The 72089-nt window shown below is 41.8% G+C and overlaps 1 protein-coding gene across 1 annotated transcript; it reads right to left on the bottom strand.

The window, feature by feature from the left end:
• Positions 1 to 17000: 17000 nt before the first annotated feature.
• AQP9 (aquaporin 9) lies at positions 17001 to 69931 on the bottom strand. The gene is made up of 7 exons (XM_026518575.4): positions 69701 to 69931; positions 58684 to 60157; positions 32207 to 32333; positions 27836 to 27973; positions 26387 to 26505; positions 23508 to 23725; positions 17001 to 18917 (listed from the first exon to the last, which is right to left on the bottom strand). The coding sequence occupies exons 2-7, from the start codon at positions 58792 to 58794 to the stop codon at positions 18743 to 18745; spliced, it is 888 nt and encodes a 295-aa protein (XP_026374360.1). The 5' UTR covers positions 58795 to 60157; positions 69701 to 69931; the 3' UTR covers positions 17001 to 18742.
• Positions 69932 to 72089: the final 2158 nt, after the last annotated feature.

Genomic DNA, 72089 nt, shown 5'->3' with positions numbered 1-72089 from the left:
AGAATTAGAAATATGAATACAAACTGAGGGCTTCAGAGGGGAGGGGGTGGGGAATCGGGATAGGCTGGTGATGGGTAGTAAGGAGGGCACGTATTGCATGGAGCCCTGGGTGTTATACGCAAGTAATGAATCAGGGAACTTTACATCAAAAACTAGGGAGGTACTGTATGGTGACTAACATCACATAATAAAAAATTATTATAAAAAAAGAAATATGAATACAAGTTGGATATTAGAGTATATGGAATTATTGTCAATTTTCTTAGACGTGATTATGATATCGTGGTTATATGGATGGATAGATGATTGACCGATGGTAGGAGATAGATAGAAACAGACAATTAAAGCAAACGCAGCAAAATGTTCACAACTGATGAAACTAGATGAACAGTGTATGGATGTTAGTTCAGTTTTTTTTTTTTCTATAGACTTGAAATTTTTCCCAGCGTGCTGGGGGGAAATGCCTGACTGTCTGATATAAGACTGGGAAGAGTCCTTCGATTTTTATCTTCTCGATCTTTCCTTTTGTGAATTGTAAAATTAAAACCCAAGAGGGCAAAGCAGCTTGCCGGAGGCCCCAGAGTCAGCAAGCAAAAGAGCTCGGCCCTCAGGGTCATTTCCACTCTCTTCGCTCACATTTTAATGTAAAATTCTTTTTAATCTCTTCTAGCATTGCACTGGTTTTCCCATATTAAAATGAGTGGGGGAGGGCAGGGCACGTTGTCTCTCTCCTTAGGGCCTTGGTTTCCCCTGCTCCCTAGACCTGTGCCTCCGGACCACAGGACGCCCAGGCACTCTCCTAGGTGGTCTCGCTCAGTCCCCAGTGCTTCACTGTCTCCTTGTTTCATTAACTTGGTGCCACTCCCACTGACCTGGCCGAGCACTGGTTCTTAATATACCTGGGCTGATTTTTAAACAGCTTCTTCACAGTACTGAAACAAATTAGAATAGAAGCAAGTCAACATGAACACATTCCGCATGCTTAATTGGAAACCTCCGTTTTAAACAAAAGGTTATACTCAGGGCACTATCTTCCCACAATCTCCAGAAAGGTAGCTTGGAACACACCAACCTATAAATAAAACTACCAGGCTGAGTACATTTTGCAAGTCAGTGACAACATGAAAACGAATCTTCTCCCAATTAGCCTTTCTTCTCTCGGGGGAAGGGAGACAGTGGTGGAGATTCTTTCTGGAAATCGGGCACGGGGCCGAAGCCTGCTGGGGTGGAAGAGTGGGAACAGCTCAAGTATCTTTAATCAGTTTGGATCGAACCACTCTGGTAGTTGATACCTCCCCTTTTTTTCATTTTTATTTACCATTCCATTTTCTCTTTCCCATTCTGATGTGACTGTAGTTTATTTTGTTGTTTTTGACCGGAACAAAATGATTGTTATTCTTCGTGTGTACTGGAAGTTTGGTATACAAAATTCTAGATACACAACCCCTCTCCCCCACCTAGCTGTTGCTTACAATGAGTCTCTTTTCAATGAATATCTAATGAAGGTAGCTGTTAAATAAAAATGAATGTTATGTATAAAATTGTGAAATGTTATTTTCTACCTTGTAAAGAAAAAATATATCAGTGTGGAATGTATAATTTATAGTCAGGCTGGAAGACTGGCAACGCAAATGGCATCAGCCGTGGAGTGGGCAGAAAATCTGAAGTCACCAAGAAAAGCTGGAGGATATTCTAGAGATTGCAAAAGAATCCTCGGGGGTTCAGTGTGTTTGCTGAGTAAGGTCCTTGGAAAAACATTCCTGTGGGTTCATATTATTGGCACTCCAATGAGAGACATAATATCTTCTCCTGCATTTATTGGGCTGAGTTTCTCAATTCTAGTGTGTTCTGTGGCTGCTGCATATGGCGCTCTAAAATTAACTTTAAGATAATGAGCTGCCGGCCTGGATTTTATTTGGCCTGTACAATATTTTTGAAAATCAGAAATTTGCACATAAAAATCCAGATTTCCAATTTCTCCCAACATGTCGGAAGATCTACCAACAGTGGGCCTGAATTTTCCTCCCCGTAAAGGTTGTCTCCCACGGCCATGAGCTCTGTGGTTTGCCACGGTCCCTAGAAGTCCCTGTTGTTATGGACCCAGGCAACTTTATTTAAAGGGCTACTTCCTGGAAGCATCTGGCTTGGGGACCTACATCATCCATTTTCAATTCACTTGGATAAAATTATTTTGACAAAAATAGGTACTTATATCTATTAAGGCATCTCATGCATTCAAGGCATGAAATGCCTTGTGAGGCATTTTAATTATATTATTTCATTTGCTCCTCCCCAAAACCCTTTGAAATAAGTATAATTATTATAGCCACTTAAAAAATATGATTCTGTCATCGAGCCTTACATCGGAAACCGGGGATGTACTGTATGGTGACTAACATAATATAATAAAAAATCATTAAAAAAAATATGACTCTGAATCCTGGAAAGGCTGTGTAACTTGCCCATGGTCACACAGTTAGTAAGGAGCCGAGTCAGGATTCAAACCCAAGACTATGCTATCAGTTAAGTTAGGCGAAAGAGAGCCTGAAGTTGCAATTATCTGCAGCTGATTTCCTTGGAGAGCAAGAAAGCAATATGGTAGCGTAAGAAGGACCATGCGTCAAAGACCCAGGAACCAGGACTGAGAGAATACAGGCTTGCTTTTCTGAGAATCTTACCACTTATTAGTTGGTAACCTTAGGAAGTCCCCTTTCCTCCACTGGCCTGTTTCACAGTCTATAAAATGAAGATGGAGAAGGTGAATAAAGATACTTTTATAAAAGCCCCTGATCTGTCTCGCTCTTTGGCACCTAATCTGAGAAAGGATTTGTTCCTTTTCTTTGGCTCCCTCTGCTGACACGGAGCAAGAGAGCACATTTGTTGCCCAAACCATTTCAGGTTTATTTCAATTATTAATCAAAGGTTTGCCCTTTCCAAGGTCGTGATGGGCACCTGGTTACCTGCTGGGAAAACTTAGACAAGTAATAATTATAAGTCACTTCCTGATCGGCACTCAGCAGAGCAAAAGAAGTGCAGGTCTAAGTAATTCAAATTTTTATTGTATACGTGGAAATCATCATCACCATCATGGAAATAACAAGAGCTAATATTTATTAAGCAGACAATAGGCTGCTCGTTATCTGAAGTACTTTATCTAGTTTCATTTCTACTTTATTCTTAAAGTAACCCAAAGTTACTGTTTATTATCCTCACTCTGCACTGGGAGGGAAGTTACAATCCAAACCCCTCCTTTTCCAGTTGAAGACATCGAGGCCCAGGGGCATTAAGTGAATTACGCAAAGTTATACAGCAGCTGACTGCTGGTAGAGGTAACTCTAGAAGCTAGTCCAGAAATCATTAATTAATTAATTAATTTTGTGTCCAGCTTCTTCAATTTAAAATCTGGCTGAGGAGATAGAACTAATATCTCCTAATAATTAACAGGAGGAGGTGTGTAATTAGAAGAACAGATTTTGAGGTTGAAGGGAGCCTTGGAGTCTATCTAGTATGACTTCCTGCTTTGACAGAAGCTTCTCTCCATACCCCTGACAATTGGATACTTAGCAATTGAGTTGAAACCTGCCTCCAGTCCTAATCTTTTTTCCCTGGAGCTACACAGGATGTATTTAAGCCATCTTCTATACACAGTCCTCCCAAAATTTGGAAACAACCCTTGTGAACTTATAAAATGTCATGTCTGTGCTAAAATCCCCAAATGTATTTGTCTTTCACGTTACATATAAATTCATTATAAACCTCATTGTCCTCCTCCAGTGGGCTCCAAAGATGGCCTCCTGGTATTTATGTCCTTGTGTAGTCCCATCCTGAATTTTGGCTGCCCTTCGACCGACATTGGTGGGGCAGAAGTGACTGTGCCAGTTTTGGTGCTAAGCCTTAAGAAAACCTGACACCTAGCGTCTTTGTGCTCTTGGAAGCTAGCCAATGTGTAACAAGTCTGGCTGCCCTGCTGGGGAGGGTAAGATGCCGCACAGAGGACGGAGGCCTCAGCTCTGGGAGTGATGAGTCCATCTTGAATGTTCCTGCCCAAGGGCCTCCAGAGTACTTCAGCCCCAGCTGCCAACTGACCGCAGCTGCAGGAGAGTTTCCGAGCAGAATCAAGAGGAGAACCACACAGCTGAGACCAATCAACACACAGAATCATGAGAGATAAGGATAAAATTTACTAAGCTATTAAATTTGAGTGGTTTAACACCGATAACTGAAACAAACCACTCAAAAACTATTTCCAGAACCCAAATTGGTTGTCCAATGCCGAGGATGGAAGGAATAGCGTCTGTTCATTCTGACGTTATTAACGCTGTCCTGGACTTATTTTACATTTAACGATTGTGTCATCAGATTGAATGTGTAGCTCGCTATACAACTCCAGTGTTTGTCACAGGACGGCTGTTTGGCTACTTCTCTCCAGTGTCTTCCTAAAAGGTGTTAGGGACCCATATAAAAGATTTTTTTTTTTAAAGATTTTATTTATTTATTTGACAGAGAGCCAGACAGCAAGAGAGGGAACACAGCAGGGGAGTGGGAGAGGAAGAAGCAGGCTCCCAGCGGAGGAGCCCGATGTGGAACTCGATCCCGGAATGCCGGGATCACGCCCTGAGCCGAAGGCAGACGCTTAACGACTGCGCCACCCAGGAGCCCCCATATAAAATATTTTATATCTTTTTCCTTGATAATTTTCATCTTCTCTGTCGTGACTCATCATTCCCGTTCGAAGAGATTTATTTTATTTTATTTTTTTAAGATTTTATTTATTTGACAGAGATAGAGACAGCCAGCGAGAGAGGGAACACAAGCAGGGGGAGTGGGAGAGGAAGAAGCAGGCTCCCAGCGGAAGAGCCTGATGTGGGGCTCGATCCCAAAATCCCGGGATCACGCCCTGAGCCAAAGGCAGATGCTTAACGACTGCGCCACCCAGGCGCCCCCGAAGAGATTTTTAGAAAATCGCCCTGTTATCTAAGGTAATAATGATCTCTTGTGCCCTCTGCAATCACAACCATACAATACATATCTTATTCAGATCATTGTGATAAAACTATCGAGTGGGACCAGGCAAATTCAGAGTCCTCCAGCCGGGCACAGAAGACTTCCTGATGAGTAGGGGCTCTACTGATAGAGCGACACTTCTAGGAAGTGATCATTCCAGCTACGAGTGTGTTTCCTCTGCTGTTCACTAAGCTGCTTTTCTTCTCTTGTTCTTCATAATGACATCGCGGAGCATTTGCCTTCCCTGAACTTTGTGAGTATAACTTTCCAATAAAGTGGTGCCAATTTAGTGCCTGGCACGATTGGCTCTTAATCAACTCACGTAGGCTCCTAACAAACACCACTTTATTTTCTACACCGTCAGAAACAATTTGTTTTAGAATTTGAACGGCACAGGTTGGGTGTTAAACACACCTGCGTTGAAAGCCTGGCTATTTTTAATTATGAACTAAGCCAGATTGTTCAGCTTCTCTGAGCCTCAGTTTCAGCTGTAAAATGAGGATAATAATACTTTCTTTAGGGGTTTGATGTGATGATTAAAACGAGATATTGTACGGAAAACGTTTATCACCAAGCTCACCTTGTCATACCTCAATCCGTGTTGGGTTTCATTATTGTTCCTGTTTTATTATTGTAACAATAAGTTGTTACTCAAGCTGTAGTTTCTAAAATTGACCTCTTTTCTTTGCACGTCTCTGAAAATTTGAATAATATATGCCTATCCCTAGTTTTATGGCACCATGCTGAAGAATATAGCAAAAAATAAAAATAGTGCTTCTTTCTATCTGCCATCTGTTATCATTAACCATCTGCCCGAAGCTGTGGGCCTATCCCTTTTCTTCTTCCTGCTCGAAACACTGATTAAAGTGTGTCCCCCACCCCTGCGCCCAGCTCATACCTTTTTTGAGTCCCTAGCATGTTTCACGTGGCTCAACTCATTTGGGGCTCCAACCTACGTCAGACAGAGACCTACGGGGGCCACTCTTGTTCCTGCCATATTTTGCATAGGTCTGTCATCCTGTTGTAGGTCTGTCAACCCAGGAGTAGCTTGGGTCAGACCTAGAAGTTATTTAGCTCTGCCAGGATGGGATAGAAAGCCCGTCAACACTAAGAAGTCATGAGATGTAGGGTTAGGGAGCAGGGCTTGGAGAAGTAAGGGGAACTGGGGCACTGGAAAGGGAAATGAAATAGAATTATAGTAGCAAGGATGTGGGTACCAAGTCATAGAACCGGGCACAAAGCTGACATAGTGAGATACTAGAAAGTACCACATCTAGGGTTCCATACATACCGCCCCGAAAACTGGTGGTATCAGATCTTAGGTCTGAGTTGAATCTGTAAGTAGTAATAGGTGGACCCCGGCGATGCTCGTGGTTACTGTGCTGCCCCGGCAGAGCCAAGTGATGTCCTAACCTAAGATGTCCTCCGAGAGAATTTCCAAGATTCCTGACACTTGCTTATCCCATCCCGTTCTTCCGGCTGGTTTTGAATGAAATCTTGGAGAGCCTTTCCTAACCAATTCCTGAGACTTGGAACATGGCCTTATTGTAAGACTAGATAGAAACCTATCAGATGCCTGCCTTTCAGGAGGATGACGGCATTTGACTACAGCTGAGTGGGATTCAGGTCACCGGTGACTCTCTGAGTACTCAAAGTGTCAATTTTGTGTTAGAACAGATCTCATAAGAGTGGAAAGAGGCAGTGATGGGTTACACTTCACAGGGCAGTCATTTTCAATCCACTTTAACAAGCTAAGGGAATGGTACTGGCTATATCCCTTCGGCTGTCTATAGCCTCAAGGTGCCCTTAAACGTCACTCAAAAGGCATCTATGACTTTTACCATTTCTTAACCTTTTAAAGCAAAAAAAATACCCCCTCCCATTTTTTTAAGAGTTAGAGAAATAAACCCCACCACAAGCCCACCTCCAGACATAACATCTCTTAACATTTTGGAGTGTGAGCTAGCTTCTCTCTGCCCTCCTCTCCTCCCTCCATCCTTCCTTCTTGTCCTCCTCCTTCTCTTTCTCTCCTTAGACCTCAAGGTCAGAGAGTTGAGTTATTTATACTTCTCAGTCATGGCACACTATCAACAATTGCATGTCCTTGGCTTTGCTTCTGTTTTATTTTATTAGTTTCCCCCTTCATCCTGAATCTTTATTCCCAGTCCTCCCTCCTGCCGCTGGTAGCCATTCTAAGATGCTATCTTCTTGTATTTGTATGCATCATTGAAGAACATATTGTATTTATGTATTTTTTAATTTACATAAAAGGTACTTGCTATAGGTCTTGTTCTGTTTCTTTTTATGTTTTAACTCAGCACCATTTCTATGATCTCTTTAGAGTTCGAGATGTCCATCTGGCTCCCTGCTAACCGCTGCATGGTGGTTGGTAACGTGCATCCACCACATTCCATTTATCTATTTCCCGAGTCATGGACTTTTTGATTATTTCTAACATCCTGCTGTCAAAAACAACACAGTAAACATCCCCATGCGTATGTCCCTATGGATCTGATTACCAGAGGTATATGGACAGGAGTGAGCCTGCAGAGTCATAGGCATAGAAATATCTACTACAACTAAATGCTTCTAGGTTGTTCTATTTAAATGGTCATGACAGGGGTGCCTGGCTGGCTCAATCGGTAGAGCATGTAACTCTTGATCTTGGGGTTGTGAGTTCGAGCCTCATGTTGGGTATAGAGCTTACTTAAAAAAAAAAACTAATCGAAATGATCATAACGTTCTTTTTATTTGAGAAGCGCCTTGCATACTGTAAAATTCTCTCTTTTAAGGTGTGTAATTCAGTGGTGTTAGAGAGTTCACAGAGTTGTGCATCTAATTCCAGAACATTTCAGCACCCCCAAAAGAAATCTGGTAACTATTAGCAGCCACTCTCCCCTTTCTCTTCCTGTGGACCATGTTCATCTGCTTTGTTTCTTAAATTCCACATATGAGTGAAATCATATGATATTTGTCTTTCTCTGACTTATTTGGTTAATTTTCTCTATTGTTTTTCTATTTCTCATTTCATTAATTTTTACTCTACTCCTTATTATTTCCTTCCTTTTGCTTGCTCTTAGTTTGGCTTTTTTTTTTTTTCAATTCCAGTGGAGTTAATGTTGCTCTGAGGTTAGCTTGACCTTCTTTTTCAGTGTCTTAAGGTAGAAGATTAGGTTGTTGATTGGAGATCTTTCTCTTTTACACATTTATAGCTATAAATCTTCCTCTGTTCATTGTTTTCACTGCATCCCATAAATTTCCATATGTCGTGTTTTCATTTTCATTCATCTCAAAATATCTTCTAATTCCCTTCGTGATTTCTTCTTTGACCCATTGATTATGTAATAGTGTGTTGTTTAATTTACATGTATTAGTGCATTTCCCAAATTTCCTAGTTACTGATTTTTAATTTCATTTCACTGTGGTCAGAGAACATATTTTGCGTGATTTCAATCCCTTCAAATTTATTGGCCTACCTATGGTCTGTCCTGGAGAATTTTTCATGTGCACTTTTTCATGTGCAATTTTTCATGTGCATTTCATGTGCAATAGATATTCTGCTGTTTTATGGGGTGAGTGCTCCTTAAATATCTGTTAGGTCTATTTGGTTTATGGTGTTGTTCAAGATTTTTATTTCCTTGTTGATCTTCTGTCTAGTTGTTCTTTCCATTATTGAAAGTGAGGTATTGGTATATTTAACTATAATTGTTGACTTGTCTATTTCTTTTTTTTTTTTAAGATTTTATTTATTTATTTGACAGAGATAGAGACAGCCAGCAAGAGAGGGAGCACAAGCAGGGGGAGTGGGAGAGGAAGAAGCAGGCTCCCAGTGGAGGAGCCTGATGTGGGGCTCGATCCCATAATGCCGGGATCACACCCTGAGCCGAAGGCAGACGCTTAACCGCTGTGCCACCCAGGTGCCCCATGTTTATTTCTCTCTTTAATTCTGTAAGTTTTTGCTTCATGTATTTTTGAGTTCTATTTTTAAGTACATGTAGGCTTATACTTATGTCTTCTTGATAGATGGACTCTTTTATCATCTTAAATGTTCTCCCTGTCTCTAGTAACACTTTTGCATTAAAACCCATTTTTCTGATTTTAGTTTATACACTTCTCTTTTAATTATTGTTCACATGGTGTATATCTTTTTCCATTGTTTTATTTTCAACATATCTTTGGCTTTCAATCTAAAGTGTGTCTTTTGTGGACAGTATATAATTGAATGATATTTTTGAATTCATTCTTCCACTCTCCATCTTCCCACTTCAGTGTTTAATCTATTTACATTTAATATAGTTACTGAAAAGGTAGAATTTACAACAGCTATTTTGTTATCTGTTTTCTATATGTCTGATGTCTTTTCTGTTCTTTTATTCCTCCATTCCTGCCTTCTTTTGCATTAAACATATTTTTTAGTTCACTGTTTTCTCTTGTTTCTTTAATATTTTTTAAGTTATTTTCTTAATGGTTACCTTGGAAATTACAATAAATTTATTAATTTGTAACAATCTAGTTCTGATGATTACCCATTTGATTTCAATATTGTAAAAAACTTAGCTCCAATATAGCTTCATTCTCTCCCCATTTTGTGCCATTGTTATACAAATTACATACGTATACATTATAAAGCCATCAACGGAGCCTAGTAATTATTGAATCACACAGTTCTGTTTTAAAATAGACTGTGGGAGGGGCAGCTGGGTGGCTCAGTCAGTTAAGTGGCCAACTCTGGATTTCAGCTCAGGTCATGATCTCAGGGTTGTGAGATCCAGCCCCACATCGGGCTCCCTGCTCAGCAAGGAGTCTGCTTGAGATTCTCTCCCTCTCCCTCTGTCCCTCTTCCTGCTTGTGTGCTCTTTCTCTCTCTAAGATAAATGGATAAATCTTTTTAAAAAATAAAATAAAATAGACCATGGGAAAAAAAAGTTACAAACAAAAACACATGCATACTGCCTTTTACATTTACCTCCATAAAGTTACATTTACTAGTCTGTTTCTTCACGTGGATTTGGTTACTGTCTAATGTCCTCTAATTTCGCCCTGACAGATTTCCTTTAGCACTTCAAGTAGTGCAGATCTGTTAGTGGCAAACTCTCTCAGCTTTTGTTTATCTGGGTAAGTCTTAACTTTCCTTCACTTTAAAGGATAGTTTTCCTGGACATAGAATTCTTGGTTTATAGTTTTTTTCTTTCATTACTTTGAATTTACTATCCCACTAACTTACGGCCTCTATAGTTTCTAATGAGAAATCAGCAGTTAATATTTTTAAGGAGTTCTTTTATTATTTTTATTTATACACAGTGAACTGCACAGATTTTTAAGTGTAAGGTTTGATAAGTTTTGACATATGTATACATCTATATAATCTCAACGCAATCAAAAACTGTAAAACTTCCACATTTACAAGAAATTTCCTCCAGCCCTTTTATAACCAATACTGCTATCCCCCTCTGCAGCAGCTTCTACTCTGATTTTTTTTTTTAAGATTTTATTTATTTATTCGACAGAGATAGAGACAGCCAGCGAGAGAGGGAACACAGGCAGGGGGAGTGGGAGAGGAAGAAGCAGGCTCCCAGTGGAGGAGCCTGATGTGGGGCTCGATCCCATAATGCCGGGATCACACCCTGAGCCGAAGGCAGACGCTTAACCGCTGTGCCACCCAGGCGCCCCTCTACTCTGATTTCTTTTTCCTGTCCTTGCGCGTTATAAAAATAGAATCATATATTATGTACTTTTTATGTTTGATTTTTTTTACACTGCATGTTTTAAGATTTATCCAAGGTGTGGCATGTATAATAACTTATTTTTATTGTTGACTAATGTTTCATTGTAAAAATATACCACAAAGTATATATCCATTTTCCTGTTGATGGACATTTGGATTTTTTCCAGATAGGGCTATAATGAATAAAGATGCTATGAACATTCTTTTTTTTTACTTGAGAGAGAGAGAGTGAGTGAGAGAGAGAGAAGGAGAGGGAGAGAGTGTGCGCATGAGTGGGGGGAGGGGCAGAGAGAGAAAGAAGCAGACTCCTGCTGAGCAAGGAGCTTGATGTGGGGCTCGATCCCAGCACCCTGAGATCATGACCTGAGCTGAAGGCAGACGTCTAAATGACTGAGCCCCCCCAGGCACCCCTGAACATTCTCATATAAGGTTTTTTGGTGGACATATTTCCTGTTTTACTTGGGTAAATACTTGAGAGTAAAATGCACGGTTACGGGATATATGTATGTTTAACTTTATAAAAAACACTTTTACAAAGTAGTACCACTTTACACTTCCACTGATAATAGATGGGTTCAGCTACTGTTATTTGATGCTGTCCAGTCTATTTTGGAATTAGCCATTCTAGTGCCTGTAACATAATATATTGTTGTGATTTTAATTTGAACTTCACTGGGATTCTTATTGTCCATTCATATATATTCCTTAATAAAGTGTCCACGTAAGTCCTTAGCGCATTTTAAAAATTTAGCTATCTTTTTTATTGAGTTGAAAGAGTACTTTAGATATTCTGGGTACAAGTTCTTTGTTAGCTAATAGGCATTACAAATATTTTTTCCCTAGTCTGTGGTGTTTTTTTTAAGATTTTATTTATTTATTTGACAGCAAGAGAGAGAGAGAGCATCAGAGAGAGCACAAGTAGGGGGAGTGGCAGAGGGAGAGGGAGAAGGCTCTCAGCAGGGAGCCTGACACGGAGCTCAATCTCAGGACCCTGGGACCATGACCTGAACCAAAGGCAGACTTTTAACTGATTGAGCCACCCAGGCAACCCACACATTCATTTTCTTAATGGTGTCTTGTAATGGGTAGAGGTTTTAAATTTTGCAGAAGTACAATTAGTCTATTTTTTTTATTGTTTTATATTCTTTTACAGGATCTTTTTCAATCCTAAAGTTGTAAATATATCCTTGCATGTTTTATTCTAGAAGCTTTGTAGTTTTAGCTTTTATGTTTAAGTCTATGATCCATCTTGAATTAGTTTTGTATTATGTTACTATGAAGTAGAAGTCAAGGTTTCCTTTTTTCTAGTTTTCATTACTGTTTTTTTTGTTTGTTTGTTTGTTTTTTAAACCTGTGTCCTTTCTCTTTAGGATTGCATGGGCTCCTCTATTGAAAATCAACTTGCTGCAGAAATGTGGATCAAAGTCTGTATTCTCTATTTCGTGTCATTAATCCATTTGCCCCTCCCTATGGTAATAGCACATTGTCCATATCTTTATAGAAAGTGTTGAAATTAGATAGTATAAGTCCTCCTGCTCTGTTCCTGTTTTCATTTCTTTTGGCTCTTCCAGTTTCTTTTCTTTGTGCGTACATGTTAAACTATGAGCTTCCCTTTTAGAACTGCTTTTGCTGCATCCCACACCTTTTGGTATAGTTCCATTTTCATGTGCCTCAAGATATTTTTTGATTTCTGTTTTGATTTCTGCTTTGACCCAGTGGTTGTTAGTAGTATGTTGTTTAATCTCCACGAATGGTGAATTTTCCAGTTTTCTTCATGTAATTAATTTCTAGTTTCATATCATTGTGATCAGAAAGATGCCTGACATGACTTCAATCCTCTTAAATTTGTTAAGGCTTGTTTTGTGGCCTACTATGTGATCTATCCTGGAAAATTTTCCACGTGCCTTTGAGAAGAACGTATATTCTATTGCTTTTGGTTGGAATGGTTTGTGTCTATCTGTTAAGTCTCTCTGGTAATAACATGTTGCTTAAAGCCAGTGTTTAATTATTGATTTTCTGTCTGGATGATCTATCCCTTGGTGTAAGTGGGGGTATTACAATTCCCTCTCATTGTACTGGTGTCTATTTCTCCCTTAAATTCTGTTAATATTTGCTTTATATATTTAGGTGCTCCTATATTGGGTGCATAAATATTTACAAATATTATATCATTTTGTTGGGTTGACCTTTTTATTATTATGTAACACCCATCCTTGTCTATTATTAAAGTCTTTATTTTAATGTCTATTTTGTCTGACATAAATATGGCTACTCTAGCTTTCTCTTGGTTTCCACTTGCATGCAATGTCTTTTTCCATCCCTTCACTTTCCATCTGTGTGGGTTCTTACATCTAAAGTGAGTCACTTGTAGGCAGCATACAGATAGGTCTTGTTTTTTGTTTGTTTTTTAATCCATTCAGCCACTCTATATCTTTTGATTGGAGAATTTAATCCATTTATATTTAAAGTAATTATTGATAGGTATGTACTTGTTGCCATATTGTTAATTGTTCATTAGCATTTTTTTCATTCCTCTCTGTTCCTTTCTTCTTCTCTTCTTCCTTTGTGGTTTGACGGTTTTCTTTAGTGGTATACTTACATTCTTTTCTCTTTATCTTTTGTGTTTTTACTATAGGTTTTTGCTTTGTAGTGACAATGAGGCTTACATATAACAAATTATCTGGAACACTCTATTTTAAGTTGATAACAACTGACATTTGATTCCATTCTAAAGCTCCAGAAGATCTGTATAACCAAGAATTATTACATTATGGAGGGTAAGAGAAGAGCTCCTAACTAAATTCTGATTTCCTTATTCCATGTTTTCAAACTACAACATATTGTAATGACATTAATAAAAATAGCAGCTGCTATAGCAGCACCAGTTCATATTTATTGAATACATACCATGAGCATGGAATTGTTCTACAAGCTTCACATTGGTTATCTCTCTATTATTATACCTACTTAATAGATAAGTAAACTAAGGCTAAGTAACTTGACTACCGTACTAGTAACTAAAATTCTGAGGAGCCAGGATTTGAACCCAGGGAGTCTGATTCCATAATCCATTCTTTCGGTCATTCAACTAATATTTAGTGAGTAACTACCATGTTCCACGCATTAGGACAGTAGTGGTGAATAAAACAGCGGTGGTCACACTACTCAGACATGGGATTTGCATTCCACCTCTGCCACTCTTTCACTCTGGAACTTGGTGCAAATCATTTAGGCTTCTGAGCCTCAGTTTCCTCATCTCTAAATGGGGATGATAATCTACTTGTCCAGCTGTTCTGAGAGTCTTACAAAACACTAAATGTGAACATGCTTTGCAAACTGTAAGACACTACACAAGAATTATGTGTTAATAACATATTATAGCATCTCTGGAACTTATGGTGTCTAGGCCCTAGGACCTCCCTGCTTCTTTCTCAGGTCAGAAAGTCCATTTCCTGCTTAATGTTTGAGAAGGGGGGAAAAGGGCCAAGATGTGTACAATCCTCCTGGCTGTAGGTCTGGCCTCTGGAGTTTCCCTCGCAACCTTCTAGAACTCTCAAGGCTCTCCTTATTCCCCATCCCTACTCCTGGGCTCAGTCTGCCCTTCGACCTATTACCTTCAGACCCCAGGGGCAGAGAGTTGAGAAACACAAGGGAGAGGCTGCATTGTAACTGGGTTCTGGGACACCGGGCGGGTGGGGGGTGGGGAGCAGTCTAGAGGGAGGAGGTAAGAGGCAAGGCCTACTTATTCATTAAGCACGATGCCTAGAACCCAGGATACTTTTAGTAGTCCATGAAAATGTTTTAATGTTCTCTAACATCATATGAAAAAATATATATGTAATCTATAATCTAGCTTGCTACCAGTACAATCATAAAACATGATTTATTTTTAAAAAATCTGTAAGGGAAGGGGCCCACAAAGGCAAAAATGCCTAAAGTCCACAAATGACACATCTAGAGGGAGACAGAGTTAAACTGTGCTTGGGCACCATCTCTATCCACACACAGTTCCCTGGGTTCTCTCCGCTCATTCAGTTCTTTTATTTGTGTTCAGTTCATATGGAGGCCTTTCTTTCCTTAATATAGAGATAGTTTCTCTTAGATAAGAGCTAGTCCATTTCCAGCAACAAGTAAGAGGTTGGAGCTTGGTGGATCAGTCTATCTACCTACCTACCTACCTATCACCTATTTACCTACTTATTTTTATAGAGACTTAGAGAGTCAACCCAGTAACTAACCCAGAACTAACATTGCTTCTCTCCATTTGCTGTTATCAGTAAATATGTTATCTCAGAGAACTTAAATTCCCAGTTTGAGAACTGATATACATCTCTTTGTGAGTGATGTTTGGTGGGTTAAGTAGTTCTGTTTAACCTACCTAATTAATTTATTAAGAAGTCTCTGGAAAATTACTTGAGACTGAACTACCGTGACCTTTGGTAGGTTCTGTCCTTGAATCTCATCCTTTTACAAACATGTTCATCAACAACTTGTCCCAAGTCCTCTATCAATGGCTTTCAAATTATGTTCTGAAGATCTCTTACACACATACACACATACAGTTTCTTCTCAGAGACCCCTCAGTACTGGGCTAGGGGGCAGATGGGGGGAGTATGACCATACACAGGCAGGACGAAGCTTCTATTCCTTACCCCACCCTCTTTCTATTTATAGTAGCTTTGGTTTACTAGTGGTTACCATATAAGATTTTATTTGAACATAGGTTCGAGTGGCTAAATAAAACTTGTAAACCATCTGTTTAACTGGAAATTGTAAATCTTTTTCCATGATGATATTTTTGAGTACTGATGTGTCTTTATATAAGATGTGTGTGTGTGTGTGTGTGTGTGTGTGTGTGTGTGTAAGGAATTTAAAAGAAACAATAATTTATATCTTAAGAATCAGATTTAAAATGTGGCATTTCTACTTTGCTTAGCCTGTTCAACAGCTGAGTATTAACTCTGGTTCCTACTGGTTAGAAAAGTCCTACAACATTTGACATCCTTTGAGATCTCAACAGATTGGGGAATCATGGAGAAATTTATTTTTGGCATTAAAATAAATGCTTCTACTAAGTTTTGTGATTGACAAGGAAGGGGGGATGTTAAAATTCCAGCTCCTATAGGATCAACATAAGAAATAGGTTATTTGGTTCTACTGGACTTTTTTTTTTTTTTTTAAAGATTTTATCTGACAGAGAGACAGCCAGCGAGAGAGGGAACACAAGCAGGGGGAGTGGGAGAGGAAGAAGCAGGCTCATAGCGGAGGAGCCTGATGTGGGGCTTGATCCCAGAACGCCGGGATCACACCCTGAGCCGAAGGCAGACGCTTAACCGCTGTGCCACCCAGGCGCCCCCTACTTGACTTCTGATACAGATCATTCAACCACAAAGACATTCTCTGACATAAGAACCCACCACAGGCAAACCCATTTGTGAACTGGGGGAGAGGGAGAATTTAAATGTGAGCACCTAGAACAAAAGGACTTATTTTTCCATTTGAAAAAGCCATCCTGGGGTTGATTTCCTAAGTGTGCATTTCCTCTTCACGGTCCTGGTCATTAATCACCAGTTAGTGTTTAATGAGCACCTGCATGGATCATAGATCCCACAACCAACCTGAAAACTCAAAATTTCGGTTGCCTCTTCCTCTAATAATTATAATCCATCCCCAGGGACTGGTCCTCACTTGTTTGGCATTTTTGTTTTTGCAGAACTTGAATCAGTGCACAGGGCTTCAATGTCTTTTCTTATTCCTCCCCTCGCCTTTTCTCAAATCCAGAATCTCTCAACCCCTGCACGACTGCCATTTTGGGCTGAGTAATTCTCTCTTTAGGGAGGCGGCCAGCTGTCCTGTCCCTTGTAGGAATTTTAGCAGCATCTTGACTTCTACCCACTAGATACTAGTAACTCTCCCGCCCCAGTTGTGACAACCAAAAATCTCCAGACATTGCCAAATATCCCCTCGCAGGGGTGGTGGGAGGGGGTAAAGCTGCCCCCTATTGCGAACCACGGCTCTCAAATCTATGAGGATCCCAAGCCTGAGAATCCTACCAGAAATCACCTGGCCACCACCAGACATGGTTCTCAAAGAAATCTTAGACACATGTAATTTAACCAAGTCGGTGCTCTCGACCCCCGTTGTACATTTGAATCACTGCAATATTTACAAATGATTAGCTGGGTATTAGTATTTTTTAAAAGCTCACCAGGAGATTTCAGTTTGTAGACAGAAGAAACGTGTGCTTAACAGTCATAATACTTGTAAAAACTTAAAAAACAAAGCCACCAATTTTATTTCAAATAGGCAATATCCAGGTAGTTTCAGAGCAAGAAAAAAAATTCCATGTTGGTCGATTATAGAACAGGGACCACTGGAGACATTTCACATTTACTTTTTGTTCTGTTATCATCGCAAAGCAATTGGGAACGTGGATACGTCTGGGAATGCCGGGCTTTTTAACAGTTTGAATGAAGGTGCCTCATTTGACGTACAGCAATTTCTCTGGTGCCTGTAACTCACAGAGACTTGTCACCGAAGTGCCATCAATTAGGGAACTTCACAGGGAAGAGGCTGACGAAGGGGAAATTCCCCAAATGTATTGTTTGTGATTGGCACGGAAGGAGGGGCGAGACTTGGGAAGGGAGGCCTTCTGATAATGTTTTTCGACACATGAAAAATATGACGAAATTACTACCTCTTTCCTTTGTTAGTGTTTCAGTAACAACAGGAATAAAACCACACGATGAAGGTCTTTATATTTTAGGATCCCAGGAACATTATATCCAGAAGGTGTACACATTTTGGCAGCTGCCAATCCCACGTCTTCTGGCCAGCCAGGGAGGGCTGGCCGAGATTCGTGACTAGTTACTGATCTTCTGAAAGGTGTAGGATGCGTTAGGTGACGTTCAACTTTCCACGTGACCTTAGGCAACTCACTTAACTTCCCTGCGACTTTGTTTCCTTATTTGACAAAATGGGCAACATGGCATTTATCTCAGACGGTCACTCTGAGGATTAAATTAGACAATAAATGTGAAAGTGTTTTTATGAATTGTAAAGCCCAATAAGGTACCACTATCTTTCCAGGGACCTCCTGTCCCGAAGATTCCACTAGATCAGGATCCCGTGGCCTCCAGTTTTGGCTTCTAGGGCATGTGTAGAATAATGGGCTTGTCAAATGTCTGTCCTCAAGTGGACAATTAGGAAAATACATTTGAGTTAAAAATACAAGGTGATGTAATTTCCATGACTGAGGTTACAGTTGTATTTTAGGTTATTATATACCAAAGCCAAGAAAATTAATTGGTGCCCTCTAAAATGCAGAGAGCAAGAGATTAATCTGATAAATGGTTTCCATTAAAAAATTCCATTTGGTTTCCCAAATTTATCTTGTCTCCTGAGGTTTCTGAATGCCACAGCGTCCTTCCCCTGTGCTTTCCAGCTGTATTCTGCTGTTTCCTATATCCCTAGGCTTGAAGAATATCTGTATTTATGCAAATATAGTAGCACAACATAACTACAGAGTTAACCTATTAGCTCCCTAACTCATGGACATATTAATTGAAATCAGAATTAATTGAAATGTTTTGTCTTTCAATTTAGTTTCGGTTGATACTCAAAACATGATCTTGGTGGAAAAATAAGGCTTTCGTAATGCTGTTTCATACAGGTGGTGCAGCTGAGACCATCCAAATAAGTCCATGGTCAAGGTTCTACGTTATCAGTGCTCGCCTAGTAATAAGCATTCCCATGAAAGGATGAAGCAAACAGAGCAGGAGATAAGGCTATTTCAGGGGACAATCAGTGCTATCTTGGGGGAAACCGATGAAGCAGAGGTCAGCATTTGCAAACTTTCCCTTGAATGCTTTTACAATTAGGTGCCTCACATGGCTAGCAGAGAAAATTGGGTGGATTCCATCTGAGTCTTATGAGAACGCAGACACCCGGATGCCGTCTTTTCTGAAGAGAACGCTAGTGCAGCCAATTGTAAACCCCGAACCGAGCACACTATTACATTCTCACACTAAGTTCATATTTGTCTAGTTTGTCCTCGGATTGTTCTGTCTCGAAGTCTGGCTCAGGATCTGGGTGGTGGATTTCAATGACAAGAACGTAGATGAGGCCTCCAATGGCAGCGCCAACCATAGGGCCCACTACAGGAATCCACCAGAAGTTATTTCCCGCTCTGAAATCAAACAAGAAGTTAGTGATGCGCTACTCAGATCTTCCCCCTGGTATTACTAGCTATTCAGTAACAAGCCAGCCTTTCTCATGCTCATGGTTCCCTTTTAACTGAGCAAGAGCTAAGTATAAGGACTTTCACTGTAGCTTCGTAAGCATCATCTTAGATTTTTCATATACCTGATTTCAGATGATCTAGTCCATTGTCCTATTAGTACCCGTGGAAGAATACGTCCCATTTATTTTCTTTTCAGGAAATAGAGTCCCTGAACCCACTGTCAAAATGGAAGGCATCTAGGGACAGTGCTGGTCGATTCAGGAACTGCCTTTCCCTCATCCTGAAATGATGAGTCCTGGGGATTAGGAATGGAAGGATGTGGAGAGGTCCTTGGATAGCATTGGTCTAGGAGGGCAATCACAAAATAAACAGTCAGGAAGTGTTTGTCAGTGAATGAATTAAAAAAATGAAAGGGGGATGTAAGAATTACCTACTAAATAAATTTAATTTCATGCTTATTTTTTGAGGTCAGAGCTTAAAGCTACTCTCTGATAAGGCTTTCCTGCCGTGATTCTCTGTCTTCTGCAGAAGGCCTCAATGACAGCACATTACACTAGGAGCACAGATCCGGGAGAAAGCAGGTCCCTTCGTAAACGGTCACCATCTTTTTCGGAGACAGGAAATCCATTGAAATAACTCCATGCGAAGGAACACAATGCTCAGAAGCAAGCAAAACTACGCAATAATACTATAACATTATTTAAGGATTTATCCGTTTCAGATAAAACTCTTCAAAGCGAGGGAATGATAAACACCAACACTGAGGATATGGGAGGAGGCAGGGGACACAGCAGGAGCACACGCACGTACTTGAGGACTTCACAGTTGGGGAAAGGCTCATGGCTGTTCTTTTTATCATTATGCTTAATAACCACATACATGTTCCAGGTGGCCTGCTGTTTGTATCACATTTGGATCAGAAAGGATAATAAAGGAACTAAGCCCTGCGCTTGACCTTCATTCTTCCCTCTGCATGGTGATCCCTCCTACCTGGCCATCCCCAGAAGCCTTAGCCCGGGAATGCAGGCCCGGGGCAGAGCACTGAGGGTGAGCACAGCAGCCACCAGATGTCACCCTTACTGCGCAGGAGCTAGGACGCTGCACTTCGCTGCGCTCTCAGTGCCCCCAAATCCAGGAGGGGCGAGCCCCCAAATCCAGGAGGGCTTTCCTATGAGAGGCACATGGGCTTTAAAGAGCTAGGAGCCTTCTCTTTGGTAAACACAAGAAGCAAGTATAAGCCACCTTATTTGTCTCTCGTTTCCCTTCTTTCGTCATGATTTAACCGCGAATCTCACTGTCCTTTAACAGATTCCAGTCCCAGGTCTCTGCCAGGACATATGTTCTCCTTTCACCTGTCGGACTCTTCCTTCTGTCGGGGCTGAACGTGTTGTGCCAGGGTCACAGGTAGGAAAATGGATGCCCTCGCACGTGGCTTCCTGCCTGGACTGATCTTACGTGTCCACGGTGTCATCTGCACACCATAATTTGGGGGATGCCAGGACAGTGCCTGGGTTACTTGCTTAAGGGATTCATTCCTTTGGGTAAAGCATTTAGAATATTAACAATACCCCTGAGATCCTTCATCCATGAAGTCATTAACATCTTAATGTGAATTCGTGGAGACCGCTTAGATGGAACACATCGTAATATTTAAGGGAAGAGCCAGAGTCAGCCAGGGTCCGTTGACTTGCCCTTGTCAGACCCTCTGGTGCCCCCCTCCCCTGGTCATCCTCACTGCCTGCCAGACAGGGGCAAGTGGGGGCCCGAGAATTAGGCAGTCTTGGTTTTACCTGATACCAAGCTAGGATATCTACTGAGATGCTTACCAGGGATGAGGAACCCTGAAAGTGTAGGATGATCTAGGAACACTCTGGAAATCTGTTATCCCTCCAAGGTTTTCTTGGGAATTTTTGAAGATTACCAGCCAGCCAGCTCTTTCCTAACTGGCTTCTGCTCCTCTACTCTCTCTTTTATAGTCCATTTTATGTAGTGATGTCAGACTAAGCTAGCTAAATTGGGGTTCTAAACATGTCAAACTTCTGCTCTAAATCCTTTGCTGCTTCCCATAATCTACGGAAGAGGGGGCAACCCAAGCCCAAATTTTTCGTTCTGGGAGACTAGATCCTCTATGATCTGACACGAGTTGTCCTTTCCAGGCTTCTCCCCTGCACCCTTCCAGCTAGACACGATTGCTTGTTACTCTCTGCCTGAAATCTCCTCTCTGTCTGCCATTTAAGCATGTCCAAATACTATAAAATATTTCCACCCCCATAATTCCTAAATTTGGAGTGGCAAACCTCTCAAGTGCTGGAGTTAACAAGTCAAATCTCTTTAAGGGCACTTGACAGCTTCAGCTTGGGTAAGCGCCTGTGCTGAGCCCTCTGACACAGAACACAAGGGAAGCAGAAGGGCAGCAGCTGGGTTCCATCACCTCCAGCCCAGGGCCTTGAGCAAGAGATCAGGGAGCTGCAGTGGTGAATATACGAATGCCTGAAGGGAAAAGACCCTGTCACAGAGGAACATGGAGCTTGTCTGGCAGTAGGGGAATTCTAGCATTTTGCCACAGACGTGATCTCCTACCATATACTTAACAAAGCCAAGAGAGGATAGGCAAGACCTCTATCTATCTTAGAACCACCATCACTCCTAGAGCTTTGGGTGAGTCACAACACAGGGCCCAAAGGGAGGCCTTCGAGGCCCCTTTGTTCCAGGCGTTTGTGTGAAGCTAACAGAGGTCACCTGATGGTGGGGGCAGCGGTCTCCTAGAGGGAGGCTCAGGGAGGTGGGATTAACGAAACTCAGGTTAATTCTGGGCTCTGGGAAGCTTTCTGACACAGGTTTTGCATTCTCCATTGGAAGGATACAAAAGAACCTTCCTAGTTGTTGACATTTTGTTCAACTTTTTCATGTTCTAGTGGTAATTATTCTGGAACAAGAGCTCCTCACCTGTGGTACTCTTCACATTTTTGGCCAAATAATTCTTCGCTGTGGGGATCTGTCCTGGCTACTGTAGGACGCTTGGCAGTATCCCTGGCCTCTACCCACTTGATGCCAGTAACAACTTTCACCTTCACCCTCCCAAGTTGTGACAACCAAAAATTTCTCCAGTCATTGCCAAATGTCTTCGGGTGGAAAAAGTCACCTTTAGTTGAGAAACACTGCTCCAGAAAACTCACTGCATTATTAGTTTCCTAAAGATAGGGGATGTTGCTTGATTTTCTTTGTATTCCTCATCTCCTAGGACATGTCTGGCACGAAGCATTTGCCCGTGCTTTCATTCAGACTCTGCTTAAGTTCTCCTGAGACTCTGTATATGCCAGGCCCTGGTCTCTTCACTGTGGCTGCTGCACCGGTGACGAGGCTGCCGGGTCCCTGTCCTCAGGATGCTTACGTTCTAGCAGCTCTCAGCCCTGTCTGTGGTGGTGATCTGACTGGTGTCAGTTGTTTTAAAGTTACTTTTTCACACTGGTGAAGGCAACCCAAACTTTTACTTAAATAAGTCATCACATGTGTATGATTATATGTACAGGTCAGCATTTAGGTATATTCTAGTCTTTTCTCACAGCAAATATCAGACTAGAATTTCCTCACACGTGTCTTTCCTACTTCTCTTTCTCCATGTTAGAGTCCTGTTTCTTGATGAACCAAAGTGAGTTCCTTTCCCACAGAGAGATGTGCTAAAGTGGGTGGGGCCAGACCACTGTGATTGCATGGGGCAAAAGTGGGAAGGAATAAATGGGCACAGTGTGTCCTGGAAGGTTGGTACCAACAGTTGACGTATTTCCTCAGCACATTCTGAGGTAGAAAGTATGGTGTCTTGCCATTTCCTGTGCACGGGCTCTCCTTCACGTCTGTTCTGCCAGGAATTTCCTATTCATACCTCAAGACCCAACTCAGCCCTCACTTCTTCCGTGATGCCTTTCCCAACTTCTGAGGCGTGGCTAGTCACTCTCTTATCTACGTTCGCCCAGCACTTTGTTTTGGGGATTGCCAGAGCACTTATATTGCTCAAGGCTAGTGTTTTAGCTGATTTTGAAATCTCCTTACGTAGCACAGTGACCAGCACAGACAGTGTTCAGTAAAGATCTGCTGAATGAGTGAAGCATAGCATGGTTCACTAGCAAGGGCCCTGTAATAGTATCAGAAGATGGAAATTCTAGGCCCAACTTTATCAAAAAGTGAATCTGCAGACAAGTTATACAACCAAAATACTCACATAAAACCATCTACCAACTGAGGATTTATTATTATTATATAGGGCAGGCCTATCTCTTTTGAATTTACCTGGAGCCTCTCTCTGTCTCTCTCCCTCTCTCTTTCTCTTTATGTGTCCATGTGTGTCTCCCCCCACTCTCCTCCCTGCCCCCACACCCCATATCACAAATCACCAGTGAAACAATCCACACCGATGACCAGAACACGCACTTAATCTCCACGTTCCCAACTGAACTCTCCCGGACCTCCCTGGTCCAAGCACAGCCCTTCCCAGCAAGACGTAGCATGAATCTCTCTTCCCCCGACACCGCCGTTACTTACGTGAAGACCTCAAACCCCCATCCTGCCAAAGCTGTGAAAAGTCTGGGACTCAGGTCTCGTGCTGGGTTCATGGCACAGCCACTGTTCAGTCCCAAGGAAGAAGCAATGACAATAATCAGGAGGCCGATGGCAATGGGCTCTAAGCCTCTGGGGACTCCCAAGTTTCTGGAGTCAAAAATGGCAAAGACGACCATGAGGAGGAACATGGTGGCCACTACCTGCAGAGGGAGACAATGCACAAGGGATTTAACTTGTACTCTGCTTCCTTGCCCGCCTCAGAATTCACCCCCTCTTGTTAAAAACAAACCTGGTAATAACTAACACGCACTCTTCTCATCAGAGCGACCCTAGATGCGGGGCTAGCATCACTTACACATTAGTGACACGCCAAGGGCACCTGCCCGGTCATGGCAGGCAGGTGTGAGCCCAGACAGTTCGGCTCCGGAGACTGTTACCCTTTGCTACAACTGTCCTGCGAAGCTGCTGTCCCGCTAAATAGAAAGGCAAGCTGCCAGCTGGCAAAACGGTTGAAGACGCTCAAACTGGCGAGAAAAACAACGTGAGTCATCAATGGATAAACAGGTGAAGGAAATGAGCAAAAGATTCATAAGAGAAAAATAGAATGAAGAAACAAGTAAGTGGGAAGAACTATGCAAACAGTACTAAACGTTAGGGACATGATACCAGTCCTCTCGGGCTCTTCTAGCAGAACGAGACGTGCCACTTTCAAAAGAAATGAAGACACCGCCCTTTTCCATGCAAGCCAAGGTTTGAGAGAGAGAAAGTCAGCATTCTTTCTCTCTTACCTCGAATGGGAAGGACGTAAATTCACGTAAGAAATCTCTAAAGAGATAGCCCAGCCCCAATTGCTAGAAAAGTCTTCCTTTTATTGAATGCAACTTTGTCTCACCATAATTTTATGGACTACATATTTTATAATTAGTATATAAATATTAGTGTATACATATTACATAAATAATACGTAAGAATATTAGTAAATATTTATTGAGCACCTATTACGTACTAACTTCCACCAAATCTCCGGGGAGCCTGTACAGACTGAGTCTAACTTGTTTTGCACTTGACATTCCCTCAACTCTTTGAAAGCTACTAGTCCATCCCATCCCCTCCATCCCCCAGCTCTGGCACACACACCTGCTCTTGAGCAAACATCCCCATTCTCCACTCACTGCTGTGTGACATCATTAGTTTTTTGCTCCTCTCTCTTGGTAGTGGGCCGTCTTGAACTGTGACATTTGGAAACGAGTCTAATCCTCCCGGTATGGAGTAGAGTCTAAGACCCTAACCTACTTCATTTGAATACTATCCTTCTATTTTTTCAGCTTATGAGAATATTCCTGTTTCTGGCAGCTGGATCTCTCTGCATCTTTTCCACCAAAACTCTTCTCATCATCCCAGCTCATTTAGTCTCTCTGTTCCAAATGACTAATGTGACTCCTACAGTCCAGTTTCCCATCTCATTGTCTTCACTCTTGCGTTGTTGCCTTTGTCTTTAGGGGGTCAGTTTTGTTCTACACTAGATCCAAAATTCCTGGGCAGGGACTGCTGACAATGCATTCTCCTCATATTATTCACTTCATCTTTACAAAGGAATCTGATAAGTGCTAACATTATGCCCACTCTACAAATGAAAACCTGACACCCCCAGAGGTCAGTAATTTAGCTAAAGTTGCTCAGGGAGTTGGTTGGGACAGAACTGTTATTTTAATTCAGGCACTCAGACTCCCAGTCTCGGATCTTTACAATCACGTTTACTTGGCAGTCCCTCGAGCTCCAGACACAGGGCTGAGCAGACAGAGAGTGCTCAAGAAAGACGTGTTGCCTGTTTGGTTTATTGACCAAAGTGGAAAGGAAAAAGACTGAGGACATGAGGGCATGGTTTTTTTCATCTATCCATTAAATGGAGGTGGGCAGAGTTGGCAATCTGGAAGGCCCATTTTATACACATGCCCACTCTACCCTGTCCCATCGTGATCACAAGAGAATAACTGAGAGTTGCTGGAGATGTCCTCCCTGCGTCCTTCCTTCCTTCCAGGCTGACCAGCAGCCTTTCTGGGATACAGTAAGGGAGGAGGAGGCTATCAGGTTGACAATGTTAATCCTGCCACAAATTGACCAGAAGAACTGTGCTATTGGCTGCAAGACCGATGTCTGGGTGTAGCTTGTTTAGATGTCAATGAGGCAGAGACACTTCTAGCTACCTTGAGAGGTTAGGTGAACCCATGCACATGAGGAGACACAGAGGATCAGTGATACTCTGGGTTCAATTGCCACACTTCACAGTCCTTGAATTGACATAGAAATGTCTTTTCTCGTGGCTTCCATGTTCAGAGCACAGAAGAGACAGTGATCATAAAGCAAACCCTATTTGCCCTTTTAGGGGTTAAAATGTCCTGTCGTCCACTCTTTGTTGGACTTCAACCAATGCAAAACAAGTGTATTCACATTTTTTTAAAGATTTATTTATTTTTAGAGAGAGAGAGTAGGGGGAGGGACAGAAGGGGTGAGATAGAGAGAGAATCTCAAGCAGACTCCCTGCCCAGTGGGGAACCTGCTGTGGGGCTCAATCCTATGACCCTGAGATCATGACCTGAGCTGAAATCAAGAGTCGGATGCTCACCCGACTGAGCCACCCAGGTGCCCTCAAGTGTATCTACTAAAGAGAAAGCAGAAAACTTTTTAGTGGTATCAACTTTGGTAAAGGGAAAAACTTGCCAAAAACCTCGGGTTATGCCTAGTGACCTCTGACTTTGGAAACACAGCCTTTCCTTTCTGATGAGCTAGAATGCTCCTGTGCATTCCCCTTATTAGATCATATCTTTTCACCAAAGTTCGATCTTTGTTAAATGGACACTTACTTGGTCTGCAAATGCATTCGTCAGAGACAGATATGGAGCTGGGTATGTTGCAAAAATGTGTGCTGTTGCATTTTCTCCCACAATGAGCAATTTTCCACCAGCAAAGGCCATAAGTCCATCTATGGAAGACAAAAATCTGGTACATTAGTGTTCTCTGGGCAAAGCTGAGGGAGGCCTATGCCCGGTCTTGTGCTAAACAACCGCAGTCCAACACTCAGCTTCAGCTTGGCAGATCCATACCTCACTCCATAGCATGGCAGTTTTAGAAATGCCCAGAGAGATTCTAGGATGTCAGGTCAAAGACAGAAAGCCCTCGCTGCCCTCCCTGGTTCACTCCACACTTGAGCCAAATCCTTAGCCGGTGGGTCCGGGGAACTAATATTCTTTGGGGGGAATTCTTGGAATTTTTAAGGTCAACCAAATGTCAAGATGGAGCTTCGGTCTACTGTAGGCAGAATTCATAATTCCCAGAGGGTTCTCAGTAACCCCTAATACCAGTCCAGAAATTGATGGTGTTGTGTACAGCAAAGATGCCTGTTGAGCAAGGGAGACCGCAGTCCTCGACACAGTCAGCGACGACCCCAGTTCTCTCCTGCCACAGCAGCTGGCTCTCCGAGTTTCTGATCTGGTCTCAACTTCTCCATCAGTCCTCTTAAGCTCTATTTCTCAGAAAGACACTCTGTGGGGAGACGTCTCCTTCCACAATGTGTTTCTCTAAGGCATGGTTCATAATTTCTAGCTCCTAGGGGCTTCAATTTGAGAGTCCTAATGTCCTGAGACTTACCTTGGGTTAGACAGAAGGAACTACTTCGACAGTTAATTTCATGCAATCTCAAGATTTTTTAGTTTGAAGGGTCTCATAGGCAAGTGTCTCATTTTCCAGAGGAGGAAACAGAGTCAGGTGACTTACGTAAGTCCCACAGCTGCTTACTGACACAGCACAGAGTTAGAGTCTGGGTCTTCAATCACCAGTACTGTTTCTCCCCCAGGACTGTTGCAGAACAGAGGTCCTGGTTGTTGGACCGAACGGGGAAGAGCTTCCCCACCTAGCCTATTCTCAACCACGCTCCTTCCTTCAAAGACTGTTCCAGATTCCTTCTCTGAATGCTTAATCATCATAACCTTTGTTATCAGTCAACACCCTCTCTCCCCGCCGAGTCAGAGAAAGCTTGTGGAGAAGCTCACACCGAGTAGTACTGATTGGACCTCGAGATAGACTTCTAGTTCCGCCCTCCATTTAAATGGTGGCCATTTTCTTAAAAAAGCTTCATGAATTTGTCCTAATGATATGGTTGGCCCCGTTATCCAGAACTTCGAATTCTTAGAACTGCCGGCCAGTTGTGGAGCACTTCGTGTTCTTGCTTTATCCCATCTCTTCCTAGCAAGTAACTCCGACTTTCCAATTTTGGCCCACTCTCCCTCACCTCTGGGCTCGGGGGCCCTACTCACCATAGTAAACGCCAAAGAGGGTTGCAGCTCCCACAAAGGCTCCCAAGAACTGGGCTCCCACATAAAAAGGGAATTTGAACCATTTCATTCGTCCGAAGAGACACATTGCAAAAGACACGGCTGGGTTGATGTGGCCACCTGCAAGAAAGAGAAGATGATTAGGGATGTTAGCAGCAGGCCAGGGAGAATTAGTACACAGAAAACCTCACCTAGAGACCTCAGGCAGAGCTCAGTCTTCTAGGTAGAGAACTGTGTGAAGAGACAGAGGTTTAGGGGTGTGTGTGTGTGTGTGTGTGTGTGTGTGTGTGCTTGAACGGGGAGGAACGGGAAACCAATAACTCCCATGCATCATTAGACACTGTCTAGGAAGGTTAGCTTTCTGGAAAGGAAGTCAGATGTGGGAAGAGGCTCGTACTCAAGAGGTTCATTTTCTATCTCTATCATTCTGGGATGTTCATTTGAAGAGTATACTTTGTGTGGAGCGGGAATCAGAGTCACTGTCAATGTGCCCACGTGGAAATCTGGACCTTTGGGATGAGGACATAGTTGTGAACAGAAGGTAATGATGATGATGATAATGATGATGATGAAGATGAAGGAGGAGGAGGAGGAGGAGAGAAGAAGAAATTTCACCATTTGACTCTCTCCAGAACCTATAGGCCGGCTTGTTTCTGGAAGGCCTCCCCCCGTGAAGAAAGCAATGTTCTTCCTGAGTCTCTAAGCCAAATTGGCCTCCACGGAGTGGTTCTCACTGCTGGCTAAGCCACAAGGGTCCTTTCTTCTCCTGCCCCTGCTCATATCAGGGGCTGATATGAGCAAGAAAATGCCAATAGGTCAAAGCATGGGTGATTTCCTGAAGCCTTACAAACACCTCAACTGGTTTGTTTTACATTTATTTATTTATTTATTTATTTATTTATTTATTTATTTATTAAATCTAAGAGAGCCACAATTCTGGAGACCAGCAGGAGCACCACTTACTAAGCAACTACTGGGAACAGGGGTTAGGAGAGAGGAGCACACAGGCAGTGGAAAGTTCCCGAAGCCAGCCCCGTTTCTCTTTTCCCGAAGGCTGTTAGGCTGTTTGGAGAGGAGCCGCCACCCAGCCGGCGCAGAGGGATCCATTGTGAAAGGACAAGGGCCTATAAGAAATCAGCTCCAATCAAAACACCTCCCCTGAGAGGAGTCCGCCAGTGCGAGAGCTATGTGTTTGGCAAACTCCTCTTCCAAAATAAAATGTCCTGCAGGTAGCTTTCTGCTTTTCAGCCCCTCCGAAGCACTCTGAGGCAGTGCTCATTCTTCATCTCGGACTTCACACAAGGCAAGGCACGCAGTAGGTGTTCAAAACATGACAGTTGAGTCAGTAAATCATCAGACGCCCTTATTCGGGTAGCTCAGACTGCGGAGGCCCGCTGAGAGGGACAGTTGTTTGGGAAGCAGAGAGGGTGTGTCTGGGAAGTTGCCTTGCAAAGCAACAGGAAGATTTCTCCTTGCAAGGATGAGGGCTCGGCCTGGCTCGCTGCCGGCAAAGCAGAGAAGTGTGGTGGAAAGAACACGAGTGCTGGACTCGGGGAGTGCCACCCTCAAGTCTGGACTCCGTCCGGGTTGTTGTGACGATCCGATGATTCATAAGAGAACCCAGGGTGGAGCTGGAGCCCACCAGGCCTGAGATGAAAGTCAGCAGAATGAACGCTTTCACGGGGCAGCTCTAGGCAAGTCGCCTCCTTTCCCACACTCACAGACCATTCTGTGCTGGAGACAACCTTAATATTTTATTTGTCATGATGCAGAGCTCTTTTAAGAATTTATATGGCTTATAAAATGTTACATCAAAAACAGCCACGGTACAAGGAGGCAGCATAAACACTTAATGTTGGACGTTGCATCATGAATGGGGGTGTCGTGAGTTCTGATCAGCCACATTTGAGGGGCAGACCGCTGGCATGTTCACAGGGAAGAAGGGTGTGGCAACTTCCTTCCAGGAAGGTAATGCTTTATGTTGCAAAATCAGTGTCAGTTGACTTCACCAGTTTGTGACCGCAAAATGGGATCTTGTTTGTGTTTCGGCCCCCTGTACGCTGGTTACTTTGGGGATCCTCAAAGAGGGCCTCTTATGTGCTCGCAAACCAGCCTGTTAGCTGCAGCTGCAGGAGAAAGTCACCTCCCCACACAGTCTTCCCGTCCCATTCCTGTGGCTGCTGAAACCAATACTGATGTCTGCGTGGGTGTCAGCGGTGGGCTGGTGTATGGTGTCTGCATGTGCCCAAAGCCAGCAGTCCTCCAGGAGTCTGAACAGCGCTAGGTTCCAGAGATGGCGAGATAAGCTTCCCTTCCGGCCCAATGCTGCCTTGTGTCAGCCAGGCTCAGAAACTGCTCTACTTGTATTTTGGGGTCTCACAGACTCTCGTGAACAATTTGCTCAGCTCTTAACCCTCATCTGGAAAGAACCTCGAGTAGAAATACTCCCAACAGGCTCTAGCCCTCACCCTCTGAGCACAGGGGCTTACCCCCAGTCCAGGGCCCAGAAGGGAAGACTTCATGCCATCTCCACCCTCTCTTGCCCTTCCTGCTGGTCTCTGCCCTTTTTTCCCTATGTGGACTGCTCAAATCCCCGAGTGTATCAATAGATGCGAACAGACGTGGGCCACATTGGTGATGAAAGCTATTAGCTACACTGGTAGGGTCTGTGACAAATTTCTTCTAAATAACTGTGTGATGATGTTCAGTTCAGGGTGTTACGCAGGTGAAAGATTCCAAAAGCATGTCTCTACCTAAAAAAATAAGCCCACATTTATATCCCCCAGTTTGTGGCCACCAGCCGGGGTGAACGTAGCGGGAGCACATAAGGGGCAGCAGCGGGGTGTCCTGCAAGCTGTGATCTGCGTCTGCTGCCGAGGCCTGCACTATAGTTAGGCCGGTCCCCTGCCTGCTCTGGTGTTTAGCAGGCACGACAGTGCGGGATCACAGCAAACACTTGACGATACTGTGAACATAAACGCTGTCATGCCAAACAAATCACACGCAGAGGCATCTCTAACCGGGGCCGCCGCAGAACCTGTCTCTGTGCTACGGAAAGGGTGGCAGCCGGCGGATGAGTGTTCAGGTGCCCGCGCTACGGGGCTCCCAGGGGGTCTGGGCAGCCATTCTTCAGTGTTCCAACGGCAGCATCTGGCACCAGGCCAGCTGGCTTCATTGCAGGACCCTCCGCCAGGACCGTTCTGCCCAAAGGCCCTGCCTGTCCTGTCACAGCCTTCCCATAACGGACCACTGCCAACACTGCGTAACGGTGGGGACAGGAGCTTTGCTGTCGTGAAGACCTGGGTCAAGTCGTTGCTCTGCCTCTTTACCGGCTGTGGGACTCTCGCCATTTTCCTAATACTTCGGAGCTGCAGGTTTCTTGGTGGAATGGAGACAGGAGCACCTGCCGCAGAGTGCTGCTGTGGAGAAAAGGGGGCAGAGCGTGCAGAGCGGCCCGCACAGGGCACCGCGCGGGCTTCCCCTTCTTCCTTCAGCCTCAGCACGCTTGCCTTAGCGTTCTGACCGGGCTGCTGAAAGATTCTGAGCGCCTTTGAGAACTGCATCGTTTCTACGGACCTCTCCCGAGTTCCCAGACTGCATTCATTTTGCTTCTCAGAACTTTGTGAACGGTTTCTCATCAGCCCACCCCTCGGGGCGGAATTCGACCAACAGCACTGTTCAGTGAGAACCCGCACTTCCACGAAAGCACCAGCCGTTTTGCAAGTGGCCTAGGCTTCTCTGATTGCTGTGCGTAAAGGTCCAGGGACTTGCCTCTGTTGGAGTGATCTTCCCTGGGCTTCGCACAGGGTCTCTAGGAATGGCTCCCAAGCACGGGGTAGAAACAGGCAAAAGATCATACTGACGGATGAAGAACAGAAAGCAGTGGCTCGGTTTAGGAATCAGCCGGTTCAGGGGTGCGTGGGTGGCTCAGTTGGTTAAGTGTCTGCCTCCAGCTCAGGTCATGATCTCAGGGTCCTGGGATCGAGCCCCTAGTCAGGCTCCCTGCTCAGCAAGGAGTCTGCTCTCCCTCTCCCTCTGCCCTTCACTCCTCTCATGCTCTCTGTCGTGCACACAAATAAATAAATAAATAAACAAAATCTTAAAAAAAAAAAAAAAGGAATCATCCAGTTCTGAGTCCTAATCCCCATCTCTTGTCTCTTGCTAAATGTCTTTTGCACAAGTTCACTTATCGCTTGTTGGCCATTTTGATTTTAACATCTATAAAAACAGAATTCAATACATATTCTTACAGGGTTGTTGGGATCAAAATAAACTGGGGTATGTAAAGCCCCAACGCTGTGCTAGCACACTGGAATGGCTGCATGAACGGCAGCTATTATTTCTATTACTTACCCGAGACACCTCCAGTCACATAAATGGCCATTACAACTGCCATGGCAAATCCAACATTGATGGTGACAATTCCTCCAAAGAGTCCTCGACTGAGGATAGCTTGGGCGACAGAGCCACATCCAAGGACCTGGAATGAGAGGAAGCTCAAGTAAGTGGAAAAATCCACTGCCAATGACAATGGAAAGTCGCATGCGCAAGAAATATGTTTCAAGCAAGCGCGTAGATTGGGCTGCCTCTGACTTCACGCAAATCAAATTATAACGATCCAGCTAGGCACAGACAGCAAAACGGTGATCCCAAAGCTGTATTGGGATTACAGATGAGTTTTGCTGGGCCGGCAGCGTTAACATTCTTCCCCCACCTGTCAATTGGGTAATTTCACACACTGATCCAGGATTCTGGCTCTTAGTTTAAATCAAACTTTTTATTTTGAGGCAGTGGTAGATTCCCTTGTGGTTGTAAGAAATAACACAGAAAGATCCCATGTACTTTTTACTTTCTGGTTCCTTTTAATCACTCATAAGATCTAGCAGCCTCAGGGAAGTAATTTCCTGGGGCAGAGTAGCGGTGGGCCACTCCCTTTAAACGGAGCCTGCATGCTCAGTCACTTCACTGCCCTCAACGTGGGTCTCCTTCCCAGTCCCTGGAGGGGAGCTGGCAAGCCCTGCTCCAGAAGTTTCCAGCACAAGCCGTCTCAGGCTCACAATCAGATGCACATCGGACAAGTGGAAGGACCACGGGTACCACGTACAAGGGCATGGGAAAGAGCGCTTGATGTGCAAGAAAACAAAGGCAAACTGGAAGGGGGAGAGACTTGGCAATCAAGCCCTCTTCAATCCCGTGTCTTTTTTCTCTGAGGGAGCAGAGACGGCCAAACTCACTGCGGCTCGTATTCCCTCCAGCACCGAGCACGGAGCCGTGCTCATAGGAAGCACTCTGCAAACAGCTGTACGGTGAAGAGCAAGTAAGACCGTGAGTCTCCCACAGTCCTGCGCTGTAGAGGATACTGTGGAGAATGGGATCAGTATTCAGAAATGTGTTGTACGTCCACTCAGCAGAGTGGTCTGCCGCTATATCTTCGAATGACGGAGGTCTGTGTGTCCAGAGGGAAAGATCCCCCATAGGTATTATTAATTTTTAAGAAAAGATGCAGAGCAGTGTTAAGGCACACTGCCAGTTGTATTCAAAACACATTAGATGTATTTCTTTCTGTATGCATGAGCCGTCTTTATGAACGCAAAAGAGCAAGAGATGGTATTGGGGCGGGGGGGGGGGGGGTGCTAGATGGCCAGGGCAGATACTGGAAGAAAACTTTTCATTGCATATCTTTTTTTTCTTTTTTTACCATGTGCTTTAGTCTGTTTGTACCTCTATAAAATACCACAGACTGGGTGGCTTGTTCACAACGGACATTTATTTCTCATAGTTCTGGAGGCTGGTGGTCCAAGATCAGGATGGCAGCGCCGTCAGGTGAGGGCCCTCTTCCAGGTTGCACACTTCTCTGTCGCATTGTCACAGAGCAGAACGGGCAAGCAAGCTCTCTTGGAAGTCTTTTATAAGGGCACTAATCCCATTCATGAGGGCTCTACCCTCACGTCCCAGTCACCTCGCAAAGGCCCCACCTCTAATACCATCACTGTGGGCATTAGGTTTTCAGCAAATGAATTTTGGGGGAGGGGGGACACAAACATTCTGACTGTAGCGCCATGTAGTTCCTAATGTTTAGAAAATGGGTCCTATATACTCACTGAACAACCAATCAAAACCATTTAATCATGGTCCATGAAGGAAACATTTGTTGAGGGAGTATTATTTGGAAAGACAGAATGGTCACGTGCAATTCTGTAACAAGTAAGTAACAAGAAAGTAACAAGACAATGAATGGCCATCAGCCATCTTCATGCTGTGGTTTAAAGAGCGAGTGTGGTCCTGGAGGAGAAAGTTCTGGACTGTAGGATCATTAAGTCATAGTTCTTTTTATGTTGAATTGGCCAAATTTTTTCTAGAATACACAGCCCAGCTTGGGTTTCATAACAAAACAGCAACCGACATCAGGAAGGGCTTAGCATCAAGAAATGAATATTATTTAAGGGCATACGAAGAAAAGTTTCAGAAGCAAATATGTGTAAGGAAAAAGAGATTAAGAATGTGGATGCTTCTTATCACGAAAATAATAACCAGCCATTGTGTGTCTCTTCACAAAAGGATGAGAAGGGAAGTCTGAGCCTGAAATATGAGAGGTCGCACGTGAACAATTTCCTGACAGCGATGAATTAATTTTAAATAGCTCCCCCCCAGGGTGCCTTTGTGAGGTCTTTCATAGAAATATAATTTACAAACAATAATTTAATACATATAGAATGATTTTAGTTTATTCCTCCCTGAAGGCAGAGAAATTATCTTGATCCTTCAACAGCTTCTGTAATCCCCAATTCTAAGACATATTGCCTCATCTCCATTCCACCTGCTAGACAGTAGGGTTAAGTAGGTGGGCTTGACATCTTGAGGGGAGCCTTTGGGCTACATATCACACATGCACAGGCTGGGCTCCAGACCCTGCAGTGAATCCTAAAGAAGGTCATAGTAGTAACATGTTCCCTTTCCCTTATTCAAAAACATCGCCTGGGTCCATTTCATAGCCTATCAATTCCACTTAGACGTGACCTAATTTTTTTCTAGAATCCCTATCTATTATAATAACTCTCTGAATTCAAACCACCACCACAATTGCTTTCTTTTTAATTTAAAGCCAATTAACTGCCCTGTATGCTTCTAAGCTAACTGCCCTATAACTTCTAAGCTAACTGGCATTTTGACAGCATCATCTGAAAAGAGGAATGAAATGTTACTGACAGCTGACATGACCTGATGATTTAGACAACTGAGGGTAAGAGGAGACACATCCAGACACGGCCAGTCCTGACATATTACTGCTTTCTGTAGAAGCGCCTTCCCTCTTTTGAGGTCTGATGCGTGTGTGTCCGTGCTAGTCTAGAGCGGGCAGAAAAGCTTTAAATGGCCTGGGCGGGTTCAGGGAGGCCTCTGCCCTGTCAAATTTCACCATGATTAATACTCCCCTCTTCCACCCTAGATCCTGAAATTGTTTTTTTGTTCTTTCCTCAGGAGGATAATCGATGCTGTGTGCTGCAGGAAAGGAAGGAGGAGAAATGAACAGTGTGGGGACTTCAGTGACCTTCGTCACAAATCACCACCCAGAAGAGTTCAGCCCAGATTTACATCATTGGTTTTTATTTTAATTTTTTAAAAGATTTTAATTTATTTATTTATTTGAGAGAGAGCCCGCGAGCATGAGCACACACGAACAGGGGGAGGGGCAGAGGAAGAGGGAGAAGCAGGCTCTCTGCAAGGGGCTAGATCCAAGGACCCTGGGATCAGGACCTGAGCTGAAGGCAGACACTTAACTGACTGAGCCACTCAGATGCCCCTACATCATTGGTTTTTAATTTTAAAATATATTTATTACAGCTTGAAAGGCAATGAAGAAGTCAGGTAACTACCTTCTAGTATCATCCCTTGCCTGCCTCCTCCCACCTGCATCCACAGCACCAGGGAAGCCGACCTTGGATATCCTAAAGTACTGCGGCCAGATTGCTGGGGAATTGGTCACCTACTCTGGTTTCCTTTTTCTGTGTGCCCAGTATAATTTTTTCCCTTCCAAAATGGGAGAATTGTCCTTCATGGTATTACTGAGAGAATTTCCAACATAATTCCCTGTCCTCACCTTTAAACAAACCGCCCTACCATCCCCCTTCTTAGATACAGAAAGAGCTTATTATCATATCCAGCTTTCCTCAATTTTCTGGTCCCCCTACCTGGAAAGCTGTTTTGGACCCATCACCCATTCATACTCTGGCCACACCTAACCTGTGTTCTCTGAAATTCACTTATACTGTCCGTATTATACAATTAGTGCTTAGTTGTTTTCCAAGTGCCAGTTCTTGGTCTCCTTATCTAGAAAACAATCTCTAAGATTCCTTTCCATACCAACGGCAAACAATACGCTGGCCTGTTTTGTTTCATTCTGTTTCCTTAGGTGTTGTGTTTCCCAAGTTCACCACCCCCCTTCCTGTGCCGGTCACCAACACACCTTCAAGTTCTCTTCCACCTTCTCGTCAGGATCTGGCGTCTGCTCAAGCTAGCTTCCTTCTCCAGGAGAGTTAGAAAACTCACAGAACCATGTAGAGGAGGGAAGGTGTTACAAATCACGGATCTAGTCCTCATTGTGCCCTTCACTGTGCCCCCAAAGCTCATTTATCTCTCATTCATATTTGCCCAATAGCTTCACCAAGCTTTCTCTTCTCTCATCAGCCCAACCCACCAACCCCCTTTCTGCAAATAACACCACCTTCTCCTTGACCCAGCACCTGTAAGTTGCCCTGAAGATTGGTGGCAATTTAGAATATCATATAAACATTGTGTCCCAGTTACCTAGCACTACGTAACTACCCCCCAAACTTAGTGGCTTAAATGATAACATTTATTTTGCTTGCGAATCTGGAATTTGGACAAGGCTGGGCGGGGCATCTCATCTCTGCTCCATTTGGGGTCAAGTGTGATGGTTCAAAGTTGGAGGATTAGAATGATCGGAAGGCTAACACATTCACGTATTAGTGGTTGATATTGGCTGTCAGCTGATGCCTTGGCTGGAGTGTTGGCCAAAGAACCTACAAATGGCCTCTCCATGTGGCCGTTTACAACACAGTAGCTGAGTTCCAACGGTGAGCACCATGGAGTCTCCAGAGCCTGCGGTCTCAAACCCTGCATGATGTTCTCTCCTCAGCCTCAACACTACACTGGTTCTGAACCCAATGGCACACACACTGGACTTCACATAGACATTTTCCCTAGGACATCCTAAATAGGTGTTCATCTGGTCTGTGTTGGATCCCCGTGAGACATAGGGAGCTCATTACCACATCAGGCATCTAGTTCTATATGTTTTTTATTGTTCCAGTGGCTAGGGAGTCTTTCATTAAAGGAAGCTGGAATCCTCTCTCCTGTAATTTCTGTCCATTAGCTCTATGCCCATTCTCGGGACCATAAAGCATAAGCCTCTTCCACATGCCAGGCCTTCCAGTAAATGGAGGGAGTGTAAGATTCTCTTTGAGTTCTCTTTCCTGGATGCCTGTCTCTTCATCTTTGATTCCTGGTGAGTCTCACCCAGTCGAGCTCTGGGTTGTCAGCATCCCTCTTGAAACACAGAGCCCAGAAATGGACACAATTCTCCCATATTTGTACAGGGTGTTACAACCGGGTAATTCACCCTTTACCTCCTGCTAGTTGCTTCTACTGCCACCTAGTGGGGCTCTCAGGCACAGGAGGTACTTTAACTGCTTACGTATCTGTGCCTGGTTTTCCCAATTTTATAAGGTACTCGAGATCCTGTATGAAACATCTTTGCCTCTGTAATAGCATCTACTATATTGGCGGTAACTAAATAACCGGATCCTGGGTGCCATTTCCAGGTATGACAGTCGGTGTCTGTGTAAATGACCCTTCTCAGTGTCAGTTTGATCATTAAAGCACAGTAATGATACCGGCCAGGCTCGTTTCGTAGGATAGTTTAGTGAAGGTTCAAATGGGATAACAATAACGAAAACACTGTTTAAACAATAAAGGGCAATGGCCAGTGCAGGATATTGTTGCTTTTAGTATAAACTCAAAAGGAAAACCCCAATTTAGGGTGAATAAGTTAAGACGAAGGGACTCATGAACTTAACCGCTGACTCACTGACTGGCAATAAAAACAGGGAGAAAACCACATCTGTGACAGATATTAGAAATAGTTGCTGTTTCATTCCTAGTCATGGGATCAAAATTTGCAGAGGAGGGGAAATGGGAAGCTGGCAAGGGCTTCATGTTGTTTTGCCTATTTGTGATTGCTCTTCAAAGATGAGTCCCTTCATAGTCGACGAGATATTAGCGCTTTTGGTGAGAAAGCCACACTAGAAAAGAGGAGCGGGTAACTACGGCTGCTCTTCTCAGGTGCCATGTGTGGCAGGAACTGGAAAAGGAACTTTGGTGGAAAAGCAGAAGGACCTTTGAAAGGCAGAATTCCTACGAAAGACTGACCAGCGACTAGTCATTCTCAATCATCCAGGGCAAACAAGCTGGAGTCATTTGGTATTTCCTCCTCTCCTCTTCCTTTGCCATCCATAGCCAATCATTCTCGAATCTTCGGAGGCTTTTTCTGCAGCCCCCAACCAGCGTCTCCACCCCCAGTATCTCCCCACTCAGGGACCATGCCAGATGGAGCACGACTTAACCCACCGCTCCCCTGACCACTACTCAGGAAATGGCAGCACGAACCCTCCCCCTGGTACTCAGGGCTCTCAGGGTCTTGCCTCGTGACCCCATCCACTTCATGCCCAGTATTCTTCAGCATAAATCTGCATCAGCCAGGTTGGCATCCCTGTCGCTTTGAGGCCTTTGAGCTCATGACACTCATTCCCACCCAGCACGCCCTCATGCTCTACCTTCTAGCAGAATGTCCCTTGTCTGTCCCTTTCTGCAGCCAAACTCAATGTACTCCTGACACTGAGCTAAAATCCTACCCTTTCTGTGGGGCTTTCTTTTGACAACTTAAGCCCTCAGGGGCCTCTTCTGCTTCTTCTACTATGTCTTTGCAGTGGCATTTCATTACATCCCACCTTGCCTCGGGTCACGCCCACCAAGACTGTAGTGTCCGCCGCAGCAGGCCATGCCTCTTTATATTCCATCTCCAACAACAGCTGATGGAATATATGAAAATATCTAAACATAAGCGGGGGGGGGGAACCCTGTGTAAATGTCTTTTCAATAGAAACAGGGGATAGGATGTGAGAAGTGGGAGGTGTAATTTCTAAGAAATCTCAGCTGGGTTGCTGGGAAGTTCCCAGTTGAGCCATGACCCCTATGACAAGCTGATTACTGGACACAATAAAAAACCTAAAGGAAAGGAGAGGTAAAGAGATAAAAGTGATTATCACAAACAAATGCTGGGATGGGGAGAATCATAAACCTACAGACTTTATTTCATTTGACCATTCTCAAATCTCTGGGTATCTGTTACCTCCTTTGGAGTGCAAGCTGAGATGTTCCCAACATGGTACACAGTGCATAATAGACACTGAACAAATATCTGTTCGGTCAGTATGTAAAACCTGAGCCCTTTCGGGAAAGCAGCAGTTAATAAAGGCCAGGGATTCTTTAGAAAATGTTTGCTAATGCATGCAACGTGAGGCCAGGGATCACGAGGGGACCTTGTGATTATTGCGAGGGGTCTGCGATTCTCTGCGCACATCAAACATTGTCCAAAGAAGGAAAAGATAACATGTCTTGTAGCTACCTTTTATAGTTCCGTGTTTTCAGAGCCCATACTGAAAGAACAGCTGAAAGGGTTGCTCGGCAAATATTGTCATGGACTTCGGAGCTAAGGCTGCGTGAAATGTTTGGTGTCTGTACTCATCTGTTTAGGGCAGTGTGGGTAAAGAAATACAAACACCACGTACGTTCTCTGTGCTCAGTCCCGGGCAAAGTGCCTTACCTGTATCACTTCGTCCCTACCAATGTCTGCTCAGCCTCGGAAAAGAGGACAGGATTACTAGCTCCACTTTATGGATGAGCAAATGGAGGCTGAGAGAGGCCACACAAGTTCTCCAGCGTTACACAATAAAAACAAAGGAGACAAAACCTGGATTTGATCCCCGGTCTGTCTTATGTGGAGGGCTGTGCTTTTAACCATTACACACTGGATGGAGTGAGAGGTCCCCCAAGGCAACCAACACCCCCAAGAATTCATGGCAATATTCAGGGAGACCAGTGAGGTCCCACAGGATGTGGGGTCGGGGCCCCAGCTTTCCCATCTGCACGCTGCAAGTGAAGGGCTGTCCAGGAGTGTTGAAGGACTTGGAGACCCAAACAGCTGTCTGTTACCCATCTACCCGGTATAAAAAGCCACATTGTCAGTCTGAGGAGAAATGACTGAGGATGAAGCTCATTTGCGAATCTTGTAATTCTCGTTTTTGTGCCAGGACAGGTGGCTTTCCTGGTGACAACACGTGGTCACTCTGGTTCAGAAAAATACCCAACACTTGTGCTTTTTCACCAAAGCTTCCAATGACCTAGGGAAACATCCTCTTCAGCCCCATTTGCCTCCTTTCTCAGAGGTCAGTGAGACAGGCTGGCGATTAAGCGCAGCTTTTCGGTTTACACAAAACCGAGTTCACTGAGTAATATTTGCTTCCTTTCTAGCTTCCGCTGCGTAGACAGCTTTCACTAGATGACTGAGCGCTCACCAGGAGAATACTAGACCAGAAAGCCCATCAAACCTTTTCCTCTTGTTCTTTTTGGCTTGCTCCTTTTCTCATCGTGTCTCCCAGCTTTGTGGTCAGCAACAGCAGGCACACTCATGCCCCCAGTGTTGACCAAACCTGCCCGGCACTGGAAGTGAGTGGGCTGACATAATGGTGGGTCAGGCCTTTCTGCACAGACGATCCACACCCACGAGCCGCACAGATTTCCTGTGGCACTAGCCAGCGTAGCCAGAGTCTGGGGACTTCATAGCACCCACATCTGTTCTCAACACCAAGACCCAGGAAGCCAAGCAATCCCCCACTCCCACTTGCCCCTTTAACCAGAGCCAAAGAAGTAACCCAAGTAGCCATTGCTAATAAAATGTCCCCATAGCGTCCAAGCTCACCTGGCTAGTGTTTACTTATTACCATTCCCTTGAAAACTTTTCTAGGAAGTGAGTGTCCTTTAATCTGGTGGTGCCAGTCTGGGGCATGGCTGCTCTGAGTCACGTGGGCAGCAACAATGGGACCCAAGAATGTGAGTCATGTATGGCTGTTGACCTTGTGCATTGCTGCTGGTCTTCTTGGAAATCGGTAAGCAATATACTTTAGATGAAAAATATCCTTCAGTAGAAAATTTGTCATTTGATGTAAATGTTCGCAAGACAGAAGTCAGCATTAAAAGAGTGTATCGGGGGCAACATTTGTATTTTAAATAAGCTGATTTGTTTTAAAATAATTTTGTGTTTAAATAAGCTGATTTGTTTACACACACACACACACACACACACACACACACAAATTACAAATACTCTCTTTTAGTCCCCATAATAACTTGACGGGGAGGAATACCTCGCTGTTTTCATCCAAAGAAACCTTGAGACAAAGAAATTAAGTAATTTGTCCGAGGACACACAGCTAGTGAAAAGATCTTTTGGAACCTAAAATTAACATTTGTGTCCAAAGGTTGTGTTTTTCCACTTAAACTAAATTGCCCTCAACTGTACCTGAGCCAAATAAGTAGTTTCTTCAGATTTGTGCTTTAGAAGTCTGTCTTTCAAAAAGTGAAATTGGAGGAAACGAAGATCCTCAAATCTACAAGTAGCCCTAATTGGAATTTGGCCGTCACTCAGCCATTCCTTCCTCCCTTCATTTATTCCTCCGTATATAGGTACATTCGAAAATTCTCGGTGCCATGCGTGATGCCTGGTGGTAGCAGAGATGCAAAAATAATCATATACAGGTCCTCTGAGAACTCAGAGACTGGTAGGAAAGGTAAGATAGCTGAGAACTGGTAAGAAAAGTATAGATGAAGGGTGGTACTGTTATTTAATATTGAAGGCTTGTTATTAAAAAAAAATGCCTTAAGCATTTACGCCTAGGGAAAGTGTACATGAAGACGTGGTTTTGTAATTTTGCCTTACTAACTAGGTGATGGTTATTTTGACATTTAAGTCTCCAAATTCTTGAGTCATTTGATTACTATCCCAAATTATTGAAGCATCTGACATAATACTATTAAATCTGAGACATATAAATATATGCACATGACAGATTGTCCTCATGAGAAACTTGATTTAAATTATATGAGATCAAGATTTCTCTTCTGATACTGCCTGAAACAAAAATGGTTTTCACATGGTGCACCTGGGTGGCTTGGTCAGTTAAGCACTTGCCTTTGGCTCAGGTCGTGATCCCAGGGTCCTGGGATGGAGGTCTGTGTTGGGCTCAGTGGGGAGTCTGCCTCTCCCTCTGCCCCTCTCCTTGCTCCTGCTCCCTCTCTCTCTCTCCAATAAATAAATAAAATCTTTTAAAAAATGTTTTTCACACTATTGCCTCAATCAGTTTTGCCAGGTGTTAGGACGGGAAAAGAAAAGGACAACAATCTTGCATGTAGGAATTAGATTTCCCATAGCCAGGCCTCTTAAAACAGATGATATTGAACAGAAGGCTCAGACCCTCACAATCTCTCCATTTGCCCTTTTCTGGTGAGCATAGTTTGTCTTTGTAGAACACGGTTAAGGACACCTTTAGAGCAGAGTCACAAACTGGTGGTCCATGGCTGGAGACAGCCTATGAGTGGGATTGACTCAGAGATATGTTTGCTTGGCCTACATGGTGCTTTTTTTTTTTTTTAATTTTAGAAATTGTTGCCAGTATTTAAAAAGGAAAAATTGCATAGAACTTTTAACTTCTGACCATTTTTGAAAAACTTGAAAATCTGATAAAAACCCACCCCGTTCCTACTCGGCCACAGTGGAGACAGCCTGGGTGGCAGACATGTCCTAAGACGGGACATACACTCCTCAATCCCACCATATCCACTTCTCTCATACATGTGACCTGCCTCATCTCAATAAGCTGTGGGGCTGCTCACTCCCGTCTGAAGGCCCGGGAGGAGAAACCCATTTAGCTTCTGGTGCCAGTGACTTGTTGGCCCCACAGATGGCGTGGTGATAACATCTCTGGGATGAGGTAGCAAGCCTCTCAGTTTCCAGAGGGGGACTCTGTGGCGACCTTCAAATAAAGGACTGACTACGGGCATGACTTTGGCTAAGGTGGCAGTGATAGGGAGACCAAAAACCCAGTCCCCACTTTTGAGATGGGAGTCACTTTGGGGCTTTCGGGGGTTCCCCCCTCCTATAAACATTTTGCTTTTTGTGACTGGAGAGGAAGAAGAACAAATGCCAGTCTGCCAGTACATTCTCTGCAAACCTTGGCCCTCCAGCCCGTGCTGTAGGTATATGTTACCAGAAGTCCTACATCTCACCTATCATACGTCTACTCAGTTTATGTGATTACATCCACTGGAACACATAATGATAATAGTAACAACAACAACTCCATGTTTATTGAGTGCTTTTTATGAGCTAAGCACTTTCCATACATTAGCCCATTGGTCCTCAGCCCTGGGAGTCAGTCCTGGGAGTCAGCCCTGGGAGTCAGGTCTGGGAGTCAGCCCTGGGAGTCAGCCCTGGGAGTCAGCCCTGGGAGTCAGGTCTGGGAGTCAGCCCTGGGAGTCAGCCCTGGGAGTCAGCCCATTGGTCCTCAGCCCTGGGAGTCAGGTCTGGGAGTCAGCCCTGGGAGTCAGCCCTGGGAGTCAGGTCTGGGAGTCAGCCCTGGGAGTCAGGTCTGGGAGTCAGGTCTGGGAGTCAGCCCTGGGAGTCAGCCCTGGGAGTCAGCCCTGGGAGTCAGGTCTTCTTACTTCCTCCATTTCACAAATAAGGGAATGAGGTTTTTAGAGGGGTTAAGAAAATTTCTCACACTCACATGGGCAGTCAACGATGGGGCCCAGGTCTGACTACACATAATTCTGACCACTGGACAGGTGAATAAACAAACATTTATAGCATGTATACCACACTGTCATGCCTATTACCTGCCAACATCTAATCTGCATTTCAAAAGTGGAAGACTGGAAAGAGACAACCAAGAAACAGACTCTTAACTCTACAGAACAAAAGGATGGTTACCAGAGGGGAGATGGGTGGGGGGATAGGTAACACAGGTGATGGGGATAAAGGAGGGCACGTGTTGTGATGAGCCCCGGGTGATGTATGGAAGTGCTGAATCACTGTATTGTGCACCTGAAACTTACGTTGCACTGCGTGTTAACTAACTGGAATTAAAATAAAGACTTAAAAAGTAAAAGGCTGGACAATTTGACAAAATTCATATTGCTAATTAGTGGCAGAATCTGAACCTGGAGCCAGATTTTTGGATTCTTACTTCTGTGTTCCTCTTCTGACAACTGCTACTGTTTCTGTGGGTCTGCTTGTTCCCTTTCTTAGGGCAGAATGCATATTTATGTATGGCTTTCCAGTCAGTTAGTTTTCCAATTGGAAAATAAAATTTTCTCAGTCATAACCAAATAGTCACAAAAAAACCCCCAAGACTGAAACCTGGACATTCTGGTTAAAAATAAAGTATTTGGTGGCACACAGCCTGAGAGAATATCAGGATAAGATCAATCACCACTCAAGAACCAGCTGTACTTGAAAAGAGATGATATTATAGCAGGCTCATAAAAACAGAGGAATCTGAGATTTGAGAACCAGGTGAATGGGCAGATGGCCAACCTCAGAGATCTCTGAGTAGAAAAGAGTACCAAGAACAAAATTGGGCCTCAGAAATATAAGGTGATTAAACACCATTATTTCTCACAAGCTAAAAAGGAAAATGCTCTCTTTTTCTGACCTATATCATAGGCATTCACATCCCTCAACTCATCCAAATTAATGCTAGCTTGGTAAGAACTTGGTCATGATCCCAGGGCCAGAATAAGGAACTAATTAAGCATTTATTTATTAAGGTGTGAGTGTTCATGTTAGGATAACCATGGTCTGATTATGCTGAATGTGGATGGAGGGCCGCTCAAGACAGCTCTCCCTTTATTCAGAGTGGTCTAACAATGTTAAGCACACCTTGCGTCACTTTCAGTCCGGAAGATCCCTGAAGACAGAGGAATTCTGGGGCTGATTAGTTTCTTAGATTCATTCCAGGCCCAACAATTCCCAAAGTATGTTCCACAGATCACCTGTTCCATGAGATGCTCCTCCAAAAAAGGGATTTGTGCAGCGGCTGGTCTAATCTGCTCTGTGTCATTCCAATTTTTCTCCAAAAAGACACACAGATGGACAACAGACACATGAAAACATGCTCAGCATCACTCATCATCAGGGAAATAAAAATCAACACTGCAATGAGATATCACCTTACACCTTTCAGAATGGCTACAATCAAAAACACAAGAAAAAACAAGTATTGGTGGGGATGTGGAGAAATAGGAACACTTGTGCGCTTTTGGTGGGAATGCAAGCTAGTGCAGCCACTGTGGAAAACAATGTGGATATTCCTCAAAAAATTAAAGATAGAATTACCATATAATCCAGTAATCGCTCTACCAGGTATTTACTCGAAGAATATGAAAACACTAATTCAAGAGGATATATACATCCTTATGTTTATTGCAACATCACTTACAACAGCCAAATTACGGAAGCAGCCCAGTGTCGAATGACAGATGAATGGATAAAGAAGATGTGGTGTACAATGGAATATTATTCATCCATAAAAAGGAATGAATCTTGCCATTTGCAGCAACATGGATGGATCTAGAGAGTATAATGCTAAGCAAAATAAGTCAGAGAAAGACAAATACCATATGATTTCACTCATGTGTAGAATTTAAGAAACAAAACAAAGGGACAAAGGAAAAATAGAGACAAACCAAGAAACAGACTCTTAGCTCTAGAGAACAGACTGGTGGTTACCTGTGGGGAGGTGGGTGGGGGGGATGGGTGAAACAGGTGAAGGGGATTAAGAGCACACTCATCTCGATGAGCACTGAGCATTGTAGAGAATTGTTCAATCACTATATTGTACAGCTGAAATCAATATAACACGGTATGTTAACTTGACTGGAATTAAAATTTAAGAAAGGGATTTGTGGTCAAGTGAGTCTGGGGACATATATATATATTTTATTCCCCTCTTAGAGTTAATAGTGAACATTACAACTCTGCTAAGTCCTATAGTTGAAAAAACGGCTTAACTTGGTTAACCCAGTGTTTTCCAAACATATCTGGGAAGGTCAGCGTATTTTCTTTCACAAATGTTTATTTGCATCTCCCGGAACTAGTGTTCTTTAGAACACATTTTGAGCAACTCCCTAAAACACTTGGAAGGGAGAAATTCTGCTGAGCGAGCTCTTTTAGGGGGAGTAGGGGAGTGAAGAAAATGCACATAAATATGTAAGATGTTTTCAGTTACAAAAGATGTACCATAAAATATAAGGAATTTGTTCCTTTTCTAGCCCAGATTTTATATTTTATTCTTTACAGGAACTACTATCAATACTTTCTGGTAGATTCTGTCAAAAATTGTGTATGTGTGTTTATACAAGTAGGAGTATTTTATATATACCATTTTCTGCCTGCTTTTTTAATAGCTTAATTAATCTTCTCATATCAGCATATAAAAATTGGCCTCATTGTCTTTAGTGGTTATGTAGGTATCCATAAGGACAACGTAAGGATGTACCTTATTTCTTTAACCACTTACCTGGTGATAGAGGCATAGGTTTTTCGGGAGGTTTCCTCCTAAGAAAATCTAAACTTCAAAATAGAGGCTAATGCATGTGGGCTGATTCTAGGCTGAGAAGGACTAGGCCCTCGGGTCTTTTTTGGTCTTGGGTGACCAAACCAGGACTGTGTGTCTTAGCATGATCAGTCCATCTATCAAGAGGGGGGCACATTTTGTTGGCATATTTTCTTTAAAGCATTTGCTTTGCTTTGTGGGTTCAGTGGGCTTAGCAATCAGACATGAAATAAGGTGTCCACTAGATGTACAGAGTAGCCTTCATTGTTGGGCTGTTTAGCATTTTGATAAGTTGTCTCACTTTTACGAGGATTCTCTTCCTCCTGGTCCCTCACTTTATGTGGTATCTTCATCACAAGGCTGATGAGTAAAGAGGAGCCAACTTCTGCTCTCATTTCTATGTTCTCCTTTCTTGTCAAGTAATGGGAACATGTTGCAATGGGCTTTGTCACTAAAGAAAAACCAACCAAACCCATTCTGGAAAGTAGAAAACATAAGTACTTCCTCTTTGAAAGTTAATGAAAGCGGCAAGTTTTCTGAGTCAAAATTCAAGCTCAGGGATCGAAAGCAAAGTTCTGTTTGGCAGAATTGTTTGGCTTTAGATATCTGTAGCCTTTAGATCAGTGACCCAGAATGGACTTTTCTCCCCAAGTCCTTTGGAACTCTGAAATTTTCCGGGCTAGTCTGGCCCTTCATGTTCACTGCTGATAAGGGGAAGTCTGTAGGAAAGTCCTCCTTCACCTGGTCCTGACTCAGGCTCTAAGGACTTGAGAACCAGCTTCATTTGGAGAAAACATGGGATTTCCTAATCATTCATGGTCACACATCCCATGTGCGGTAAAGGGAGTGGAGAGCCATTCTTTTGGGAGAGTGCTCTTCCCAAGGGCGTGCACATTCATCAGTCTTCCTTTTCCAGTTCTCCACTTCACAATAATCATTTCTGACTGGTGATATACCTGGGCAACCTAGCAGAAGCAAATGCAAACCTGCTGTAGAAGAATGACTCCGCGGCCCAGGCCATATAGAATTCCCACAGAGAAAAACAAACTTTCCTGAAGAGTTTACAATACAAATTTACAAAACGCTAAAGGAAATGATCTTTTGTCAATGAGAGTTAGTAGGTAAAATAAACAGGATTATTGGCTCCCCTAAAACTTGAGATGACAGAATAATCATAAAATACCATAAATATATTACTTTGGTGAGTTAAAGAGACAAAAGAAGTGAACACATAAGAAAAGAAAAGCAATTTTTAAAAAGAACCAAAGAGAACTTCTAGAAATGAAAACATATGAATGAAACTAAAACCTTAATGAGTGTGTTAAACAAAAGATTAGATACAACTGAGTGAAGAATTAGTGAACTGGAAGACAGGTTTGAGACAACTACATAAAATTTATCATGGAGAGATTAAGAGATACAGATATGAGAGAATGGTTAGAGACATAAAGAAAAAAAGAAAGAGTCAAGCATATATGCACACATAATACGACTTCTAAAAGGAGAAAACAAAAAGACTGGGCGAAAGGCAAAGTAATAAAGTTGAGAATTTTCCAGAATTGGTAAAAATTGTGAATCTTTAAATTCTGATAAACAATGCATCCTGAGCACTACGAATAAAATAAAATAACACTAGTCGTATTGCAGTGAAATTTCAGGGGAAAAGAAAGAGAAACTCTTGTTGTTGTTTTTATAATTTTTAAAATTTCAGTATAGTTGACATGCAATGTTACATTAGTGTCAGGTGTATGACATAGTGATTCAACTTCTCTATAGGTTATGCTATGCTCACCACAAGTGTGGCTACCATGTGTCACCATACAATGCTATTACAATACCATTGACTAGATTCCCTCTGCTGTGCCTTTTATTCCCATGACTTATTCATTCCATAACTGGAAGCCTGTACCTCCCTCTCCCCTTCACCCATTGTGTCCATCCCTTCCCCTTCCCTCTGGCAACCATCGGTTTGTCCTCTGTGTTCACAGGTCTGACTCTGCTTTTTATTTATTCATTCATTTGTTATGCTTTTTTAGATTCTACATTTGTGTGAAATTATATGGTATTTGTCTTTCTCAGTCGGACTTATTTCACTTAGCATAATAACTTCTTGGTCTGTCCATGTTGTTAAAAAAGGCAAGATCTCATCCTATTTTTATGGCTGAGAATTTCTGTATGTGTGTGTGTGTGCTACATAAAGAGAGAAACTCTTAATAGTAATCAGAGAAATTCAGATTAAGAACAAAAATTAGATGAACAACAGACTTGTCAACAGCAACAAGAGACATTGGGATGACACCTGCAAAATGCCAAGCAAAACCAATCATCAACCTAGAATTTATCAGCTAAACATTGAAACTTGAGAGTGAAATAAAGACAAACTCAGGCAAAGACTGAGAAAGTTTATCTCTCACACACACTTCCTGAAAAATTTCCCCAAAGAAAGCTTTTTTACTGCACAAAGAAGGAAACTGCACCTAAAAGAGATGCATGTATGTAGGAATAATTAGCAAATAAACTGATAAATGATAGTGAGTTTAAGTAAGTGATCACTATTAAAAACACCAATAATAAAAATGAGGGTAGAATTTAAATATCAGGCGATAATGACATGTAAGATGGAGTGGTTGATTACAATCAGGATTTTAAAAAGTTTTCCTGTTGATCAGAAGGAAAGAGATGTTGACTCACTTTAAACTTTGTTAACTCAAGAATACAATTTTTTAAATGTAAATGTAAGTACTTAGAAAGAACAAGCACAGGAGAAAAGGGAGAAATAAAGAAAGCTGATCAACTCGATGAAACAATATAAGAAAGGTAAAAGCAGAAACTACTGAATGAAAAACAAAGAAACCACATTAAAAATTAGAAAGAGAACATCACCACAGATACAGTAGAGATATTAAAAGCCTTTGCAAATAGTATGAAAAATTATTTCCGAATTATTGCTTTCATTGTTTTGATTTTGAAAATATTAGCGATTTTGAAAAACTACATTTGAAAACACAAGTAAAGTACAGTTTCCTAGGAAAAAATGTAAATTGCTAAAATGTAATTAAGAATAGAGAATCTATAGTCAAGAGTCTCTGATGATTTGTCTCCCTCTCTGATTTCTTCCCATTCAGTTTTCCCTCCCTTTGCCTATGATCCTCTGCACTGTTTCTTATATTCCACATACAAGTGAAACCATATGATAATTGTCTTTCTCTGATTGACTTATTTCGCTCAGCATAATACCCTCGAGTTCTATCCACCTCGATGTAAATGGTGAGATTTCATCCTTTTTGATGGCTGAGTTATATTCCATTGTGTGTGAGTGTGTGTGTGTGTGTGTGTGTGTGTGTGTATCACATCTTCTTTATCCATTCATCTGTCAATGGACATCTCGGCTCTTTCCACAGTTTGGCTATTGTGGACATTGCTGCTACAAACATTGCGGTGCAGGTGTCCCTTAGGATCAGTACATTTGTATCTTTGGGCTAACTGGGTGTTGGGCATTAAGAAGGGCATGTGATGTGATGAGCACTGGGTGTTACACGCAACTGATGAATTACTGAACTCTACATCTGATAGTAATGATGTACTATATGTCGGCTAATTGAATTTAAATTAAGAAAAAGAATAGAGAATCTAAATTAGACATAAAGTGTAGGGAAATCTTCTTGCACACACCTCTCTCTCTCTCTCTCCCTCTCCCCTTCCTCTCCGCCTCTTTTTTCCAGCGCATATGCTAAGTAACCTTCAAGTAATAGGTAATCTTTACTTTATGCAAAGTGTTTCAGAAAAAATAAAAAGAGGGAAAGAACTTCATTTCATGACGTTAATATAATCTCAGTGATAAAACTGGACAAAGGACAACATAATAAAAAGAAATTATAGTCCAAATCCTTAATAAAACATTGCAAACTAAATGCTGCATGATTAGTGCTGCATTCATCTCAGGAATGTAAGGATGATTTAATGCTAAAAATATTTGTCAATGTAACTTTCTTCATGAACAGATAAAAGAGAAACCCAATGCTTAACTCAATAAATAGAGAAGAGATATTTTTAAAAAATTCAACAATCATCCGTAATGAAAGTTTTAGTAAATTAGGAGTAGACGAGAACTTCCTTACTCAAATCAAGAATGTCTACCGAAAGCGTACAGGAGCTATCGTACTTAATGATAAAACATGAGAAGCAGATTTTTTAAAGTTGGGAATAAAACTAGAATGCTACAATTATAGCTTCTAAGTAACCTTGCACTAGAGAGGTTTTAACCATGGTAATAAGAAGAAATTAAAAATTTAAGGTCAAGAAAGAAAGAAAAGAAAGTTCTCATATTCTCAGAAAAAAACACATTGTCTATAACAGTCCAATAGAACATTTTACAGTGAGGAGCAAGTTCCATATCCACGCTGTCCAGTGTGGCCAGAAGTCATACATGTGGATCTTAAGCACTCAAACTGGGACTAGTAAGAATGAAAAAAATTTATTTTATTTAAGTTTAATTTTAATTTAAGTAGCCATATATGGCTAGTGGCTATCATATTTGCCAGTGCTGATCTATAGAGAATATCCAAGGTAACCTATAAATTTACTTACATTAGTAAGAGTGTTACCTAGTTTGCTGAATACAAGATCAACACACACAAGTCCGTGCTGCTCCTAAACCTAGTAATCGCCAATTAGAAAATATAATTTGTTTTAGAAAATAGAATTTTAAAATGTACCGTTCACAAGAGTAATAACCACAAGGTACCTAGAAATATGTTAAACAAAAGATATATATGACTAATATCAAGTAAATTAGGAAACTTAAAAATAAGTTTAAAAAGCAACCTATGAAGAAAGAGCTACACATGTTCATGGATAGAAGATTCAATATCTTAAAGGTGCCAGTTCTATCCGGAGTACTATATAAATTTAATGCAATTCCAGTCAAAATGTCTACAGGGTACTTATGGAACTTGATAAACTCATCCTAAAATTCATGTGGAAGAATAGAGGGCTAAAAATAGCCAAGACAATATTGGAAAAATCAGGAAGAAAAATACCAGATAACAAAACTAATTTAGAAAGTAATCATAACAAAAACATATGGCATTGGTGCTGGTTTGGACAGAGAAATCAACAGAACTAAATCAAGCCTAGGCCTACAACCGCATTTATATATGAACTGCTATATGATGTCTATCTAATTGGTCTATGATGGCATCACAAGCATCAGAAGTAGAACACACTGTCAAAAACGCTACTGGAACAATGGGCTATCCTACCAGATAAAGAGCATCATACGCCAAAATAAATTCTAATGATTTAAAGACCGAAATATCAAAAGTAAGACATTAAACTATATAATAAGAAAACACAAAATATCTCTAATGTCTAGATTAAAAAAAATACCAATATCCTATTACAACCAATACGAAAAAATTAAAGCGCAGAGGATATGGGCAGGCAATTAACAGAAGAGGAAATCTAAAGCTTCAGTAAATGTGAAAAGATGGTCAAGTGCATGAGGAATTCATGAAAATTACTAGTGAAATTCTATTTCTTATATGTCAAACGGGCAAAAATCTAGAAGTTGGATAATATCAAGGGTCAGGGAGTATACGCAATATGGAAACTCACAGGTTGCTGATGGTACTGCAAATTTAAAACCGCTTCAGAGAGCAATTTTGCAATATACATAAAGTTGAAGAGGCACACGCCCTCAGGGCACCCACTTCGGAGTGTATACTCAGAAGAAACTCTGAAACACACAGACAAAGAGACATGTACAAAGATGCTCATTGCCACAGTGCTGGTCATCGTGACGAACATAGCGACAAACCACCTAACAGTTCACGAGGGGGGGTGGAGACATAAAGCCGCTGCATTACAAAACTCAAATGAATTACCCACATCTCCGTGGTTCTCGGGAAGTGTATTTGGGGGGAAATCTCAAATTGTAGAAGTTACACAGACTAGGAGGCCACGTATGTATATTTGTAAAGCACACAGAACAGTAACATATATTGTTTCAGCCAAGGGTACATGAGAGTAATTCCAGCACGGAGAAAGAAAAGCAGGGATTTGACTCTAATCCCAGCTCCGCCGCACACTCACCTGTGGGCAAGGTGCTTGGTCAAACTAAGCCTTCATTTCCTCATCCGTGAAATAAGAACAATTCCCTTACCTCGTGAGATGTTTCTCGAATTAAAGAGTGTCTGGGTATAGTGTATGCTCGATAAATGTTAGCTCCTCTTGTCTTCTGTCTTCATCACACCACCAGATTTGGAGCGAAAGGACCTCCTGCTTCGGGCCCTCTCGCACCCCCACGCCCGCCCGCTGAAGGCACAGGGCAAGAGCCCACACAGATCCCTCCATGTTTATTTAGCTCTTTCCCATGTTCATATTTAGAAGCTGGCACTTTCTTAAAGTAACAGACTCCCCCCCCCAGTACAGAAGTGCAAATCCGTGAGAAGCTGAGAACCAAACATAAATCATAAGTACATAATCGAATCAGGTGGGACTGACTGTGCAAGTTCTCGCTGATGTCCTACTGTGGTGGAAAAAGCATTTGACAGAATTCTGTGAGAGTGTGGGTCTCTGCTTCCTCATCTGAAAGACACAGGGGTGGGACAACACAGGCCCCTTCATTCCAAAGCTGGTGCATGAGAGCCCAAGGACAGAGATTCTCCCACCGCTCCGGCAGACATGCCCTGTGTGGCTAGAATCTGCCAGGCACCACTGACAGCAGAGGCTTCTGTCCTATCATCTGTGGGCAGACTGACAGCTCTAGCTCAATGGGACCCTCATCTTGGACATCCGGGCTTAGAGTGGGGCAGGTGTTTGCAAAGCAGTAAGCCAGACCAAGCAGGGAGGAATCAGAGAAAGGGCAAGTGACTTTTGAGTCAGAAAGCAAGAGAGAGGAGTTACGGTGTCTCTTTATGACCACTTGCCTGTCCATCCTTTGCTCTGAGCCACAGGGTGGTCTCAAGGAGAACCCAGGAAATAGAAGCACTGGAAGAAACGCAGTGCAATGCATGGTCAATGTGTTCATTAGGGACATGAAGATATGACTGAACCACGTCAGAACCCTCGTGTTACAAGAGGTTTGGGTGTGTTCGTAGGTACTGAAGTGGTCCATAAACTCTACGCTAATAGATCTTCTATACTTTCCCTGCCATGATCATATCTGGTCTACATAATTATCTTCTGACACCTTTACTGTCTAATGCATTTTACGTTATAAAATTAGTAAGGTTCTCTTGGGCTTTCCTAGGAAAGGAGTTAATTCTCATCAAATAACGGTACATTAGGAATAACTGAAGTCAAATATCAAGCCCAGCTCTTGCATTCATAGGCTGGGTGACCTTGGGTGAACCTCTTAATTATGTTACACCTGTTTCTCCATCTGGCGAAATGGAGTTGATCTCTCTCTCTTTCTTTCCCTCTCTCTCTCTCCCCGCCCCTCTCTTCCAGGAAAGATATAAATGTAAAAATAAACAAGAACCTATATGAGATTGGCAACAACGTGGATGGATCTAGAAAGTATAATGCTAAGCAAAATAAGTCAGAGAAAGACAAACACTACATGATTTCACTCATATGTGGAATTTAAGAAACAAAACAAACAAAGAAAAAAGAGACAAACCAAAAAAACAGACTCCTAACTCTGGAGAACAGACTGATGGTTACCAGAGGGTTGGAGGGTAGAGGGATGGGTGAAATAGGTGAAGGGGATTAAGAGCACACCTGTCATGATGAGCACTGAGTAATGTATAGAATAGTTGAATCGTTATACAGTACACTTGAAACTAATATAACACTGTACGTTAATGATACTGGAATTTTAAAAAAAGAATCCATCTGAGAAAGCATTCTATGCTTCTTGGGGGGAAAGCACAGTGGAAACCAAGGGCAAGTGTACGCTTAAGGCAGGGCACCTGGGCTCCACACTGATTCAAAGGACACACGATTGCATCAGCCCATACCTCAGCTTCCCCATCAATAAGAAGGGTCACCAGCATCTATCTCAGAGCTGTCCTGCTAGTACCTGGGAATTCTAAATATGGAACAGTCCAGAGTGTCTTGAATTATGCCCTGCAAAGCACTTGTTTTAAGAACTAGCTTATTTTAAAATTTTTCCTATTTTACTCTAAACGTTAATCATATATTCTTTTGTTTCAAAAGCTCTCCAGTCTGGAATAGACCCACTCCAAGATCTGAGCAGACTTTGTAACAATAATTTTAAAGCCCCAGAATTTCTATAGTCAGCATATCTGAGATCTCTTCAAGACAGAATGTCAAACTCAGTGACTCTGGCAAGGTGGGAGGTTTGTTCATGAAGTCCTGGAGGAAGGCAAGAGCAGACATGGGGTCTGACATTTCTCATGTACCATCCATCCCACTTCCTCCCTCCCTCCCTCCTGCACTGCCCATTCCCTTACGCAGTCCATAGCCTGTGTCCCAGGTCTCTGCTCATTCTACTTCCCTTCAGGGCACGGCTCAAGCCTATAGCAAGTATTTACATGTTTTCATTCTTAGAGATGCCAAAAGGTAGATCTCTAATGTGGAAGCTTGACAGAGTGAGACAAGAATTTAGAGTCTTTCTCAACACACAAGTAGATGATTACCCACTCATAAATCCAGCCCTGGAAGGGTGCCCTTGTATCAAAGGATCACTCCTCTATATCACTCCGCTGTAGAACAGGGAGGGGTGAACATAGCTACTACGAGAAATGACCGGAGATTCTGGGAAGTACAGCCCCTGAAAGACATTTTAATTGAACACACCTTTATGGGGTCCCGGTTATGTACATGCAGGGTTCTGTGGCAGATGTTGGGGAAGGAGGCTGCGAGATGTCCAGAAGGAGACAAAGCAGCTGTTTTCAAACACTACAAAGACTCTCAAGTGGAAGAGGGGAAGGGGCAAGGACTGGGAAAGGGAGTCAGCATTTAATGAGTGTTTCGTACGTCAGGAACTTTCTATGCAGTTGGGTATGTAATGTGTAGCTTGAAATCCCCAGCCATGAGCCACGAGCAGGGGGCTGAGCAGTCCCCTGTGCTCTACCTTCCCCCCATAACTGTCGGCTCGCGCTGAGCCATCTTTTCTGCTTCAGAGAGCTTTGGGGTACAACTCATGGTCTGGTCTCATCAGGTGCCCATGAGCTAAACTCACATGCCCACAGGCAAAGGAGAGCTCACTCACGGTTCCAAGTTATGGAGATGTTAAAGTAGAGGGAGTCTGATTTACTGTCTATCAAGGACAATGGGTAAGGAATTCCAGCACCAGATGGGAAGTGTAGGCTCTAGAATGAGAAAGAATCCCAGTTCAGTGCTTTCCTGGTTTGGGCCAGTTACTTCATGTCTGTGAGCCCTCATTTCTCCCGCTGTTTATGAGTGTTAATAAAGCCTTCCCAGTGCAGCTATTGTAGGATTAAACAGATGTATATAAAGAAGTTAACATACGGTAGGTACTTAATACATGCTTTCTCCCTACCTTCGCAGCTCATGGCTTCAAGACCTCTTCTACACATTAGGGAAGATGCATTACAAAACCTCTCCCGGGCACTAGCAAAGGCGAAAGGCCTACTTATCCCAGGACTACAAGCCCGAATTAGAGCTAGTTCATCGGCTTATAACGTAATCATTGCTGTTTTAGTTGTAGTTTACAGAGAATTTTTCAAGGACTTTAATGCTGATGATAAGTGGGCCTCATCAGTCATTTACACCATGGCGTAAATGAGTTTAAGATGCTTCTCCTAAGAGCAGGTCTGGAGAGGAGGAGGGAAAATGGCACCAGACTCCCAACATCTGGGGAAAAACCAGATTTGAAGGACTGACGAATCCTGTATATCCTCTTTTTTTTTTTTCCATCTTCCCTTTTGCCCATGGCTTATCAACATGCAAAGCTTTTTACTATACAAAGGAACACAGAACGCATGCTTTCTAACTAAGCAGAAACAATTACTTTGGCTAATAGTTGAGCAAAACCATGAAGATCAATTGGTTAAAAAAATACTGTGCTTGTGCAAATATATCCTGTTTATATACCCCCCAAACCTCAATAAAAAGATTATAATCACAATCATGAATTTCATCAGAGGTTCCTTTAAAAGTAAATGTACAACGTAGATGGAAATGAAACATTAAGGCAATTATTGGCTTTCACCAGAAGATATAAAGTTTTATTTTCAACATATAATATGAAGATATTTCTTTAGCTCCCACCTTGAATACTAGAGGAAGGCATGCTATTAGCTGTATGAGTAGAATGGTGAACGGCTGGAAACGACTGTTATTTACTCAACACAGAGGGCATGGAATTATGAAACAGCTTCTCGGAGATCATGACCTGAGCTGAAGGCAGATGCTTAACCATCTGAGCCACCCAGGCACCCAGAAACAACTTCTCATTAAGAAACAAAGGAGGTTTTAGCTTTTTCAATTGCAAAATGGATGTTTAGTTCACTTCCTCCTCTGTGTTTTCTGCAGGGCACTAAGCATTGTAACTGAATTTGCTTTACTTCACCATAGAGCTGAATTGAGTCTGTGGTGACATCCACTCTCCTCACTGGGACCAAATTGTCAAGTAGCATGACCCCAGAGTTCTTGTCTCGCTGAGGGTGATTTTCCAGTAAGCACTGAGTAAGATCAGAAGAATTATGGGCTTTTATTTTCTCTCTTTTCCTTCAAACTACCCACCCCATCCATATTCCTAGCTCAAGTGAGTGAGGACAGTCAAGAAGGAGTTGTCCATATGCCTTGAAAGTACTTGAGTGAATCCAGCAGAAAGAGGCTCTCAGAGACCAGAAAACTTATGACTCTCTCTTAATTTACACTAGTTCAAATTTTTGAGTTCACATTTGTTTCTTGATCTTGGCTTATTCCCCTAAATTATTATGTATTTATACAAAGCAAAGAACTGTTTTTGGGATATAGCTGATATATAACATTATAATAGCTTCAGGTATACAACATAATGATTCAATATTTGCATCTATTGCAAAATGGTCACCACAGTAAGTCTAGTTAACATTTATCACCACATAGTTACACATTTATTTCTCCTGATAACAAACTTTAAAGATCTATTCTCTTAGGAACTTTCAAATGTGCAATAGACTGTTACTAACTGTAGTCACCATGCTGTCCATTACCAGAGAATTTTTAAAGTACAAAATTTATGGGCAACTCTCTATAACTTTGAGAAAATGAGATTATTAATACCTGAAGTAGGGAATCTTTGAGCAGGTTTATTTATTTTTTTTAAAGCAAGTTAAAGTCAGTAGTCGTTGCATGTGAGAATAATTGAACATTTCATTTTCTGCTCACACATGTGAGCAGATTCCAGCTGGCTCCAGCTAAAAACTCAGCATCCGAAGAATACTATAACATGCAATAGGATGAAAGCCTAGAGCCCATGCCACTTAAGTAAACTGTCCAGTCTTTCATTAATAGCTGCGCAATTCCCTGGGCAAGATCCTTAAATGGTTCTTAGAATCAATCCTTCCTTTATATATAGAAGGTTCTTGTAACTGTCTCATTAAAGACCTTTAGAGATGATCTTAAGGAAAATAGAGGGGGGAAATCACACAAAACCAAAGCTGGATGATTGCAGAATACATATTTCGACCTAGGGAAATTTTCAACTTACTAAAAGTCAAGTGATCTGACAACATAATCCTTGCCAAGCATTTGTACTACTGAGTTGTTTCTTGCCACTCATATTTATTGACTGCCAGTCCTTGTTTCAGGGGACTGAGTTACCCCAATGTTTGTGGGAAACAAACAAGGTATACATCATTTAATCAGTGAGCAAAATTTCTAACGGCTGACTTTAATCAAAGCCAGCTCAGGGTCTGACTAAATCTCTGAAATGAAGAAAGTAGTTTACTCCCCTTCTCCCACCCCCATCAACTCTTGTGAATAAATGAAATGAGTAAATGGAAACCCGTGGCCAGTAAATTAGCCAAACAGCCTGGAAGTAACATGCTCTTTCCTGGAAGAGATGAATCTAGTGTCAAACTTAAAGAAAACAAAACAAAAGTATCCGCCACCAGCTATGTAGAAAGAGAGCCATAACTGGGTCAGAATTCAGGAAATACTTACAATCATTACGAAGGTGCCCAAGAACTCAGAGATTGTCTCTTTAGCTAAACTGCTCTTCAAGACCAGTCTCTGCTTGAAGCTTTTCCCCTTTCGCCCCTTCCCAGGCTGCATCGTGGGTTTCTCCAAGGACCACTCTCTTCACCAGTACCTGCTGCTTCTGGTCCCTCCTTCACTCGCACGTGAAAATGGAAGTTTTGGCAACTGCTCACAGATTCCTGGAGATGTCTGGTGAGATTCTCTGACTGTACAAACGCTGTCCCAATTAGAGCCCGTGACTTAATCCTCTTCTGGTGAAATTGTCATCCCCTGTTCACTGTTGTTTATCGGACTTGGCCAGTTAGAATCTGAAATCCCCCAAACGATCCTTTTTGTGCCTGATAGATTAATCATTACCTTTATTCTCAAGGTATTTTTTTTCTCTGTTGGTTTTTGTTTTGTTTTGTTTTGTTTTTTTTTTCAAGAGATGAGAAAAGAGATGTTGTGCTGGTTGTATTGCCAAACCACAGCAATGGGCTCTGGTCCAGAAGAGATTTGCATGTTACACAATTGCAGGCTTCTGATTTTTTTCTTCCCCTATTCAGAAGTGGGTGGTTGGGGTGTAGTTTGGGTTTATCAAATCAGGTATACATACATCCCGTGTAAACATTCTCTTCTGAAGGAACTTTTCATGCACATTGGAGAATATGGAGAAAATACAGATGTGTTGTTCTGCAAAATTAATCACTCTTGTTTTCTTCCAATATCATTTTGGTGGTTTAATGACACCTCCCTAAGGGTGGTAAAAACAACTGCATCCATTCTAGAGATGGAGAAATTAACATACAAATAGACCACTGCAAGTTTCACATTGCAAGACTTTAGGACAGGATGGATCGCCTCTTTGGTTGCTAGAGCTGGGCTTCGTCTACTGAGGACAGACTGGGATCCACAGAATGATGGAGAAAGCAGCTTGTTGACTTTCTCCTGAAGAAGGATTCCAGTTTGAAAACCAAGTTTCTCCCCCTCATTTACCATGAAATATTTAAGCAAAATACACAGAAAATAAACAATAGTGGCTTGAAAGTCTATACTGTTTGAAGATCGCTGAGCCAGAAAGAGACATTCCAGTCAAACAAGAAAGGGATTAAGCACACTGAAACAAGCCTTCCATGTTATACCATTTAAGTTTGATGAGTTAACATCCTTGCAGGTAACAGGCTGTTTAAGACCAGGATTCTGTCATGTCAAGTACTCAAGCCTTGCTTCTCAAAACTAGTTTGTCTGAAAAAATAGAATCCAGCAGTTGTTTCTGATACCAAAGCAGTTCCATGGAATTAGTACCCACGCTCTGTGCTTCCTCCCAGTCCTCCCACAGAGAAGCCAGTTCTGTTTCAGGCCTTCCCCTCCCTTTGCAGGAAGGCTACAGTCATTTCCAGCTGAGGAAGCAGGCAGGCAGGCAGGGAGGAGAGATCTGGAGAAAACAGCTGTTGAGAACCTAAGTACAGAAGAAGATACTTAATCTATAGGTGAAATACAGAGATTAGGCCTAAAGCAATTAGAACTTGCCAGAGGGCACACCATCGCAGAGCCAGGACAGGAATGCAGCATTTTGGCTTTAACTCTTGGTTAAGTTATCATGGATACCATTGTCTAGAAGGATTACTTATGACTACACTATTCCCAAGTCCTAGTGGATGGACCAGAGAAACAGGACTTTATTGCTGTGACTACAACTAACACCACACAAGGGTGTTCTTTGGTCTCTTCATTCACTCATCTTACAAATATTTATGGCATACTCATTATGTGCCAAGCACTGCACTTAGCAAAGCACACACAGTTCTTGCCCTTTACAGAGCTTAGAGCCTAGTGAGGGAGATAAGCATAGTGAAATAATCATACACACAGAAATATGAAATCGCAACTGAGATGTATGCTATAAGGATGGAAGACATATTTCTATGAGCAAATAAAAGAGGGGGATTTCACCTCAACAGAAAGATCTCTGATGGCTTCTCCAGGGAAATCACGTCCGAGATGAGATCAGTAGAAAGTGTAGGGTTTAACTGCATGAAGTGGGGAAGGAAGTGCATGTACAATGGCCTTGGGGAGTAGAGGTGGGAACAGTATGATGCCTGTCCAAGAACAAAAGAAACCTACTACCTGACTCCCAGAGACAGTGAAGGAACACAGTGCAAAATGAACCCTGAGCCATGGGTGGGAGTCAGACCACACATACTGAGCCTATAAATCACATTCAGGGCTAAAAGCAATGATAAATTGCACAGGTGGTTTAAGCAAGAACACGACACTACCAAATTTGAATTAAAAAAAAAATCATCCCTGCTGTGAGGTGGAAAGGGGATTGGAGGGGGCCTAAAGAGGGCATACGTAGACCCACTGGGGGATATTACAGAATTCCAGGACTGGGTGGCTTTGACAATGGAGAGAAATGGAAGGATTCAAGAGTTCTTTATATCTTAAAATTAGAAGAACTTGGAAACTTGACTATGGAAGGTGAGAAGAGGGACTCAGCAAGTTGATTGCTGGGGAAGGAGGTGCTAAGTACTGGGAGAGAAAACACCCGAAGACCAGGACTGCTGTGGCAGATCTGATGTATTCATGTGCAGATTAAGCCTCGGGGGCTCTCTGGTGCTTCAGAGAGAAGATGGTGAGTAGGAAGGGATCTGGTTCTGAAGTCAGAGGAGAGGTCTGTGTGCTCACAGACATGATAATTGAAGCCAATAATAAAAGTGAGCTTGCCCAGGGGGAGAATTTGAAGAAAGCAGAGGTTGAGTTTGCAGTATTGAGCATTCCATGCTCATGTGGAGAATGAAATCTTTGTCATCTCTTTTATTTTGCTTTCAGATGACAGTCACACTCTCATCTTCATCACCATGAACAACTTCTCATCAAATGTAACTCACACTCTCCTTTGCACCCTTACACTAAAGTTCCTATTGGAAAAATGAAGTTTCATTCATTTATTCATTCATTCATCCATCCATTCATTCCTTCATTCAGAAAAAGCTTTTACTGAGTATATACCATGTGTCAGACATGGGGGATTCAAAAATTAGGAAAACAGATGTCTAGTGCTAAGGCATTATATTGTCTAAGAGACAAAGACCTCCAAATAAATACATCATATAGGAAAATAGAAGCATATGCAAAGCACTGAGCTGAAATTCCAGCTATCATCATATAGACATCTGAGAGGTCACTGTACATTGTCAACATATCCATTCATCCTGTCACCAAGAGTTCTAGAACCATGCTCCCCTACATGCAGTGAAATGCTGACTCTCCAGCGCCAGCCTACCCAGCTCTTATAGTTCTCCGTGACTCTGTCACTCCCTGACCCAACGTTCTCTTCTTCTCTATCTGGTTGTTCCTTGAGTAACCATCTTTGCCTCCATTCATGGGATTCAACAAGTCTGGTGTTCATAAGGAGAACTATCTCACACTCTGACCTCACTTCCTCAACCTCTTCTTGGCCAACTCTATCTCCACCCAAGTTCAGAAGCCCCTTTGATTCCATTGTTGGAATGTGTCACCATCTCCGCTTTGAGAACCTTTCACAACAAGGCACATCTCACTGACTAAAACTTCCACTTCTCACATTTCACCCACTCTCTTTCACAAATGTGCTGCACATCCTCATAAATTTCAGTCCCTCAGTTCCTTCCTCCCCACTCGGCTCTTAACCTCATGATCACCCAGGTTAACAAGGCACTTACTAGTATCTCAGGTTCCACTGACACACTGACTTCCTTCTACATCCACATTGCCAACACCCAACTCTGAGTATACCTAGCCACCTATTTCTCTCAAATATTCTCTTCCCAGGACGTTAAATGATGCTGGAGAAAATCATATTAATATATTGATTGATCCGATTCAAGATCATTGTGATCTAGCATCAGCAGGGGGTGCGTATTCTTAGTTAACCTTTTATGTCAGAGGTTCCAGATTCTAGCGTACATTAGGGTCACCCGCCTTCAGAGATGATGATTTAGTAAGGCTGGGATGGAGTTCGGGGATCTCATAAGCATTACCTGATGATGAGATACCATGCCTCATTTCATTTTATGCAGCGGCAATACACTTTCTTTACCCCTCCAGAGAGCTGTCCCAAACCACCTGCTCAGCTGATGCACTTTTCTCTGAATCCATTGGGGAAAAACACGGGTTCATTAGCTATAATACCTTTTATGCCTCTCCTTCTCAAAAAATTGCCCTAATTTTATCTGTGTTGTTCTTTTCTTTCCTTCTTTCTAAACCTACCCCTGATGCTGCTGTACTATGCTAGCCCCTCTAAGACCTCAGCTAATGAATAATGTCCTCACACTTTCAATCTCTTTCCTCCATTGATTTCTTTCCCAGGGCCTACAAACAACTTCAGGTCTTACCTATCCTGAAAAACATTCCTTCAGATTTGTTCCACCTCAAATTCCTTGTTTTAGTCAGTTTGGGCCACTACAACAAGACTGAAATTAGGGTGCCAGTATGGTTGGGTTTGGGTGAGGGCACACTTCCTGGTTTGTAGATAGCCATCTTCTTGCTGTATCCTCACATGGCTGAGAGAGACCTCCTATCTCTTCATCCCCCATTAAGGACACCAATCCCATGATGGGGGCTGCACTCTCAGGAATTCATTCAAAATCAATTTTCTCCCAAGGGCCCCGCCTCTGAATACTAGCACATTGGGGATTAGGGCCTTAATGTATGAATTTTGGGGGAAATATAAACAAGCAGTTCATAGCAACCATTTCACTGGTTTTCTCCACATTCTTTCTTTTCTATTTGGGGAAAAAATAACCAGTTCCCCTTGAGCATAAAATCATATTACATTGAAAAAAAAAACTAATTCAGAAGTATTTAAATTAAAACATAAAAACCTCCCATAATCCCGGCCCTCAGACATAACCACTGTTAACAGGTTAGAATATATATCTCCAGAATTCTTTTTCAGTAGATCTATATAAATGTTTCTTTTCCCTCCTGATATTAGGTTAGTAGGTTTTTTTCCATTTAAAATATTCTGTTCATCTTTCTATGCCAATGTATAACTCCCAATAAGAGGCTTGAACTCAAGACCCTGAGATCAAGACTTGCGCTGAGATCAAGATTCAGATGCTTAACCAACTGAGCCACTCAGGCTCCCCTGTATAACTCATCTTTTTAATGACTACATAACATTCTATTGTACAAATATGCCATAATTGAACTAGCTCCTTTTGATGGACAGTTGTTTCTAATTTTCCACCATTAAATGAACATTCTTATGTATATACTTACTTACCTCTTAGCACAACTTCCTTGAAATTGAATTATTTACTGACCACAGAATATGCATATATCAAGTGCTTTAAAAGTACCTATTGCTCCCATTCTTTTCAAAATTGGTTAATGTGAATCCTTTCAATCTTTTCCCAATATAACAGCTAAAAATTAATATTGTTTTAATATGCATTTCTTAGGTTAATGGTAAGGTCAAACATCTTTCATGTGTTAGCTATTTGTATTTATTCTTTTATGAATTTCATATTTTTTGTCCTCTACCCAATTTTTAATGTAATGTTTAATTTTTTATTAATTTTTGTCACTCTTACAATATAGGATGTAAATCTTTTATCTGTTATATGTGGCAAATCATTTTCCAGTTAATCATTTATCTTTAACTTATGATGATATTTGGTTGCCACATAGAAGTTTAGAAAATTTATGTACTCAAGTCTATAAACCTTTTTCTAGATGGTTTCCAACTTTGTTATTTATTCTAAAAACGACCTGATATACACCAAAATTACAAAAATATTAAACTTTGTCCTATATTTTTTCTAGTATTTTCTAGTATTCTAGTATGATTTTACTTTTCACACTTAAATTTTGCAGTTTTCTAGAGTATGATGTATAGCATAAGGTAAGACTCTAATATATTTCCCAACTATTTTGACAAGTTTTCCAACACTATTTGATTTGAAATTTCATCTATCCTATATAAAAAAATCCCCAACATAAATTGTGATTTTTAATTACTTTAGTCCTGCTATACTTTTTGATGTCTTTCTGCTTTTTGATGAGGTACCCCCCTCATTATTATTTTCAAATATTTATTAGCTAGGTGAACTTTAGAATCATTTTTTAAGTCCCAAGTCTTCCCAACTATAATTAATGAGAAAGCATTAACTTTATAAAGTTATAATATGAATTTTCCCATTCAGAAATATAATTCCCATCTCACCATGTATTCAAGTCTTTTTTATGTTCTCAAACAAAATTACATTGTACCCATTCTCCATTTGGGTCTTGCAAATTCTTAAATTTATTTGATATTTAGATGTATTTGTTTTTGGAGTTAGGATGGAATCCCTTATTTTATTCTCTTTTCTAACTGACCACTGCAAACAAAACTCTATTTCTATATATATATTAACTGTCCATCCTAATGAAGTTTCTTATAGTTTCACATAGGTTTCTAGTTGATATTGTAGTGAAAATTGTTAGTTGCCTACTTGGCATCTATTAAATCCTCTTTTTAATACTACCAGATTTTCATTTGGATATCTACCCTTTATTCTAGTAATTATAGGCTTTGGGTGAAAGATCGATTATACTCAGGTTTAAGGGTAAACACTGATTAGTCTAAGACTATCAGAATCATTTTCCCACCCTCAAAAATATGTTTGGTTCAGGTTTAATAATGTGATTGAATTTGGGCCAATAAATTTGAGAAGAAACTTTCTAGGGTTTTGGAAAGGAATTCCTCAATTCTTTTGAAAGCTATAAGAATCCAGGTCTCTATCATCTCTTGGACGTGTATAGGGAAGCTTATAGCCTCAATTATTACATATAGCCATCCTATAACCTTGGAGGGAAATAGGCTTCTAATTAAGCTAATAGAATATACTATGAACTATAAATAACCATCATTTACTCTTTTCCTTTTTAATATTCCTATTTATTTTAATATTCCTATTTGTTCCTATTATTTTTTTCTTGCCTTGGGCAAGAAATCATTACATGGGCAGAAATCATTACAAAATACAAAAATTATTGAATCATAATAATGAAAATAGGCATCTTTGTACTGTTTCCGAATTTGAGGACCATGTTTTTATTATGTCATTCATTAAGTTTCATGTTTCCTATTTATCATACTAAGACTTAAAAAATTTACTAAGAAATGTTATTAAAAAACAGGAATGGATATTGGGTTTTATCAAATGTCTTTTGAATATTTAATGAGGATATTGCATTTAAAAAATTACTCTGTTAACCATATGTCATTAATTAATTATACTGTATTTTAAATGTTCTACTGTTAAAATACCTTGCATTCCTGAAAAGACCCTACTTGGTCATGATACACATACACATATACTGCTGGATATAATTTTCTAATAAGTTTTTTTACTTTTTTGGCTTGGATATTCACCATTAAAATTATAAATAGGTGATTTGTATTTTATTTATCAGACTTCGATATCATACTAATACTACCCATGAACAAATGAGCTGGAAAGATTTCCATATTTCTCTATTTTATGGAACTATTTAAATAATCCAAGAAATATCTGTTCCTTAAAAAATTATAGTCTCCATTTATATACAAATCTGAGCCAAGCTCCTTTTGGGATAGTAGATCTTTGAGAATGTTTTAACATCTATCACAGTCACTGTTGTTTATATGTCTTAAGTGAATTTCGGTTAGTTACACTTTCCTATAAATTCTTTTTTTAATGCAGATTCTCAAAATAATTAATGCAGATACATCATACAATTTTAAAACATCTTTTTCATTTCATGCATTATTTACTTATACTTTCCTCTCTTTTCTCCCTGATCTCAGTTGTTAGAAGTGTATCAATTTTATTGTTATATTTGAAGAAGCATGCCTTGAATTTATTTGTCAATTATCGTTTTGTTTTATTTGAGGTCAACTAGTTTCTCATTTTTCTTCATATATTTCTTCTGATTTATATTAATTTCTTTTACTGTTCTTATTTCTTTAAGTTTACTGATTAATTAATTAATTTTCATTTTTATACAAAATTGTTTAATATATTTTTAGGGACCAAACTTAGATACTAGATCTATGAAGAAATGCAAAAGGATGATAAACAAAAAGCTCAAGATAGGGGTTAGTTATCAGGTCGTGGGAGAAGGGAGAGATTTGAGGAACCAAACAGGAGACTGTCAGATAATGGTCCTACTGCTCATCAGAAATTGGGAAATGGGTTCATAGATGTTCACTGTATCATGAATTTTTATACTTTATATTTGTTTTATTAATAAAGAGAAAAAATAAAACAACATTGAAAATAACAGAAAAAAATAATGAACTCCCTGCTTCCCTCTCCTCACTGATTCACCGTATACACCCTTGAGAGAGAAATCTTTTCAAAACATGATTTAATTACAACATTCCCTCCCCTAAAACTCATTGACTCCCCATACTCTGAAGGGTCAAGTCCAAACTCCCTTGACTGACATTCAAGGTCTTCCACAAATATCACTCTTCCTCATATGCCCAAATATACATATCGATATCCCCCAACAAGATGCACTCCATTTTATCTAGAAGGGCCCATACAGTTCTCACTAAATGCCTTGCTCATTTCTGCCTATAAGTCCTTGCTTGTGCTCTACCTTTCATCTGGAATGCCCTTCCTCTGCCTCTCTTCCTGTCCAAACCCTATTCACTTCTTCTTTTGAAGGCCAAGCCCACTTTCTAACTCATTTATGAACTCTCACAATTCCACTGAACAGTGAAATATCCCATAATCAAATGCTTAAATTCCCACAGTCAAATGCCCATACCACTCATGGTGTAAATTACTCACTTCACTCTTAATCATATACAGTTTCTTAACCCTTCTTGTGTGTGTGTGTGTGTGTGTGTGTGTGTGTGTGTGTATGCATGTGTGTGGTTTTTTCCTCCCCATTTGGTGATAAACTCTTCAAAAGTAAGAGCTGTTTTATATTTCTTGATATGACCTAAAAGGCTTAGCACAGTAAACATTTGTCATACAAATAAATAAGCTTTCTCCATTTTTTTCATGGCATGGGATGCTTTGAAAATGACTCAAATCAAACTTAGAAACAGTTTTCAAAATTAATTCTAATGTTAATGTATTGGAATGTGTCTAGCTTATAATTATGTGCTGTGATATTCAAATTTGCCAGTGGTCTTTCCTTTCAGAAATGTTTTCACTTATGTGACATTCCAATGTAGGCATTTTTAATCAGGCACCATGGTACAGGGACATTTTTACATGACCCAAGAAACAAACTTTTAAATATTCAGCTTAAACAAAATTGACTAGTAATGTGCACAACAGACTTCCCCATCCTAATCTGCCCCCTGTGTTCTGAGACTCACCCTATCTACACGACCCCTGGTCAGTGGGCTTAAGTCACTCACTTCAGAGTTCGGTAAGGAGTGGTGTGTCTTAGAGGTTGATGCGAGGTGGATGAGGCTTTGGGAAAGAATTAGAGAGAGGAGAGAGCCCGTCAGAGACCACACGTGGTCCTGTCAAATATTCTGCTTTGGAAACATCTTCTTATTTTAAGGTACTTCAATTTCATGAATTAAGAAAGCCTGTAAATCTGTCTTTACCAAACACACAAATCCTCTCACAATAAAATGGTCATCATAGAAGTACAATTTAATAAATATTTATGGAGAATAAAGTATGGGCAGAATGATGGACCTTTTTAAATAGCTTTTCACAGTTTATATAGCATTGCATAAATCATTTATTTTTATCTCAAAACAATTATGTAAAGAAAAAGAGGCAGATATAAATTACAACTTTTTGCTACTTGGCTGGTGTCTCATGCCACACTGATGCTTTCTAGAAGGTTAGAAACTATGTTGACTGTGTTGGACACCCATGTGCCCATGGCATGTAAGCTTTGAATAAACACACGTGGAGTTAGGAAGTGAAGAGAATCTTCACTTTCAGTTGAAGAAACTGAAGCCCAGGAAAGAGCAGTGACCTATCCAAAACCATGCAGTTGGTGGGACAGTGAGGATTCAAATTGGAACCTTTGGACTCTGGATCCAACGTACCTTCTACCATTGCTCAAACACAATAGAGAAGTCTGATTTTGTCACAAACTGAAAGATCTTGGCTTATGGGTAGATTTTTATTTGACCTTTCCTAGTTTCTTTATAAGTCTGCTATTTCATAGAATGAACACACTGTAATTGGGAAAACATTTCTCAGGTAGAATTGCAGCTCTGTGGAGAATGAGGCTGAGGTCAAGGCCTTGGCAAGTGCCGCTTGGTCTGGATGGACTCGACGGCCCCAGCCATGTGCATCTCTCAATTACACAAAGCTGATCACACAGGACGGGAGTGATCTACAAATCCATCTGCAGAACTGTGAAAACAAAAGCAGGTGCCCTCCTGACAGTGCATTTGCAACGACAGCTGGGCATAGCTCAGTTATTATTATAGCTGAGACTTTAGGATTTCAGGACCCGAAAATATTCGTTAGGTTGGGGATCAGGGTGAGGAGTCACAAGTCCCGCAAGGGCGCCCATTGCCCTGGAAGTCCATGCATCACCCCACTAGCAAGGATGCCGGATGCAATATCCTGAGAAAGACACTGAAGGGCCCCTCCAAATCTCTCAGCAATTGGGACAGAAATGCATTGCTTGTTTTTCAAACTCTGCCAGTGGAAAGCCCCAAATGCCAACTGTGCTGTATAATAGCCCAGTGTGCTCTCCAGGACCTGGAGTTCCTTCTTGTTCTAGCAAGTAGCTAGCACTCGTTCCGTTGGTTACATTGTCAGTCATATCTATGAGAGTGCTAGATCAGAAGGCCTTCCTTTTAGAAGCTACTCCACAAATTTTAATTCTAACTGCTCCATTAGAGCACAGAGCACCAATATCGGTTTTTAGAGCTCTTTTCGGGGGTAACTTTATATTTATTATAGCACAATGAGGAGAGACAGCCATGATCACTGGTCCACTCCCCAATAAAGACATTAAATAAAGGGTTTAAGTAGAAGGTAACATTTACCTGATCCTCAGAGAACACGTGGCATCCTAGGCTAAAGAACATCCTGGAGCTCTCTCTCCAAGACTTACTTGTAGGAGACTTCCATGAGACACCGAGGCACACATGGGAGGTAGTTTCTCTCATCTCCTGAATCCACTGAGGGCTTAATTATTATGATTCTTAAAAATTAACTTCTTAGCTGATGAAAAGTACAATGATCACTAGAGATTGTAAAACAGAATCATATTTTCAAATAGACCATTATCTAGGAACTCACTGCAAAACACACCGTTGGCAGCAAAACTTTTGTCCTTGGTAGTAAGTGAAGAGTGTGTTTTGAAATGCTGTATTTCCCAATGGAAGTACGCTCTCAAAATCCTCTAAACGTGTTCTAGTTTAATACAAAGCATTTAGAGACTATGATAGTGGTCCCCCATGTAGACCTTTTGCAGATTAATCTCTGAATGATTGATCAAATCTCCACATAGCTGAGGTACTTAAACAGTTGAATTAATAAAAGTAACCAATCAATTAATAACCACGTAGGCACTACAGAAAAAAACCTAAAGTCAACTCCATTTTGATTGAATCATCTGACTTGACCAGAGACATAACTGATGTGTGCTTAGTGAAGGGATCTTTGACTCCATTATTTTCATGACCTCTACTATCTGAGTTCATTGATCTTCTGGGTACAAAGACAAAGAGTATCTGTTTACCCAAACGTTTGCTCACAGAGTTTAAGGGAAAGTGCGTTGACTAAAGCAAGGTCACTTTTATTTTTGTTTGTTCTATGACATCAAAGGGTTTAACTGTTAAAATTTGGTATGCTACCAGAACATGAGGAACATGTGCTCATGAAAGAACGTGAAGGAAAACATTACAATCAGTTTGAACAGAATGGCAGTCACATTTTTCAAATGAACATTCAATCTATCATTTAAAAATATCTTTTATATTTGGTACACAGAGAGAGGTAAAATGATATCTTTATCCACTCCCTGAAACATATTGGGTATATTACCCGTATTGTCTATAGGTTGGTACATTGTTCTTATCCACAGTTGTTCAGCTCAACAAACAGTTTTTGAGTATACACGTGCCTGCCACTGTGCGAGGTGCTGGGCACATGAAGATCAATGAGAACAGCCTGGGCCTTTAAGATTATCTCAATCCAATGAAGAAACCACATAGATTGTTGTTGATAAATCTGACAAATGCATGAATGATCAAACTGGGTGAACTCTAAGTTCATAGAATTCCTGAACTTCTTGTCCCTAAAAAGGTATTAAGGAAAAAGGCTGAATAACTCTCTTATGAAAGGAGATTGTCCTTCAAATGGGATCACCTGAGACCCAGGATGTTGTCTTCAGCTCCTTAGGTCTGAAACAATTTTACTATGTTTCCTACATGTGACTAAGCCCTGGAAGCCTGACTCAAGTTACCAAATTCACTTGGTGCTGACTAATAAATGACTGGCCTGCTTACTAGTTTGTAATGTGAAAAACCAGCATGTCACTCCACTGATCCACGCACACCTCTTCAGTAGTACTGTCTTCATAGAAGCCGACTTGGAAAACATGCGTTAGCACAGGAGGCACTGGCTGCCTTAATAATTGCTCTTTCCATACACAGGCTGGCTCCCTTCCAAAAAGGAGCTGCTTCCCATTCTGCACTCAGGGATTCTCTCTCCAGGATCCAAATTCAGCTGAATTTGATGACTGCATCTTGTTGGCTTCTTTTCATACTTCCTTTCCCTCAACCAGGTTTTCACCTTTCAGTTCAACCGGTCTGGGATTGATATTTCCTTAGATGGTCCCTGGTTCTCCACCTGACTCTCACCCCTGGGTTCTGTCGTTCAGATAACTCTTGGCACTGAATCTACTTATTTCCAGCAACCAGAATCCTTCTTCAATCAATAGTCTAGCACCCTCCTCCTTATCACTTTGCCCTGGAGAGGATTCAGAGAGTAACCTGATTCGTGTACCTGTTTCTACTGTGGGGATGTATCCGTGGAAGGAATTAGAACATGTGTCCATTGGTTAGGACTCCATCAGCAGTTCAGGAGACTATTCCTTCTTCTGAGAGAGAGTAGAGTATGGGGTTGAATGTGTAGGCCCCGGAGTTAAGAGAGCCTGAGTGTCTATTTTCCTGTCACCATTCAATAGGTGTGGTACTTTAGGCAAGTTATTAACAGCTTTGCACTTCAGCTTCTTCTTTTCTAGAAAGGGGATTATAATAGCTCATACCTCAGAAGACTGTTTTGAGGAGTAAATGAATTCTTTTATATAACACAATCCATAAGGCACACAGGAAGCACACAATATTTGTTCCTGCTCTTGGTCTATACGTTTTCTGGATTCCAAGCAGCCCCTTTCCTCTAGGACAGCACAATGACCTGAGATGTTTC

The sequence above is a fragment of the Ursus arctos genome, unplaced genomic scaffold (assembly GCF_023065955.2).
Source record: "Ursus arctos isolate Adak ecotype North America unplaced genomic scaffold, UrsArc2.0 scaffold_36, whole genome shotgun sequence".
In the NCBI taxonomy this organism is placed as follows: Eukaryota; Metazoa; Chordata; class Mammalia; order Carnivora; family Ursidae; genus Ursus; species Ursus arctos.
Note: the sequence above shows the minus strand (reverse complement) of the source record. Positions and strands in the feature narration are given on the sequence as shown.

What these genes read in the sequence shown, in the direction of transcription:
- AQP9 (XM_026518575.4), bottom strand. Translation starts at nt 58,794, where the DNA reads ATGCAGCCTGGGAAGGGGCGAAAGGGGAAAAGCTTCAAGCAGAGACTG. An exon ending in CCTCTTTGGCGTTTACTATG is followed by an intron (nt 26,506 to 27,835) that starts GTGAGTAGGGCC and finishes TGTCTTCCATAG; the next exon opens with ATGGACTTATGGCCTTTGCT. An exon ending in TGGGGGTTTGAGGTCTTCAC is followed by an intron (nt 18,918 to 23,507) that starts GTAAGTAACGGC and finishes GTTTGATTTCAG; the next exon opens with AGCGGGAAATAACTTCTGGT.